We start from the raw sequence: 70765 nt of genomic DNA on the forward strand, positions 1-70765 counted from the left end.
GTTAAGGTTCGCGTGCGGCGACAGGTGCGGAGCCTGTATAGGGAATGTTAGGAGTGCAGGGACACTGGCTCAGGGGAGCTTAGGAGGTCTCCATGTCCCCATTCCCTATCGCAGGGCCCACTATTGTTTCCCAGGTTCCCCCCTTATTATTTAAATGCGCCTTACTGGAGGCGGTGTTTCCAGAAATATATTTATAACGTGTAATACCTAAATTCACCAGGTGGAGGCGGCGTATCCACCTGCACGTTCTATTTAAATTCGCCCCACTGGAGGCGGTGTATCCAGGGTCACGTGTGTTATGGGTTCGCCTTGCGGCATCATCTGCGACCTGACACACGTGATCATGACACTCATATTGTAAAATCTTTTTATACCTTCTGTAAACACTAACACTAAATGCCACAGAAAGGAAAAAAACAAATGGCACAAGAAATGCAGAGTACAAAAATGTAAACAATTTTATTCATATTAGAATTCATATATCATACAATCACATATAGATGCCTCAAATTATCAAAAAGAAGATGAAGAAGAAGAAGAGGCGAATCGCGGTGACAGCGTGGACACACATATACACAGGTATCGCTAATTCTACATTTGGTAGCATCTTTATGGCTTACCCTTTAGGCTGTAAGAACTTGATCCACTTTAGCAATATCCAAGTACTATGATTAGGAGTAAATTGTCATTTTTGGCACTTATTATAATATGGATTTTTAGCGGTCACATATATGACTGCTTGGGTATTATATGCCATTTTTTAGCACAAATTATTGGTCTATTTTGATAATGTAGTGATTTATTCTTGTCCATGCTTCCAGCAATTTTTTTGATAATTTGAGGCATCTATATGTGATTGTATTTGTGGCATTTAGTGGTAGTTTGTCCTTGCGGAATGTACCCATGGTTAATTTTGGGTTTTAAGGACTAATATGTATATACTTCTGTAAACAATGCCTACCTTTTTGGAGTAAAATATAAAATTACTAGTTTCGTTCCTCCTTGCTCTATAACGGAATTTGCATGTTCTCTGAAGTGAATTTTGCTACTTATTTGGGTTGGCTTCGGACCCTTTTATTAATTTAGAAATATTAATAGAGAAATCGGAGCTGGTGGCGGCAAAGTGTGTTCTGGGCTAGTTGGGTAAAGCTGGCAGTGACGGAATGGGGTTTATAAGCTACTGTCTGGCTGCAGCCAGAGCATTTATAATTCCCTCGCTGCAGCGTGCCTAATAGCCAGTCCACATTGAAGCAGGCCCATCCGGCGGCCAATTATCCTAGGGGTAGTTCCCTGACTGACCTGATGTTAAGGGGGAGGCGGAGAGCTGTGAGTTCCAAAGCGGTACTGGAAAGTGGGATATACATAAATTCCTGCAGTTCGTGACATATTGTTGACAGCAGTGGGATTACTAAAATAAGGCTGGTTTCACATTTGCGTTTTTTTGCGCTGTAAAAAAACGCATACGTGCGCATGCGTTTTTTCCCCTATATTTAACATGGGTGCGCATACCTGCGCGCTGGCATGCGCACGTATGCGATTTTCATGCGCTGCGTTTTTTTGGGGTGTGCGTTTGTATTTTCCAGACGCAGCATGTTGCATTTTTTGGCCCTGCAAAAAAGCGCATGCACGTTTTGCGCTAAAAATGGCCATTATAGCCTATGGATGCGCATACGTGCGCACTGGCATGCGCATGTAAGCGTTTTTTTAGCGCAGCGTTTTTTTGGTGGTGTCCACTTGTTGTACTAGTTATAATCTTCTAAAGTCAAAAAAAAAAAGTCTATATAAAGGAGGTGCCTGCCAAAACTCTGCCACTACTACACTGGCAGATTGGAGAGCAGACAGTCAACAAGGAACCCATCTTCTATCAGCGAAGAATGTGAGTATATTACATTATATGCCTGTCCTTTTAAATTATGTATGTACTAATGATTTTTATTATTTTTACATGCAGTATGTCTTCAGAATCCGAGTATTCCCCATCGCAGCAGGAATTGGCGCAAGCAGACCGTGAGGTGATTATTTTCGTGCATCTGGTAAGTATATCTGCTGCTTCTCCAAATCTCTTACGTTTTTTTCAACTTTTTTAAGACATCGTCATCATCATCTTCTGCGGACGGGACTAGTGAGGGCGAAGAGCAGGAGCAGCGAAGCCAAGTCCCGGTGGTGATACGGAATGTATGTATCAAATGATTTGTAATGTTCTTTATTTTTTATCTTCTATTTTTACTCTTTTTTATGTTTCTTTTTTTGTAACTTTTTATTCAATTTAAATTTGATTATTCTAATGAATGTGTTTTGTCTAGGTTCCACAACGGGATGAAGACGTCTACCTGGATAATGAGCAGCTCATCAGCCTGGTCCAGGAGCGCTCGCCGTTGTGGGACAGCCGTGACCGGCTGCACAAGGACATTGTGGTGACCCGGCGGCTATGGAATGAGGTGGCCGCAGCGTTGATGGATGGCTGGGACAGCGCCACAGCATCCTCCAAAAAGGCGTTTAGTGAGTATTTCCCTGCTCTGTATTGTGCCGCAGTGACTGTTGTCCTTGACGGCACTGTTGGGTTTCGTGCTAGGCATATTCTAGCAGGAAACCCAACAGTGTCATTGGGGTCTACAGTGACTGCTTTGAGTATTGTATTGCTACATTGTGCTGCAGTGACTGTTGTCCTTGAGGGCACTGTTGGGTTTCGTGCTAGGTGTATTCTAGCACGAAACCCAACAGTGTCATCGGGGTCTACAGTGACTGCTTTGAGTATTGTATTGCTACATTGTGCCGCAGTGACTGTTGTCCTTGACGGCACTGTTGGGTTTCGTGCTAGGTGTATTCTAGCAGGAAACCCAACAGTGTCATCGGGGTCTACAGTGACTGCTTTGAGTATTGTATTGCTACATTGTGCCGCAGTGACTGTTGTCCTTGACGGCACTGTTGGGTTTCGTGCTAGGTGTATTCTAGCAGGAAACCCAACAGTGTCATCGGGGTCTACAGTGACTGCTTTGAGTATTGTATTGCTACATTGTGCCGCAGTGACTGTTGTCCTTGACGGCACTGTTGGGTTTCGTGCTAGGTGTATTCTAGCAGGAAACCCAACAGTGTCATCGGGGTCTACAGTGACTGCTTTGAGTATTGTATTGCTATATTGTGCCGCAGTGACTGTTGTCCTTGACGGCACTGTTTTTTTTTAACAACAGTGGACAAAGTCCGAACACGTTGGCGTTCGATCAAGGACCGCTTCAACAGTGATGTTCGTGCTGAGGGCCAGGTTCGCAGTGGATCTGCATCAAGGACCAGAACTAGATACCGTCACTATCACGCGTTGCAGTTACTAAGACCGGTCCTTGCCACGAGATCGTAAGTATTATAAATTTTGGGTTTTTATTTTTATTAATCTGTGTTTCTCTAATCCACAGCTGATGCTTCTTGTAAAGGCATGGTAGTAATGATTTTCCTTTCTTCCACAGCACCTGGAGCAGCACCCTGCAACCTGGCCCTGGAGCGGTCCTTCCTCGGACGTCCTCTGACCCGTCCCAGCCATCCGACAGCCAGGAAGCACCTTGCAGGTCAGCCACACACACAGCAGGTGACCAGGAAGCTGGGCCATCAGGTGTTCCCCTGTCCCAGGTCTCTGCCACTGGTTATGCGGGCACTACCCGCCAGCGGCAGAGGGCCTTGGACAGGAATGTCTTGCCCGAGTTTATGCATTTGAGCGAGGCCTTTAATTCCAGCCTCAAGTCACTGTCCGACAGAGTTGAAAGCGGTTTTGCACTCATGGAACGTGGTTTTAACCACTTTGAACACCGCTTCAATTCTGTAGAACAGCGCCTTGACCGTCTGGAGGCCGACCTCAACAGACCAGCACACCATTTTTTTAGTAAGATTGAAAAGGGCATGGCGGAACACCTAAGTCCTGAGCAACAGCTGAATGTGCTGCAGGCCTGCAACAATGCTTTCTTGCAGGCTATGCAGCATAATCGGTACGGTCAGCAGTCAGTGGTGTCATTTCCACCTGTGCCACCATTGACTCGCTTCACCTCACTACCGACTTGTGCTGCATACCACTGCACGGACACCTCTATTCAAAGCCAGGACACCCACCGTTACACCACCACAAGTCTGAGTGCAGCTGGTCACGTCACCGACACCACCATGGCAAGCGCTGCTCCTGTCTGGAGCACCACCGCCACTCCCATGCATGCGTGGAGCTCAGCCACCACTAGGCAAATATGGAACAGCCCTGCCGCTACAACAACATGTAGTAGCCCTGCCACCACCACTCTGCAAACCTGGACCATCACTGCCGCCACCAGTCCTCCTGCAAGGACGAGCACTGCCAACGAAGAGCAGCAGCAGCAGCCACCTCAGCAGCAGCAGCCACCTCAGCAGCAGCCACCTCAGCAGCAGCAGCAGCCACCTCAGCAGCAGCAGCAGCCACCTCAGCAGCAGCAGCAACCACCTCAGTCACCTCAGCAGCAGCAGCCACCTCAGCAGCAGCCGCCACCTCAGCAGCAGCAGCAGCCACCTCAGCAGCAGCAGCAGCCACCTCAGCAGCAGCCGCCACCTCAGCAGCAGCAGCAGCCACCTCAGCAGCAGCAGCAGCCACACCAGCAGACGGGGGACCTACACTCAATATTTGCCCCTAGTTCAAGGCGAAACCTATCAAGGCGGGCATTGGGCCAAAGTCGGTCCAGGCACACAAGCCTACGGCGACATGCCATTACAACTAATGTACCTGAACAGATTTCCTCTCCTCCAAGTGTTCCTAGTTTAATTCCCTTAACTGGACTACCTTCCCCCACAAGTTTTGTTGCCCCTTCCCCTCAAACACCGTCTTCAACTGCAAGTGTTGCATATTCCCTGCACACCCCCAAATTGAAACCATCTGCCCCCAAACGCCGTAAAAAATAATTTTTTGGTTTATTTTTGTGATTAAAAATAAATTTACATTTGTGGTTCACCATTACAAAGTTTCATTAATGTTGTTTGCGACGCTCACACACACTGATGGGTAAATACATGTTAAAAACCAACCCAAGGCCTAGTATAGTCATATGTGAAATAACACGGACTAGTATAGTCATTCCAAGGCCTAGTGTAATAACTCTAGTTTTACCAACTAGAATCTGGTTTCATGAAAAACAAACTGTTGAAACTTGTCTAAAAAATAAGTTTCTTTCTAGTTTCACCAGTTTGTTTTTTGTGAAACAAGATGCTAGTTGTTAAAAATCGAGTTATTACAGTAGGCCTTGGTATGACTATACTAGGCCGTGGTATTTCACATATTACTATACTACTAGCCCCAAGGCCTACTATACTCATATTTGAAATACCACGGCCTAGTGTAGTCATTCCAAGGCCTAGTGTAATAACTCTAGTTTTACCAACTAGAATCTGGTTTCATGAAAAACAAACTGTTGAAACTTGTCTAAAAAGTAAGTTTCTTTCTAGTTTCACCAGTTTGTTTTTTGTGAAACAAGATGCTAGTTGTTAAAAATCGAGTTATTACAGTAGGCCTTGGTATGACTATACTAGGCCGTGGTATTTCACATATTACTATACTACTAGCCCCAAGGCCTACTATACTCATATTTGAAATACCACGGCCTAGTGTAGTCATTCCAAGGCCTAGTGTAATAACTCTAGTTTTACCAACTAGAATCTGGTTTCATGAAAAACAAACTGTTGAAACTTGTCTAAAAAATAAGTTTCTTTCTAGTTTCACCAGTTTGTATTTTGTGAAACAAGATGCTAGTTGTTAAAAATCGAGTTATTACAGTAGGCCTTGGTATGACTATACTAGGCCGTGGTATTTCACATATTACTATACTACTAGCCCCAAGGCCTACTATACTCATATTTGAAATACCACGGCCTAGTGTAGTCATTCCAAGGCCTAGTGTAATAACTCTAGTTTTACCAACTAGAATCTGGTTTCATGAAAAATAAACTGTTGAAACTTGTCAAGTTTCACCAGTTTGTTTTTCGTGAAACAAGATCCTAGTTGGTAAAAATCGAGTAGGCCTTGGAATGACTGTACTAGGCCGTGGTATTTCACATATGACTATACTAGTAGGCCCAAGGCCTACTATACTCATATTTGAAATGCCACGGCCTAGTAGAGTCATTCCAAGGCCTAGTGTAATAACTTGTAAGTTGGAATGGAGCAGATTACATTCATCCACTCAATGCTGACTTGTATTCCCCATTGACTTTCATTGGGGTTGGGTTTTGAGGGTTGTGTTTTGAGAAAATCACATACTTTTTTTTCAACTAGTTGCACAATTTTCTCTTGAAAAAAATTGGTTTCCTGATTCATGGCCTGCAGCTTTGCTCGTTCCAATATATTTCACGCAGACTAGCAATGCTGCATTTTAACTCATATGTGTATTTACCTGACCAGGTGTGTGAACATCAAAAAATTCAGTTATACATGGGAAGTTTTTTATTTAATTGGAGTTTAAAAAATATAGTGCACTCAGTAATGGTATCAAATAAGGTTTTTTATTACCATAAACAAACAAAAACATAACACCATTTCATCTTGCCAGTGCACCCGTCCTACATCAGAAATAAAGTAGGCCGCAAATTGGTCCCTCATTTGGCCAACTTCAACGGATGACCTGAGAGTGTGCTGAGTGAATTCAGGCAATGGGTTAGGAGCATCATCGTCCAGTTCAAAGGTCGGGTGCTCTTTAGCCATCACAAAGTTATGTAGAACCACACAGGCCTTCACCACCTCATCGACTGTTTCAAGTTTAAGATTAATGGCCGTGCCCAGAATTTGCCATCTGGAGACAAGAATCCCAAAAGCACACTCGACAGTTCTTCTGGCCCTGGTCAGCCTGTAATTAAATATTTTTTTGGTGTGGTCCAAGTCCCGGCTGGAGTAGGGTTTCAGTAAGTTTCCGCACATTTGAAAAGCCTCATCGCCAACCATTACAAAGGGCAGTGGCGGAGCTTCGGTGTGAGGAAGAGGCCGTGGCATAGGGAAATTAAATTGGTTGCCATACAACCTCCGGCCCATGTCTGAGTTTTTAAAAGCCTGTGAGTCATTACCACGGCCAAATGCTCCAATGTCCACTGCTACAAACATACATCCGGCATCCGCAATCGCCATGAGTACTATTGAAAAGTACTTTTTGTAATTATAGTACTCAGATCCCGTTCTTTGGGGTTTGATGATCCGTTTGTGTTTACCATCAACAGCTCCCAAACAGTTGGGAAAATTGCATACTGTCCAGAATTTGTCAGCAATTTCCATCCACTTTTCAGCGGTGGGCAGGGGCATAAATTCTGGACAAAGAACATTCCAGAGAGCCCGGCAGGTGTCAGCAACAATTCCAGACAAGGTAGAGATTCCAATACGGTACTGGAAGTGTAGTGAAGATAGGGTTTCTCCAGTCGCCAGGAATCTGTGAACAGACAAAGAAGTAAAATTAATATTTATGTATATTATTTTAAAAAACTATAAAATAAAATATTAGTACATTCACGAAAACTAATTACCCAAGGTTTTGAATACTAAATTTAAAAAAAAACCATCAGACCGCACCCCTTGGTTTTTAAAACATACCGTAATGTCACCAGTAGCCGTTCCTCAGGAGGAATCGCACGACGGAGCTGTGTGTCCTGTCTCCGGATGGATTGTTGGACACGAGCAAGCAAATCCATGAAACTTTCGTGGGACATCCGGATATAATCTGTAAATTTCTCCGGGTTTGACTGGAGCTCGCTGTAGAGGGTGTGGTATGCCCCACGGCTCTCCCGGAGTTCAACAATCGGATGTATCCACATACGCCGCCGTCTTCGCTGCCTCTCTCTCTTCCTTTGTTCATGGCAAGCAACTGCATACGCCTGAGCCATCGCGATGTCCAAATCCAAGTTGAAGTGAAAACTCTTCCAGCGCAGATCCATGGTCACGAGAAGAATCAAGCAAATGTGAAGAATACTGTAGACAGGGTCTATATATTAACATACCACACCCACAATGCAGTCCCATTGGTCTTGTGTGTTGTTGAATGGTTGTTTTTTCTTTTTTTGTGGGGTTTTTCCAAAATCTGTAAAAAAACGCAAACGCACAAAAAACGCATACAAACGCACAAAAACGCTGCGTTTTTTTCCTGCATGCGCATAAAAATGCTTGAAAAAAACGCAGCGTTTGTATGCATTTGTATGCGTTTTTTTAATGCGTTTTTTTGCGGGAAAAACGCGCTGCAAAAAGAAGCAAGTGTGAAACTAGCCTAAGCCCCTGCACTAAATTGATAGGTCAATAGACTTGTTTGCTGTTTTTCATCACATTTGCTGGCAGCGGAGGGATAACTAAGATAAGCCCCCCTGCGAATGTGATAGCCGTGTGCCGGCCAAAGGTCCTTTCTTTTTCGTGACAGCCTATTTCGTGATTTTTATTTTTTTTTTTTTCAGTTCTGTGGAAGAATGGTTGAAAAGCAATGTCTGACTTTCCTTTGTTCATTATCATAGAATTTTTAGTTATTATTATTTTTGTCAGATTCAAGTTACTTCTGTGACCATAGTGTGTTTTTCTAACATGAAACGAGGGGTATCAACAAATTTGACCACGTGTATGTACTTGTAAAAACATGAATGTAGACAGCAGCAATTATTTTGTTATTAGTAAAAAAATAATAATTGAAAGTGATATTTGCAAAATAAATCTTGCCAAATCAAGCAAGGTGATTTTCTGGATTTGTTTTCTCATTTTGTCTCTCATAGTTGTAGTCTACCTATGATGTCAATTACAGCTTTTTAAGTGGGAAAACTTGCACAATTGGTGGCTTACTAAATACTTTTTTTCCCCATTGTATTGAAAGATTATATCAATTACAAAAAAGAAGACAAAATCAGCATCAATAGATCATAGAATATAAGTATAACATCCAATAAAACATCAAGTTATAGGAAGAAAAACGAGGGAAGGGAACATTTTAAGCCATCAGTATTCCAATTATGAGATTACTAAAATCCAATGGAAACCAAATATCGTGCAGTCAGGTGCGAACCAAGGTGTAGCATAGTCAGTAAAGAGAAGAAACACACTGGAGGAAAGGTTGGGTCACATCAGAAAGGCGGTAAGCATTCAATCCAGTCACTCCAAATCTCACAGTATCTATCACAGTCATTGGGGGATTGGGCAATCAAATGCTCCATCCTATTTAGAAGGGCTATTTCAGAAAACTACTCTTCCAGGCAGGGGCTGGCTGGCAAATTTTAGCCTGGGGGGAAAGCACAATGCAGGGGCCCACTGTGACGCGGGCCGCGGCCCTTCTGTCACTCCTTTTTTCGAATATGAGCTGCCGGAACCGACATCAGGGGCTTATCTACAGCATTCTGTAATGCTGTAGATAAGCCCCCGATGTAACCTGAAAGACAAGAAAAATGAGTTAGATTATACTCACCCAGGGGCGGTCCGGGTCCGGACCGATGGGTGTCGCGTTCCTGTCCAGCTCCTCCCATCTTCTAACGGTGACGTCCTCTTCTTTCCTTCCTGTCGTGGCTCCTGCACAGGCACACTGCTCTGCCCTGTTGAGGGCAGAGCAGAGTCCTGCAGTGCGCAGGCACTGGGAGAGATCCGGTGCCTGCGCACCGCAGTATTCTGCTCTGCTCTGCCCTCAGCAGGGCAGAGCAGTGCGACTGCGACGGAGCCACGACAAGAAGGAAAGAAGAGGATGGCATAGCATCTAGAAGGGAGGTGCCGGGCCGCAACACCCATCGGACCAAAACGGGACCGCCCACTCCGGTGAGTATAATATAACGTGTTTCTCTTCTCTTTCAGGTTACATCGGGGGCTTATCTACAGCATTACAGATAAGCCCCTGATGTTGGTGCCGGCAGCTCATATTCGAAAAAAGGGGTGACAGATTCCCTTTAAGGCTTCGGTCTCCTGTAGTAGCATTTGACTATAGCACATGTGCGACAGAAGTACACCTTCTAACAACCCATTTCATAAAAATGGTTGAGGAACAATAAATACTTATCAATAGAAAAAAGGCTCTGTTAGTGTATCACCACCGAAAACATAAGTAAGTGCTCAATTAACAAATTTATTTCTCTCATTTGCTTCATATCAGCGTGTTAGCCAGGGGTCCACAGCATACCATATATTGATATCAGCACAAATCCTGCCATGCTGCAGGTCCAGCTCTCTGAACCTTTGGCACACTATACCACCACCGTCAATACATGGTAGTAGTACCGTAATTTTACTAAATTATTGATAGTGGTTGTAGTAGTGCCTATACAACCAGCCGATAATTAATAGACCACTACCTCAAATCCCTGTCCTGGGCAGCCCATTCTCCAGACCTGAACCTCACTGAAAACCTCTGGAATGTAATCAAGAGGAAGACGGATAGTCACAAGCCATCAAACAAAGAAGAATTGCTTACATTTTGGTACCAGAAGAGGCATAAGTTCACCCAAAAGCAGTGTGACAGACTGGTGGAAAGCAGCCAAGACGCATGAAAGTTGTGATTAAAAATCATGGTTATTCCACAAAATATTGATTTCTGAACTCTTCCTGAGGTAAAACATTAGTATTGTTGTTTTGAAATGATTATGAACTTGTTTTCTTCGCATTATTTGAGGTCTGAAAGCACGCGAACCGGAGGCAGGGAGAGAAGCACAATGACAGGGAACAGGACGAAGAGAGTATGTGGTGTTTTTTTCCTTATGTGTATGGGCCATTTGGGTGGGCATGGGGAGGCTATGGGGTGACGACATGGTGCTGCACACCTGGGGTGACATGAGGGGGTGATATGGTGCTGCTGCTGCACATGGTGTATATAGGGAGGCTGTGTGGGGCTCATGCAGTATATGGGGAGGCTGTGTGGGGCTCATGCAGTGTATATATGGAGGCTGTTGGGGGGGCTCATGCAGTATATATAGGGAGGCTGTTGGGGGGCTCATACAGTGTATATAGGGAGGCTGTTGGGGGGCTCATACAGTGTATATAGGGAGGCTGTTGGGGGGCTCATACAATATACAGAAGGGGTTGTGCTTGGGTTCAAATGATATATAGGGGGTGTCAGCATACTTAATTCTGCTCAATATATTAAATTCTGATACAATTAATAATAAAATTATCAATAAAATATCAATTTTAATATTGAGAAGAATTAATTTTGCCCTATTGGTTTGGCCTTCCACGACAGTCAGGCTGTGTGCACACGCTGCGGATTTTGCTGCGGTTCCGCAGCGGTTTTGGCCGCTGCGGACCTGCAGCAGTTTTTGCTGCGGTGTACAGTACCATGATTCCCTATGGGAATCAAAAACCGCAGTGCAGACGGTGAGGATTTTTCCGCGCGGTTTTTCTGCGATTTTGAAACCGCAGAAAGAATTGACATGTCAATTCTTTCTGCGGATTCCGCTGCGGTTTACCATCTCCTACATTGAGGAGATGAAAAACTGCAGGGCAGAACTGCAGAGCAATCCGCAGGTAAAACCGCAGGTCTTTTGACCTGCGGTTTTACCTGCGGATTGTACAAAATCCGCACGGATGAATCGGCACCTAAATCCGCAGCGTGTGCACACAGCCTAATGATCTCTCATGTGGTCCCTCTGGAAAATCAATTTCCAACCCGTTATAGAGGGTCACACATCCACATTACAGAAGGTCATATCCACATTTTAGAGGATCACATGACTCACATCCACATTTTAGAGGGTCACATGACTCACATCCACATTTTAGAGGGTCACATCCACATTACACAATCTGTAATGTGGATGTGGCCCTCTAAAAAGTGAATGTGGCCCTCTAAAATGTTCATGTGACCCTCTAAAATGTGGATGTCACCTACATCCACATTTTTGAAGGTCACATCCACTTTTTAGAGGGTCACATCACATCCACATTTTAGAGGGCCACATCACATCCACATTTGAGGCTACTTTCAGATTTGCGTTCGGAGGCGCAGGGCAGGGTCGTCGCTAAGCTCCGTCCCCGGTGGAGCCTCCTCCGGTCAGCTCCTCCTCTGATCGAATGACTCTGCATGCGATCAGCTGCCCTCCCTCCATGTGTCTGCTAAATGCTATGTGACATTATCAGAGCATTAGCAGACACAGGGGGGGTGGGCCGCCGCACACACATAGCACATTAACTGACACGGGGGGGGTGGGCAGGCCACGGCAGCACACATAGGTTGCATCATTCATTATAGTACTGTGTAGCAGTACAGAGACATGAGGAGGGGAGGGGAGAGGAGGGGAGGGGAGAGGAGGGGAGGGGAGGGGAGAGGAGAGGAGGGGAGGGGAGAGGAGGGGAGGGGAGGGGAGGGGAGAGGAGGGGAGGGGAGGGGAGGGGAGGGGAGAGGAGGGGAGGGGAGGGGAGGGGAGAGGAGGGGAGAGGAGGGGAGGGGAGAGGAGAGGAGGGGAGGGGAGGGGAGAGGAGAGGAGGGGAGGGGAGAGGAGGGGAGGGGAGGGGAGAGGAGAGGAGGGGAGGGGAGAGGAGGGGAGGGGAGGGGAGAGGAGGGGAGAGGAGGGGAGGGGAGGGGAGGGGAGGGGAGAGGAGGGGAGGGGAGAGGAGGGGAGGGGAGGGGAGAGGAGGGGAGGGGAGGGGAGAGGAGGGGAGGAGCACTCAGTCACTGCACACAGAGTCAGACTGTCACTGCAGGCTGACTGAGACAGTGAGACAGCACAGACGTGGCAGCCTGTGATTGGAGGATCTGGCCGAGGTTCAGAGAGAGGGGGGTGGGTGGGTCATGTGTACAGCGTGCTACGTAAGCACGTCTCTGAACCGTCCTCAGCCATATCTGAGAGAAGAGGCAGAGATCAGTCGCCATTGCTCACACAGTGAGAGCCTCAGCCCTCAGCCAGGCCTCAAACTGTCCACTCGTGACTCGCTCCACTGAGTGCACTACTGATCGTGTGTCCTCCAGCCCAGGCAGGCTCCTCCAGCACAGCAAGTATGGGAAAATGTGTTTTAGCCACATTCACAGACATCAATAATGTGGATGTGGCCCTCTAAAATGTTAATGTGACTGTGACTGATGTGTCCCTCTAAGGCCTGTTTAACACGTCAGTTTTTTCTTGTCAGTTACAATCCGCCAAAATGGCAGAAAGCGGATCAGTTCGTAACTGATGCAAACGGACGGCAGCGGACCGTTTTTTTTTACGGATCCGTTGGCTGAAGAATTTTTAAGGAACCGCAGTTTGGGGAAGAGAGAGAGAGAGAATTTTTCCGTGCGCCAGAAAGTATTTCAGGGTTAAATTGCCGGCTGAGTTCATGCCTCCGGGCATGCGCAATACAAAAATGCGGATCATTCAGCCAAAAAAAGTTACATGTTTCGTCTGGGCATGTCGGCGGACGGTAAAAAAATGGCGGATCCGCAAAAAAAACGGATTCAACGGATGGCCATCCCCATCCGTCAAGATCCGCCAGTAATGCAAGTCAATGGGAAAAAAAAACTGATCCGCCAAACAAAATGGCGGATCCGTTTTTTTAGGAAAACGGCGGATCTTGACTGATGGCAAAAAACTGACATGTGAAACAGGCCTAAGGCAACTTTCAGATTTGCGTTCGGAGGTGCAGGGCCACCGCTAAGCTCTGCCCCCGTCCCACCTCCTCCGGTCAGCTCCTCCTCTGATCGCATGACGCAGCATGTAATCAGCGTACCCTATAGTTAGCGTTGGGTATGCTGGTCATGCGCTGGTACATTTTTGCTGGTGCTTGCGCGTTTTTGGCGCTGCGGTAAGCACACAAAAATGCGCCGTGTTGCTTTTTTGTGCACTTAGCGCTGCACTGAAAGGACTCAAGCATCGGCAAAAGTGTACCAGCGCACGACCAGCGTACCCAACGCTAACCCTAAGGTACGCGGCTGATCGCATGCAGAGTCATTCGATCAGAGGAGGAGCTGACCGGAGGAGGCTCCACCGGGGGCGGAGCTTAGCGACGACCCTGCCCTGCGCCTCCGAACGCAAATCTGAAAGTAGCCTCAAATGTGGATGTGATGTGGCCCTCTAAAATGTGGATGTGACCTTCAAAAATGTGGATGTAGGTGACATCCACATTTTAGAGGGTCACATGAACATTTTAGAGGGCCACATTCACTTTTTAGAGGGCCACATCCACATTACAGATTGTGTAATGTGGATGTGACCCTCTAAAATGTGGATGTGAGTCATGTGACCCTCTAAAATGTGGATGTGAGTCATGTGATCCTCTAAAATGTGGATATGACCTTCTGTAATGTGGATGTGTGACCCTCTATAACGGGTTGGAAATTGATTTTCCAGAGGGACCACATGAGAGATCATTAGGCTGTGTGCACACGCTGCAGATTTAGGTGCGGATTCATCCGTGCGGATTTTGTACAATCCGCAGGTAAAACCGCAGGTCAAAAGACCTGCGGTTTTACCTGCGGATTGCTCTGCGGTTCTGCCCTGCGGTTTTTCATCTCCTCAATGTAGGAGATGGCAAACCGCAGCGGAATCCGCAGAAAGAATTGACATGTCAATTCTTTCTGCGGTTTCAAAATCGCAGAAAAACCGCGCGGAAAAATCTGCACCATCTGCACTGCGGTTTTTGATTCCCATAGGGAATCATGGTACTGTACACCGCAGCAAAAACTGCTGCAGGTCCGCAGCGGCCAAAACCGCTGCGTAACCGCAGCAAAATCCGCAGCGTGTGCACACAGCCTGACTGTCGTGGAAGGCCAAACCAATAGGGCAAAATTAATTCTTCTCAATATTAATATTGATATTTTATTGATAATTTTATTATTAATTGTATCAGAATTTAATATATTGAGCAGAATTAAGTATGCTGACACCCCCTATATATCATTTGAACCCAAGCACAACCCCTTCTGTATATTGTATGAGCCCCCCAACAGCCACCCTATATACACTGTATTAGCCCCCAAGAGCCTCCCTATATACACTGTATGAGCCCCCCAACAGCCTCCATATATACACTGCATGAGCCCCACACAGCCTCCCCATATACTGCATGAGCCCCACACAGCCTCCCTATATACACCATGTGCAGCAGCAGCACCATATCACCCCCTCATGTCACCCCAGGTGTGCAGCACCATGTCGTCACCCCATAGCCTCCCCATGCCCACCCAAATGGCCCATACACATAAGGAAAAAAACACCACATACTCTCTTCGTCCTGTTCCCTGTCATTGTGCTTCTCTCCCTGCCTCCGGTTCGCGTGCTTTCAGACCTCAAATAATGCGAAGAAAACAAGTTCATAATCATTTCAAAATAACAATACTAATGTTTTACCTCAGGAAGAGTTCAGAAATCAATATTTTGTGGAATAACCATGATTTTTAATCACAGCTTTCATGCGTCTTGGCTGCTTTCCACCAGTCTGTCACACTGCTTTTGGGTGAACTTATGCCTCTTCTGGTACCAAAATGTAAGCAATTCTTCTTTGTTTGATGGCTTGTGACTATCCGTCTTCCTCTTGATTACATTCCAGAGGTTTTCAGTGAGGTTCAGGTCTGGAGAATGGGCTGCCCAGGACAGGGATTTGAGGTAGTGGTCTATTAATTATCGGCTGGTTGTATAGGCACTACTACAACCACTATCAATAATTTAGTAAAATTACGGTACTATTACCATGTATTGACGGTGGTGGTATAGTGTGCCAAAGGTTCAGAGAGCTGGACCTGCAGCATAGCAGGATTTGTGCTGATATCAATATATGGTATGCTGTGGACCCCTGGCTAACACGCTGATATGAAGCAAATGAGAGAAATAAATTTGTTAATTGAGCACTTACTTATGTTTTCGGTGGTGATACACTAACAGAGCCTTTTTTCTATTGATAAGTATTTATTGTTCCTCAACCATTTTTATGAAATGGGTTGTTAGAAGGTGTACTTCTGTCGCACATGTGCTATAGTCAAGTGCTACTACAGGAGACCGAAGCCTTAAAGGGAATCTGTCACCCCTTTTTTCGAATATGAGCTGCTGGCACCAACATCAGGGGCTTATCTGTAATGCTGTAGATAAGCCCCCGATGTAACCTGAAAGAGAAGAAAAACACGTTATATTATACTCACCGGGGTGGGCGGTCTGGTCTTGGTCCGATGGGTGTTGCGGTCTGGCGCCTCCCTTCTCGATGCTATGCCATCCTCTTCTTTCTTTCTTGTCGTGGCTCTGGCGCAGTCGCACTGCTCTGCCCTGCTGAGGCACCGGATCTCTCCCAGTGCCTGCGCACTGCAGGACTCTGCTCTGCCCTCAACAGGGCAGAGCAGTGCGCCTGTGCAGGAGCCACGACAGGAAGGAAAGAAGAGGACGTCACCGTTAGAAGATGGGAGGAGCTGGACAGGAACGCGACACCCATCGGTCCGGACCCGGACCGCCCCTGGGTGAGTATAATCTAACTCATTTTTCTTGTCTTTCAGGTTACATCGGGGGCTTATCTACAGCATTACAGAATGATGTAGATAAGCCCCTGATGTCGGTGCCGGCAGCTCATATTCGAAAAAAGGGGTGACAGAAGGGCCGCGGCCCGCGTCACAGTGGGCCACTGCATTGTGCTTTCCCCCCAGGCTAAAATTTGCCAGCCAGCCCCTGGCTGCGGTAGTGCCCGGCCACCCGCCCAGCAACCCTGTCTCAGCTAATGCTAGCCTATGCCTATGCTATGTCTGTGTGGCAGGCAGCCCGCCCGGCCCCCCCTGTGTCTGCAGCTGCTAGTGCGGCGGCCGCTCTCCTCCTCCTCCTGTCTCCAGTCCTCTGATGATGCCAACAGTACTATTATGTACACAACAAGCGCTGTGGCCCTGTCCTTCTGCCAATTAACCGGCGGGGGGGGGGGGGAATTTCCTCCCTGCCACCCGGCCCAGCCCGCCACTGCTTCCAGGGTAGGTGGAGAAGTACTTTTCCAGTGATGAGGAATTATGTTCTTAGCAGCCTGTATAAGGTAACTCATTAAAGATCTTTTGTATCTGGTGAAACAAGTTGGGATTATAAAGAGCAAAAGAGATTTAGGAAAGTTGGATACAGAGAGACCAGTCATTTTTTTAATAGTTTGAGTGACCCAAGTCCTAAAACCTCTTATTATGGTACAGTTACATTAAGTGTGTTATCGTCCCCTCCTCCACTCCACATCTCCAGCATCGATCTGATACTGTGAAAACCACTTATGTAGTAAAACGGGAACCCGGTACCATCTGGAGATAATCTTAAAGGAATTCTCTTGAGTTTTGGGTGCGATAGAAGTTTTGTGAGCAAATTAAAAACAATTAGCCCATTGCAAGTCCTCAATAGATTTCCCCAATTTTTCCCATGCATCGCAATAGGGTGGTCTGGTAGTTGCAGTTTGGGCTATTAGTTGCGAGGGTGAAGACGAAGAGAGAATTATCAAAATTGATCCAAAAAGGGTATCCAACCATTAAATCATATATATCCCTACAAATTATCTTTATTGATTAAAAAAACATGCAAAGTGGTTCACACACAAAAAAAGTGCACAAACAAACCGTGTTCCAAAAATACCAATTAAAATGGGTAAGCTAGTGTCATGGTTAGGACATGGTTAATGTCCTGTTTTCTCAGGGTTAATTTTGCTGGCCTCCCTTTGGATCTGGGAGGGGTATTTAGACTGGTGTAAGGTATTACCCATGGCAGAATTTGCATTCAACTGTCGTATTAATCAGTCTACCGGAAAGTGTCCCTTTCAGGTCAATTATGGGTTTGTTCCGCAGTTTGGAGAATTTTCCCGCATGGATTCGTATTGCCCTGGTGCCGAGGGGATGGTACAACAGTTAAAAACTCTCTGGAGGGAGGTGCAGGGGAACATCTCCAAAGCCCAGAAGAAGTACAAACATTTTGCGGACAGGTGGGGGTTGGGTCCTGCATTAACAGTGGGGGAAAAAGTCTGGTTGTCCACCCGTAACATCAAACTTAAAATACCCTCTATGAAGTTGGGCCCTAAATTTATTGGCCCATACAAGATTGTAGAGGTGATCAACCCAGTGGCATACAGATTACAGTTTCCCACCTCCTTAAAAATATCTAACGTCTTCCACAGGTCCCTATTAAAACCGGTGGGGACAGTTAGAGAAGATCCCTCATCCGTGGCTCCACCAGTGTTGGTAGAGGGTCAACTGGAGTACGAGGTAGGGTGCATCATTGATTCACGGTGGATGCGCCGGAGACTTCAGTACCTTATTCATTGGAAGGGATATTCCGTTGAGGATCGGTCATGGGTTCCAGCCAGTTCGGTGCACGCTGATTGACTGGTGCGGGCTTTTCATGCCAGATAACCTGGGGGTCCAGTGGCCCCCCATTAAGAGGTGGGTATTGTCATGGTTAGCACATGGTTAATGTCCTGTTTTCTCAGGGTTAATTTTGCTGGCCTCCCTTTGGATCTGGGAGGGGTATTTATACTCACTCCAGACTAGGATTCCCTGTCAGCTATACTGTTATTCTGGCTGTGTGTCTGACCCCTGGTGTGCGTGTATATGCATTGCTTGTTTGCTTCCCGTGTGTGACCCGGTCTGTCCCCTCACTCTGTTCTCTGTCTCACGTTTTGGTACTATTGTCTTCTCCGGTTCTGACCCCCTGGCTTGGCTATCGTTACTCCGTTACCGTTTGCCCCTATTGTACCGTCTATTGCCTGTTCTGGTTTTCTGATCTATTGCTACATCCTGACTATTCGCTCTGTCTAACCCTTTGGTACTGTTGTGCTATCTCGTGCTTTGACCCCGGCTTGATCTGGTTTATGTCTCTACCTATGCTGCTTGGTAACTTGTCCCGTAGTTACCTTTCTAGGAGTTTTCCTTCAGCTCCTAGCTCTGTGGAGCTTAGGACACACCTCCAGCAGTCACGTGCTCTAGGTCCTGTTAGTCTGAAACACGCATCTTCACCGCTGCTGCCCCGCTCCACAGGTATCTTTTGTAGTCAGGACATGCGCACTGGCTCAGTGAGCAAGTGCAGTGCGGTGTTCCTGACATTATAGCTGACCGTTACAGTTTTTTTTCTCTCTGAAAAAAAAGTTAACTTCATGGATTCCATACAGGCTTTGGCTGATCAGGTTAAGCACCTGACCCAAATGTTCCATAAGCTCAATGTGGAACAGTGCACGATGGCCCATACCCAGCAACAGTTGGTGGATACTGTGCAGGGGGCTGTCGCTGCAGGGGCTCCTAGTTCTGGGGATAGAGATGTGTCATTAGTGTCCCCCAAATCTTCGGTCAAATTGCCAGATCCTTTCTCAGGGGATAAAAGGGAGTTCAGGTCGTTCAGAGAGGGATGCAAGCTTTTTTTTTCTCTGAGGCCCCGCTCCTCCGGGGACGAGTTCCAGAAGGTGGGGGTCGTCATTTCCCTACTTTGGGGGGCTCCACAGGCATGGGCTTTCTCTCTCTCTTCCTCTGCTCCTGAACGTATGCCTGTGAATTTGTTCTTTGAGGCTCTGGCGTACATCTATGATGAGCCTGATAGGGTGCGTCTGGCAGAGAATATGGTGATGAGTGTGACACAGGGGGGGCACTCTGCTGAATGGTTCTGCTCAGAGTTTAGACGTTGGACTGCCGAAGTATCCTGGAACTACGCCGCCCTGAGGGGGTTGTTCCGCAGGGGCCTGTCTGACCATCTGCAGGACACGCTGGCATTACATCCTCCTCCTGATACCCTGGAAGACGCCATGATGCATGCAGTCCGTATGGACCGGAGACTCCGTGCTAGAAGAATGATGCAACAAGAGTCTCCCTTGTACCCCAAATTGTGTGACACTGCACCTGTATCTGAGCCCATGGAGGTTGGGTCAGTCTCGGTTAAGGAGAAAGAGAGAAGGCACCGTAGAGACAATCTACTATGCTTTTACTGTGGAGCCTCTGGACATTGGAAAAGGAATTGCCCCTCCTGCCCTTCTTCAGAGAAACCATCAGAGAAACGACTGAGTCTGGGCAACAATCGAGGAGGTTGTCCAGACTTCGAGGTACATTTTTTCTCACGTACAAAAATGGTGCTCCAGGTTGAATTGGAACTTGCTTGCGGTCCGGTTATGACCACCACCTTTGTTGACTATGCTTCCTCCATTAATCTGATTGATGCCCAAGTTGTGACTCTTAATATGATAGGGACAGTCAGGTTAAAAGACCATGTTAAAATTGTGGCTGTGGATTCATCCCCTCTTACCCGGGATGGAATTTGCTTTATGTCTGAAGTTTTTTCTATGAAAGTGGGCTCCACTCATGTGGAAAAGTTAAGTTGTTTCATTATGAATAATCTGCATGCAGGACTGGTATTGGGGATGCCCTGGTTGCAACACCACAATCCTCTCATTGATTGGGTGAAGGGGGAGATCACCCGATGGGGATGTAATGATAATGGTCTGTGTTGTAACCCGGTTCCTTTTGTCAATCCGATAAAATCTGTATCTGTGGAGTCTGTCGGTCTGGAGGGTATTCCGGAGTTCCTGAGAGACTTTGAAGACATGTTTTCCGAAAGCGAGGCTGAGGTGCTCCCACCACATAGACCATATGACTGTGCTATCGATTTAGTACCTGGAGCCAAATTACCCAAGGCTCGTTTTTTTAATTTGTCCATGCCTGAGCGCCAAGCTATGAAAGAGTACATCAAAGAGAGCCTTCGCAATGGGCATATTCGGCCCTCAGTCTCACCAATGGCAGCGGGGTTTTTCTTTGTAAAGAAAAAAGATGGTGGGTTGCGATCGTGCCTCGACTTTTGGGAACTGAACAAAATTACTGTTAAGAACACGTAACCTCTCCCGTTGATTCCTGATCTATGTAACCAACTCACGGGGGCCAAATGGTTTTCTAAGCTCGATCTACGAAGGGCTTATAATCTTATAAAGATCCGGGATGGGGACACATGGAAAACAGCGTTCCTGACAACTGAGGGGCTGTTTGAAAACCTGGGTATGCCCTTCGGCCTCACTAACGCTCCTGCTGTTTTTCAGAACTTCATTAATGTTGTTTTTTCTGACTTGATTGGACGTTATGTAGTCATTTACCTGGATGACATCTTGATATACTCTGAGGACAGTCAGTCACACTTACACCATCTACGTACGGTTCTTATGAGACTCCGGGAGAACCATTTCTATGCTAAGCTGGAGAAGTGCTCATTTTTTATACAAGAACTATCTTTTCTGGGTGTAATTGATCTGGGGAAGGATTCCCAAAGGATCCAAGGAAGGTTCAGGCCATTACAGATTGGGTGCAACCTCATGACCTGAAGGGGTTGCAGCGATTTCTGGGCTTCGCTAATTATTATAGGAAGTTCATTAAAGGGTTCTTGCAGGTGGTGAAACCCTTGATGGACCTCACTCTTAAAGGGGCAGATGTAAAAAATAGGTCCATGGCCGCAAAAAATTCCTTCCTTACGTGAAAGAAGTGTTTTACTACAGACCCTGTATTGGTACAACCCGATTCGTCAAGACCTTATATTGTCGAGGTCGACGCTTCGGAGGTGGGGGTGGGGGCAGTATTGTCAAAGGGCCCCTCTACCCTGACTAACCTCAAACCCTGTGCCTTTTTCTCTAAGAAGTTCTCTTCGGCCGAGAGAAACTATGATGTCGGTAACAGGGAATTGTTAGCGGTTAAATTGGCCTTCGAAGAATGGAGGTATTTTTTGGAGGGGGCCGCTCAAACCATTACGTTCGTCACTGATCATAAAAACCTGGCCTATATCGAGTCTGCTAAGAGGTTGACCCCCAGACAGGCTCGGTGGGCACTTTTTTTTTTCTCGATTTCATTTTACCATCACGTTCCGACCAGGGTCTAAAAATGTAAAGGCGGATGCCTTATCCCGAAGTTTTGATTCTGTGTCCCCTCCAGAACCGCCTTCCTCCATTCTTCAACCGAGAGTGGTTGTAGCCGAAATCTCTTCTGAGCTACAGTGAGAGATTCTGGAAGCACAAGCTCCCAGGAATAAACCCCCAGCTAAATTGCTTGTACCCGAACAATTCCATCTCACACTCCTTCAAGAATTTTATGATTATGTGTTAAGTGCACACCCTGGTATTGCAGATACCCGGGGGGCAGTAGCTAGGGGTTTTTGGTAGCCCTCTATGGGTACTGATATAAAAAGGTTTGTAAATACTTGTGGGGTGTGCGCTAGCTCTAAAAGCTCTCAGGTCCGGCCGGCCGGGGAATTGGTGCCTTTGCCAATTCCGGATAAACCATGGACACACCTGTCCATGGACTTTATTACTAATCTTCCATCTTCCAAGGGCAACTCAGTGGTATGGGTAGTGGTTGATAGATTTTCTAAGAAAGCCAACTTTGTGCCATTACCTGCGTTACCATCTGCTGAAACCTTGGCCCGCTTGTTTATACAGCACATTGTTCGGTTGCATGTATTGTCTGTGAGCATGGTGTCAGACAGGGGTGTGCAATTTGTGGCCAGGTTTTGGAGACCGTTTTGTATGAAGTTGGGGGTCACGTTGTCATTCTCCTCTGCCTATCACCCGGAATCCAACGGACAGACTGAACGCACCAACCAGTCGTTGGAGCAGATTCTGAGATGCCTGGTCTCCTCCAGACAGGAAGCCTGGTGTGAGGTATTACCCATGGCAGAATTTGCATTCAACTGTCGTATTAATCAGTCTACCGGAAAGTGTCCCTTTCAGGTCAATTATGGGTTTGTTCCGCAGGTTGGGGAATTTTCCCGCATGGATTCGGATTGCCCTGGTGCCGAGGGGATGGTACAACAGTTAAAAACTCTCTGGAGGGAGGTGCAGGGGAACATCTCCAAAGCCCAGAAGAAGTACAAACATTTTGCGGACAGGTGGGGGTTGGGTCCTGCATTAACAGTGGGGGAAAAAGTCTGGTTGTCCACCAGTAACATCAAACTTAAAATACCCTCTATGAAGTTGGGCCCAAAATGTATTGGCCCATACAAGATTGTAGAGGTGATCAACCCGGTGGCATACAGATTTCAGTTGCCCACCTCCTTCAAAATATCTAACGTCTTCCACAGGTCCCTATTAAAACCGGTGGGGACAGTTAGAGAAGATCCCTCATCCATGGCTCCACCAGTGTTGGTAGAGGGTCAACTGGAGTACGAGGTAGGGCACATCATTGATTCAAGGTGGGTGCGCCGGAGACTTCAGTACCTTATTCATTGGAAGGGATATTCCGTTGAAAATCGGTCATGGGTTCCGGCCAGTTCGGTGCACGCTGATTGACTGGTGCGGGCTTTTCATGCCAGATACCCTGAGAAACCTGGGGGTCCAGTGGCCCCCTATTAAGAGGAGGGTATTGTCATGGTAAGGACATGGTTCATGTCCTGTTTTCTCAGGGTTAATTTTGCTGGCCTCCCTTTGAATCTGGGAGGGGTATTTATACTCACTCCAGACTAGGATTCCCTGTCAGCTATACTGTTATTCTGGCTATGTGTCTGACCCCTGGTGTGCATGTATACTGCATTGCTTGTTTGCTTCCCGTGTATGACCCGGTCTGTCCCCTCACTCTGTTCTCTGTCTCACGTTTTGGTACTATTGTCTTCTCCAGATCTGACCCCCTGGCTTGGCTATCGTTACTCCGTTACCATTTGCCCCTATTGTACCGTCTATTGCCCGTTCTGGTTTTCTGATCTATTGCTACGTCCTGACTATTCGCTCTGTCTAACCCTTTGGTACTGTCGTGCTATCTCGTGCTTTGACCCCAGCTTGATCTGGTTTACGTCTCTGCCTATGCCCCTTGGTAACTTGTCCCGTAGTTACCTTTCTAGGAGTTTTCCTTCAGCTCCTAGCTCTGTGGAGCTTAGGCCACGACTCCAGCAGTCACATGTTCTAGGTCCGGTTAGTCTGAAGCACGCATCTTCAACGCTGCTGCCCCGCTCCACACGGTATCTTTTGTACTCAAGACACATGCACTGGCTCAGTGAGCAAGTGCAGTTCGGTGTTCCTGACAGCTAGAAGTCCCTCTTACGTCAACTAGGCTGTCGCCTTCCTTGCTGCAGAGGTTGGCACCCTAGGGGGGAACGTTGTGGCACCCCCGCTCCACGATGGCTGACACTGGGAGCCCTATATTCCCCACAGCCACTTGGGGAACTGTCATGATCCATGCTGGATCAGGATGTAAAAAGCACAGGTAACCTTTTTTTCTGTGCTTAGGTTTTGGTTTGGTGAGCGTCATTGCACTTTGGTTTCTTTAGTTTTGTGCACATGATTTAATGCAGGTGTGATTGCTGGCTCTTACCTATAAAAGAGTCACAGCCAGGTGTTGCAATCAGTGTTGGTGATAATGTTCATTTCAACCATCCTTGGTGGAGGAAGGAGCTGGAGAGCATTCCTTGCAGCACTGTCTTAACCCTGGTGTGGAAGGAGTCAGAGGGGATTTCCTTATCGCTCTGACAGAGCTTGGTGGCAGCGACTCAGGAGGAGAGCTGCATTCTGGTGGTGGACTCTGTTACCAGGAGCAAGTGCAACAGAGTAAGGCTAAGTGGTGTTCCCCTGTTTTGTGTTTTTCCTTGGTGTGTATTAGTGCAGCAGTGGGGCCAGTGCCTGTGCCACCGAGCTCCCTAGCAAGGGATAGGTGTCTTGTTGTATTAGTTACTGGCCTGCGGGCCGTGTCACACAGGACATTTACACGTGCTGCATGATGTTGCCCTAAAGAAGTTATAACCCCATCATTAACCATGTGTATAAAATGGAAGTGGTTTCTAAGCATGCAGACTGTGTTAAAAAAAAACTGCTGCAGTAGATACTGCTTTTTAATGCCAATTGTTAATGACTAGAGTTGAGCGAAACGGGTCGAAAAAATTCAAAAGTCGCCGACTTTTGGCAAAGTCGGGTTTCATGAAACGAAACCCGACCCTAGGATGAGGTCGGCCACGAGGTCGGCGACTTACGCGCCAAAGTCGCGTTTCAAAAGTTTGTTTTGCGCTCTTTTTCAGCCAATCAGGATCCACGGACACTGTGGGCAACGTGATGACATAGGCACGGGTCACCACCATCTTTCAGAAGGGCATGCAAGTGATTGGCTTGCTTTGGTGGGCGTCACAGGGGGTATAAAAGGGCATGCACGCCGACCGCCATCTTACTTCTGCCGATCTTAGTATAGGGAGAGGTTGCTGCTGATTCTGTAGGGAGAGCATTAGGCAGGGAAGAAGACAAAAAAACTGCTTCTGCTGCTAGTGATTTGGCCTGCACAACACACAAGTCACTGTGTGTGCAGTGCAAGGGGAGGCTATATTGTGGTGTATCAGTGGTGTTGGTTGTTGGGCTGCTTTTTAAGGCTTCCTGACACGCTGGCATTGCTGTTTACCCACTGCTCCGCAAACTGCTTTTTTAAAAGCAATCCAATCTCCCTTATCCTCTCGTCACTTTGGTCACAGGCAGCTGTGCCATCGAGCGTGTCACATAGCGCTCAGATATCAGTGGGCCTCACACCATCCACAAGTGTCCAGTGTCCAAAAGTGTACGCAGAGATTCAAAATCTCCATTATCCTCTCGTCACTTTGGTCACAGGCAGCTGTGCCATCGAGCGTGTCACATAGCGCTCAGATATCAGTGGGCCTCACACCATCCACAAGTGTCCAGTGTCCAAAAGTGTACGCAGAGATTCAAAATCTCCATTATCCTCTCGTCACTTTGGTCACAGGCAGCTGTGCCATCGAGCGTGTCACATAGCGCTCAGATATCAGTGGGCCTCACACCATCCACAAGTGTCCAGTGTCCAAAAGTGTACGCAGAGATTCAAAATCTCCATTATCCTCTCGTCACTTTGGTCACAGGCAGCTGTGCCATCGAGCGTGTCACATAGCGCTCAGATATCAGTGGGCCTCACACCATCCACAAATGTCCAGTGTCCAAAAGTGTACGCAGAGATTCAAAATCTCCATTATCCTCTCGTCACTTTGGTCACAGGCAGCTGTGCCATCGAGCGTGTCACATAGCGCTCAGATATCAGTGGGCCTCACACCATCCACAAGTGTCCAGTGTCCAAAAGTGTACGCAGAGATTCAAAATCTCCATTATCCTTTCGTCACTTTGGTCACAGGCAGCTGTGCCATCGAGCGTGTCACATAGCGCTCAGATATCAGTGGGCCTCACACCATCCACAAGTGTCCAGTGTCCAAAAGTGTACGCAGAGATTCAAAATCTCCATTATCCTCTCGTCACTTTGGTCACAGGCAGCTGTGCCATCGAGCGTGTCACATAGTGCTCAGATATCAGTGGGCCTCACACCATCCACAAGTGTCCAGTGTCCAAAAGTGTACGCAGAGATTCAAAATCTCCATTATCCTCTCGTCACTTTGGTCACAGGCAGCTGTGCCATCGAGCGTGTCACATAGCGCTCAGATATCAGTGGGCCTCACACAATCCACAAGTGTCCAGTGTCAAAAAGTGTACGCAGAGATTCAAAATCTCCATTATCCTCTCGTCACTTTGGTCACAGGCAGCTGTGCCATCGAGCGTCTCACATAGCGCTCAGATATCAGTGGGCCTCACACAATCCACAAGTGTCCACTGTCCACAAGTGTGTGCAGAAATTCTAAAACTCCCCTGTCCTATAGACACCTTGTACCTTGTTTTACATTACTATATAGTTTGTTGGATTTTGTCTACATTTCTACCAAAAATGAGGAAGGCTGGTGGAAGAGGCCGTGGAATTGGGCGGGGGTTGGCAGCTGGTAATGATGGTGTTGGTGGTGGATCTGATGGTAGTGGCAAGAGCAAAATAGGACCGAATGCAGGAGGTGCTGACCCTGCGTCATCGTCTGGCTACAGAAGGCCTCGAACGCTTAGTTTTCTAGGAGTTGGCAAACCGCTTTTAAAGGCAGAGCATCAGGAAAAAGTTTTGTCTTACATTGCTGACTCAGCCTCCAGCTCTATCGCCTCCTCTTCTTCAGTTGTAAAAAGTAAAAGCACTGAGTCGTCATTGGAGGCTCATGTTCATGAACCACACCTTTCCTTGTGTCCTTCACCCCAACCAAGATTGAAGGATGACGCAGGCCATACTACTGATTACTCCATGGAGCTGTTTTCACATACCATGCCTGGATTATCAAGTGAAATGGTGAATTACCCAGGCCAAGATGAATCTGACATGGAGTGCACTGATGCACAGCCGCTGATGGATGATTCTGCTGGTACATTCACTCAGAGCACTACATTGTCCTCGCAGTGTACAGAGCCAGATTCTGACCCTGATGAGACTCAGGTGCCCCTTCCCGCACACTATACCACCATACACGGTGACACAGAGGAAGGTGCACATGACATAGAAGAGGAGGTGATGGATGACCCAGTTGTTGACCCAGATTGGCATCCATTGGGGGAAGAGGGTGCTGCTTCCAATAGCTCAGATGAGGAGCATCCACAGCAGACATCGACATCGCAACAGCTGTTATCTGGCAGGCCCGGAGCACTCCAAAGACAGGTTCCAAACATCAAAAGAGTTGCTGGACAGCTTGTCCAGAGGGTCAAAAGATCACAGCGTGCTAGGCCGCAAAATGTCTGCCAAAGTAGGAAGAGTGCAGTGTGGCACTTTTTTGAACAAAATCCTCATGATCAGGCCAAGGTTATCTGTAAGAAGTGCGCAAAGACCTTTAGCCGAGGGAAAAATCTGAAAAATTTGAATACCAGTTGCATGCTTAGACATTTAACCAGCATGCACTTGCAAGCGTGGACACAACACCAAACCTCAAGTGCCACATGTGCAACTGATCACAACGAAGGTAGTCAGCAACGCTACATTGTTTCCCCCACTGTAAGCCCACCGGTTAGCACAGCAGCAAATGTTGAGGTGTCGTTGCAAGGCCACAGCAGTCAGGGAATCCCACTGTTATATCAACGAAATACTGATTCTAGGCCATCAGAAAGAACACCAACTCCATCACCATCATCAACCCTCTCTCAGTCCGCCCTGTCCACCGCTACTTCCACCATATGCAGCTCTCAAGTCCAGCTCACCCTCCCAGACACTATGAGTAGGTCAAGAAAGTACTCAGTCTCTCATCCGCGTACACTGGGTTTGAACGCCCACATTGCCAAACTAATCTCGTTTGAGATGATGCCCTTTCGGTTGGTGGAAAGCACAGCTTTCCGCGAACTCATGGCCTATGCAGTACCACGCTATGACCTACCCAGTCGCCACTTCTTCTCTCGCAAAGCCATCCCAGCCCTCCACCATCATGTGAAAGACCGCATTGTCCATGCACTCAAGCAGTCAGTGAGCGGAAAGGTGCACCTCACAACTGACGCATGGTCCAGTCGGCATGGCCAGGGCCGTTACGTGTCCATCACTGCGCACTGGGTTAATGTGGTGGATGCAGGGTCCACAGGGGACATCGGTGGTGGGACAGTGCTGCCTAGCCCACGGTATAGGAAACAGTTGGCTGTAGGCGTTCGACCCTCCTCCTCCTCCTCCTCCTCCAGAAGCGAAAGCTCGTCCACAGAGCGCAGTCGTACGAGCACTCCATCTGCAGCTGCCACTGTTGCACACGATGTGTCCCCCTATCGAGCAGCTAGTGGAAAGCGTCAGCAGGCTGTGTTGCAGATGATGTGTTTGGGCGACAGACACACCGCCGAGGTGCTGGCCGAGTACTTGAAGCGACAAACTGAGTCATGGCTGGGCAGTGTACATCTTGAGGCAGGCAAGGTAGTTAGTGATAACGGCCGTAATTTTGTGGCAGCCATAGCCCTTTCAAAACTCAGCCACATACCTTGCTTGGCTCACACCTTGAACCTGGTGGTGCAGTGCTTCCTCAAAAATTATCCGGAGTTAACAGCCCTGCTCCAGAAGGTGCGAAGACTGTGCGCGCACATCCGCCGGTCGCCTGTACATCCGCCGGTCGCGATTGCTCCACCTTCCCAACCACCACCTCATTATCGACATTGCAACAAGGTGGAACTCCACCCTGCACATGGTGGAGCGGCTGTGCGAGCAGAGGCAGGCCATAACGCATTTGTGGGAGGATACACGGCCAGGCACTTTGAGAGCAGACATGGAGTTGACAGGCGTGCAGTGGTCGAAGCTGAAAGACCTTTGTAAAGTCCTTCAGTGTTTTGAGGAATGCACACGGCTGTTAAGCGCAGACGACGCCATCCTAAGCATGAGCATCCCACTTATGCGTCTGCTCATGCAAACTTTGATGCACCTTAAGGAGCAGGCGTCTGCAGCCAATGTTGATGAGGAGGAAGAGGAGGAGGGAATCCTTGATGACATTCAGCCATTGTCTGCTCAGGGACCTCTCCTGGACGAGGTGGAGGAAGAAGAGGAGGAGGAGGAGGAGGATGATGGGGATGATTACTTAGGGGAGGAGGATGCATCTCGTGGGGCAAGTGAAAATGTTGGCGTGGCAAGGTCTGGTACAGGGTTTGTGCGTGACTGGAGGGATGTGGATTTGCCAGAAAGTGCTCCTCCACCCAGCACTCGCAGTGCATCATTGACACCGGGAACATTGGCCCACATGTCAGATTATGCCTTGCGGATCCTAAAAAGGGACCCCCGCATTGCCAAAATGATGAACGATGACGACTACTGGTTGGCCAGCATCCTGGATCCACGCTATAAAGGCAAATTACAAAACATCATGCCACAGGAGAACCTTGACCTAATATTGGCTAATAAACAAGCAACTCTGGTAAATCGGTTGCTTGAGGCATTCCCAGCACACAGCAGCGGTGATGGTTCTCACAAGAGCCGTACGGGCCGGGGGCAGCTTGGCAGAGGTGTTCGTGGTGCACACAGCAGAAGTGGCGTTGGAGACAGGGGTTTCATGACAATGTTGTGGACTGATTTTTCAAATACCACTCACACAACTGGTAATACTGCATCGATGGAAAGTGACAGGAGACAGCAGTTGTCAACTATGGTTACAAACTACTTTTCCTCCCATATCGATGTTCTCCCACACAGGTCATTCCCCTTTGACTATTGGGCCGCTAAACTGGACACCTGGCCTGAATTGGCCCAATATGCCTTACAGGAGCTCTCTTGCCCAGCTGCAAGTGTGCTATCGGAAAGAGTCTTCAGTGCAGCTGGATCAATCCTGACAGAAAAAAGGACCCGTCTGTCAACCCAAAATGTGGATGATCTAACCTTCATTAAAATGAACCACGCATGGGTTTCCAAGGATTTTGTCCCACCTTCCCCTGATGACACATAGGGTGACAGAAAAATGGCTTGCTTTGGTCCACTTCTTCCTGTTACTTCACCTATTTCGCCTTTTGCATCAGCTGAATGTCCAACATCAACATATGCCACTTTCTAAAACTCCATAACTGTGCGGCCTCCCCCCCCATGGCCGGGGTCACCACCTACCGCACGACACCGTGCGAGTGCCGTTGCCCTGGACAGGTGGGTAGGCCGACTCTTGGGCGCGGGCACTGGCACAGGGTCCCTCATAGTGCAATCAAGTGTCTCTGACGGTGGTGGTGCACACCCGCCATCAGACACACCGCTGTACTATGAGGGGCCCAGTGCCAGTAACGACGCCCACGAGTGGGCCCCCCTTGCTTGGCCAGGGCCCCAGCATTTGCAATCTTTACCTCTCCCTGCTCCTCCGCTGTGTAATCTGGGCCGTCAAATCCATACTGTGCCTGACACCATCTGAGCCTGCCTCCTGAGACATATATTTTGAATGTGTACGCTATCCATACATGTTATCCGGGGATACGGTACCCTTTCTAACCTTTGTGCAATGACGTGCAATCCATACTGGGCCTAACACCGTCTGAGCCTGCCTCATGCTGTATAGACATATATTTTGAATGTGTACGCTATCCATACATGTTATCCGGGGATACGGTACCCCTTCTAACCTTTGTGCAATGACGTGCAATCCATACTGGGCCTAACACCGTCTGAGCCTGCCTCATGCTGTATAGACATATATTTTGAATGTGTACGCTATCCATACATGTTATCCGGGGATACGGTACCCTTTCTAACCTTTGTGCAATGACGTGCAATCCATACTGGGCCTAACACCGTCTGAGCCTGCCTCATGCTGTATAGACATATATTTTGAATGTGTACGCTATCCATACATGTTATCCGGGGATACGGTACCCCTTCTAACCTTTGTGCAATGACGTGCAATCCATACTGGGCCTAACACCGTCTGAGCCTGCCTCATGCTGTATAGACATATATTTTGAATGTGTACGCTATCCATACATGTTATCCGGGGATACGGTACCCTTTCTAACCTTTGTGCAATGACGTGCAATCCATACTGGGCCTAACACCGTCTGAGCCTGCCTCATGCTGTATAGACATATATTTTGAATGTGTACGCTATCCATACATGTTATCCGGGGATACGGTACCCTTTCTAACCTTTGTGCAATGACGTGCAATCCATACTGGGCCTAACACCGTCTGAGCCTGCCTCATGCTGTATAGACATATATTTTGAATGTGTACGCTATCCATACATGTTATCCGGGGATACGGTACCCTTTCTAACCTTTGTGCAATGACGTGCAATCCATACTGGGCCTAACACCGTCTGAGCCTGCCTCATGCTGTATAGACATATATTTTGAATGTGTACGCTATCCATACATGTTATCCAGGGATACGGTACCCTTTCTAACCTTTGTGCAATCACGTGCAATCCATACTGGCCGTGAGAACGGCTGGCGAGCTGTTAAGCAAGCTACAGCACCTGTCCAGACAAGTACAGGGATTCCCTAGCGAGGAGACTTATTTGATTGTTTTCAATGTTGGGACATCAATTTTTGGGGAGCACTATACTCTGGAGAATGATAGATGGGGCCCACCATACACTGGAACATTCCAAAGGTGGACATCAGACACTGGAGCAGCATTTACAGGGCCCATTATACACTAGAGCATTAGAAATGGGGCCCATTATGTTTGGAGCATTATTTGGGCCCATAAGACAGTGGAGCTTCATCCATGGGGACCAACATATACTGTAGCATTATGTGGAGCTCATCATATACTGTTTCAAACATTATATGGGACCAATGATTTTGTATGGAGAAATAGATGGGCCTCGTCATGAGATGTAAAAAGTGAGGTATTTTTCATTGTACTATACCGCTATTTCTCTGCCGTATCGGAGCAAGATGAGTTGTGGTATGTGTTAAAGGGGCGCTCTTTCGCCCAGGGCACATGAAAACCTGCAGCCAGCCCTCCCCCCCCACAAATTTAGCCAAATAACCCCCATTTTTCAGTGCGTAACTTGTATTATGAAGTTAATTAAGGTTGACAAGCTTAAGTAAGAAGAATTGATGCTTTTGGCATTCAAATGGGCACTGTAGGTGTGTTTCCTGTCCTCCTCTCACTGCCGACTTTTATTCCCCATTGACTTACATTGGGTTTCGTGTTTCGGGACGACCCCGACTTTTCCCTATAATCGGACGATCTTGCTCGACCCGACTTTTGGAAAAGTCGGGTTTCACGAAACGAAACGCGACCCTAAAAAACCAAAAGTCGCTCAACTCTATTAATGACACAGATGAGTAACAATGCTAAACCAACTTAAAACTACAATCAGGTCAATGAAGGACCCGGGATACAACACATTCATAGCAAGAAAAAAATGTAGTTTGCACACATATAGATATAATTAGCAGGTTTACTGCAGACTATGATTCAATCTACACTCTGTATTGTACTGGCATAGATCCAATATATCCTGACACGGTGTGTAACCCCACAACTGATAATCAGGAAAGAAAAACAGCCACATAAAACCGATATGATAAATGCTGCATATTGCTGCCAAAAGAATGATGGTACTCATCTGGTTAACCGCCACCAGCCAGAGAGAATTACGCGCCTCGACGCGTTTCACCCATTAGGGCTCATCAGGAGGCCTGATGTAACAAAGAGTTGTGTCCTGATTTTGGTGTGATATGACCAGTAAGATTTGTAAGATTCCTATTAAAACGTCTTTCTTTATTAACATGGAAATGTTGCAATTGACTTGTCATTTTTTGAATAGCTTGAATGACCTGAATGTCCTAAAACCTCTTATTATGGTACAGTTGCATTAAATGTGTGTCATCGTCCCCTTCTCCACTCCACATCTCCAGCATCAATCAAACGGGAACCCCAGTACCATCTGGAGATAATCTTAAAGGAATTCTCTTGAGTTTTGGTTGTAATGGTTTTGTGAGAAAATTGAAAACATTTACCCCATTGCAAGTCCTCAAAAGATTTCCACACTTATTTTTCCCATGCATCGCAAAAGGGTGGTCTGACAGTTGCAGTTTGGGCTATTAGTTGCGAGGGTGAAGACGATTAGAGGAAAAGTTTGTAAAAATTTGTAAGATTCCTATTGAGCCATCTTTCTTTCTTAGCATGGGAATAGAAATGTTGCAATTGTCTACAATCACAGTTGGCTCTTGGAGAGATAGAACAGTCCCGAAATATCTAGTTGAGGGGTATTAAAGATGTGATAGTACATGAGCCAAATGAAGAGGGTGATATTTATTTCTACCCAGAAATCAATTGTGAGATGGTCCCGGTAAGAAGGTGGGGTTTGTCTGAGAATGAATATAATGTGCCCTGTGGGTCAATTAGAGAGATATTTATATTGTCTCGATGTAGGGTTAGGATTGTACAGTAAGTGCTGTAGCATTGTTGAGAGGGTCTAAGGACTGATGGATGTGGGTTTCAGGAGAGTGTAGAAAGAAAGAAAGAAAGAAGGATAGAAATAGAGAGAGAAAGAACAGAGAGAGAGAGGGAAAGAAAAAAAAGAAAGATTAGAGAGATAAAGAAACAGAGAGAGAAAGAAAGATTCTATAAAGATACTATAGCAGCCCGGCTCCCACTGTAGTGCCCACCTGAGCCTCCCGATGCAGGACATATCATGATCCTCTCACATGGCCGGCATCCCCGAGTGCAAGGCGATCCTGCTGTCCGCGCTGTTGGAGGAGGACACGGTGATGGATCTGAAGCATTCTCTGAAGTGAAGTGCCTCCATGTGTTATGAACGGGTAGCCGAGGAGGAAATAAAAAGCAACACAAGCTAAGTCTCAGAAAACCAAAGAGGTTGGTAACTAAGCAGGCTGCAGACCCCTGATCCTAACACGCAACTAGCAGCAGTCGGGGAGCGTTCCTACGTAGGTCCTAGACGCCTAGTCACAACCGGAGAAACTAAATAAGCCTAAAGCAGGAAAAGGGGAAAACTAACTGCCCCAGAGCAGACCCCAAAGGAGAGACAGCCCCCCACATGTATTGACGGTGAAAAAACATGAAAACATAAACAAAGGCAGGAAAATACGCTGAGCAAATGATGGGGCCAGACTGACTAGAAAGGACAGGAAAGGAAAGACACTGTCTGCAGTCTGCCAAAAAACCCTACAAAATGTCCAACACAACTGATAGCAAAATTAACCCTGAAGTCACTAGACTTCTCCCACTATATCAGCACTCTGAAATATTCTGAGACAGAGCAAAAAGAAGCCAATCTAATATGGGACAAAAAAAGGCAATTTGGCAAATAAGAGTGGAAATTCAGCACAGCCCAGCCGGGCTGGCTGACCCCACAAAAAACTGAAAAGACCAACAAGAGCAAGTGTGAACATTAGCAAAAAAACAAACTTATCTTTAGAAGACTGGAACAGAGCTGAGTCCTAGACCTGAGAATCAGACTGAATCACCAGCAACAAGATAGGGCGTCGGCTGTCTTATATCCAGTCTGATACTCCAGAGATCCAATCACTATCTTCCTCACCAGGTGGCAGATTACTACCACTCAAACCAACCTCACCACCTCCCGTCACCACCAGAGGGAGAACGAAAGGGGAACTCTCAACTGGTGGAGCAGAAAATGAGCTCATAACATCCATGGTTCCGTCACAATCTCCTCCTGAAATTACTTCATTCTAGCTCGTCACTTCCGATGGAAAGTCACGTGCGAATTTTAAAGTGCTCTTCGGGGCTCCGCCGTGCACTCCTGTGTCCGCAGGAAAAGTAAGCTCACAGCCGGGGCAGAATCTCTCTCAAAATTGGGACTGTCCCGCTGGGAGGTATGAATGCTCCCCACCATACACCTTGTACACGTATGGCTCCGCACACATCATACACACACGGTTACGCTTTTTATGCCTCGTACACACATGGCTCCGCTCTGTACACCTCGCGCACACACACGGCTCCACTCCGTAAACCTTGTACACATGCGGCTCTGCTCTGTAAACCTTGTACACACGTGGCCACGCTCTGTAAACCTTGTACACATGCGGCTTTGCTCCATACGCCTCGCACACACACAGCTCCACTCCGTACACCTCGCACACACGCAGCTCCGCTCCCTACACCTCATACACGCGCTGCTCCGCTCCGTACACCTCGTACATGCGCGGCTCCGCTCCGTACACCTCGCGCACACACACAGCTCCGCTCCGTACACCTCACACACTCGTGGCTCTGCTCTGTACACCTGTACACACACACGGCTCCGCTCCGTATACCTCGCACCCTGTAAACCCCCTGACTCCACACATAAACTTGCCTCTTCCAGCACTATGAGAACCAGCACAGAAATCAGAGATCTGCATAAACCAAGGGCCTGTGCACTGCGCACAGAACCTGTGATGAGGTCACAGGAGGGGAGGAGTCAAGGGTCACATGATCAGGGACCTTCCCTCCTGTGACCTCATTAATTACAACAAGCCTCTTGCACGACCGCAGCACCAGCGTGCAGAGGCTAAATTGTAGGTGCTGCGGGTAGAGGAGCGCATAATGCCGCCCCCCTGCTGCCTGTCGCCTGAGCAGCTGGCTCAAATCGCCTCATTATAGCTGCAGCCCTGGATGTGGCCTCACAAGTGATTTATAAAGGGGTAATAATACATTGGGAATGGGGATTTTCGCTCTCTTTTTATGCATCCTGAAATCGTGTTTGCTTTCGTGGCTGCTGCTTGACATTGAGTAATGCTGCTCAGATTACTTGTAACCAGAATACCCAAGTCCTTCTCCTGTTCTGTAGTCCCAAGTATACTCCCATTTAATGTATACGCAGCAATAGAATTACTCCATCCTATGTGCATTACTTTACAATTATCTACATTAAACCTCATTTGCCAATTGTTTGCCCATTCAGACATCTTATCCAGATCATTTTGCAAAATTGTAGTCACGGTCAGATTTTAGTATCCTACACAGTTTGGAATCGCCAGCAAAGACTGACACTTTACTCTCAATCCCATCCAAAAGGTCATTAATAAAGAGGTTAAAAGATTTGTTCCTAGCACAGATCCCTGCAGTACCCCACTGTTGACTATTGACTATATCCCATTTAGAGAACATACTCATTGTTTCCTGTCATTTAGCCATTTCTTCACCCATATGCATATAGTTTCCCCCAGTCCTTGCCTCTGTAGCTTCAGTATTAGGCTTTTATATGACAGAGCATCAAATGACTTTGCAAAGTCTAGATAAATTACTGCAGCTGTATTACCTACATTCAGATTTGTTCTTACTGCCTCATAGAAACCCAGCATGTTAGTTAGACACAACCTATTTTCATGAATCTGTGCTGGTTTTCAATTATTATATTATTATCTGCAACATATTTCTGCAGGTCATCTCTTATAATGCCCTCAAAAATTTTGCCCACTACGGATTTCAGGCTTACCGGAGGGTAGTTGCCAGTTTCCGTGGATGAATGCCATCTGGGTGGGGTATTTGTCAATGTTTAATTTGCTCACACACGTATACTTCTTGTGGTAATTTGATTTTTGTCTTGTTGAAAGATACCTGGTACGGTCAGTTCATTGGTGAACACGGATGAAAAGTACCTGTTTAATATTTCAGCCTTTTCTTTTTCCTCTATAATTATTTTGTTATTATCATCTTTTAAGGGGTCTATACCTTGTTTAAAAGCTCCTCCATCCATCCATCTGACCATTTTTTTCCCCAAGCACAGCTGCACCCTCTCCATTGAGCCTGAAGCCGACAGAGAAGTTGGCCCAGTTCTCCATGAACCCAAACCTTTCCTTCCTGCACCAATTTGTAAGCCACTTATTTATTTCCCTAAGCTCCCGCTGTCTTTCTAGTGGCATTGACAGTATTTCTGAAAACACCACCTTGGAGGTCCTGGCCTTCAGCTTCTCTTCTAGTTCCTTATAATCGTTTTTAAGGACCTTCCACCTCCCTCTAACTTTGTCATTGGTACCGATGTGTACTATGGCAGCTGGGTTTTTCCCAGCCCCTCCCAGCAATCTGTATATCAGATTTACACTATGCAAAAATCAAGCACCCGGCAGACAACACACTGTTCGGCAGTCACGGTCTCATTGGCAGATGACCCTGTCTGTCCTCCTAAATATAGAGTCCTTTACCAACATCAGTCTAGCTTTGCTACACTCCTATCTCCCTTATTCCTACAGCAATCATTTTCCTGGTTGCTAGGAGCAACATTCTGCTGTAGTGATCCCAATCCTGGGCTTGCATTCCCAATATCAGCCAAACAGGCATATTTACTAGGTTGTGCCAGATCAGGACTGAGTTCCCTGGCACTTTTCCCCCTTGTCACCCAGCTACATAATTCTGCGTCCTGACCTTCCCTAATTCCACCCTTCTCCATATCACTGGCCCTAGCCAGCACAAACTCAGTGAGCTCTAAACTCCTCTCCAGTTTTTCAATGCTCCTAAGTGTTGTCAGCTTCACATTTAGATCCATTACCTGGGCTTCCAAATATCAAACTCACTGACATCGAGCGCAGATATATTGACCCTAAAATGGCTGTTCAAGGCATGCATACATCTCACAAGATACACACCGGGTATTCTTGTCCATGGAGCACATACTAAATGGGGCTAAAAAGTACAGATAAAATCAGAAAAAAACACTAAACTATGCTCTTGAGTTAAACTATGATATTGTGTATAACTATGCACTTACCTGCAGCCCTGTACTTAAAGGCAGTCCTCGGTTTGATCAGCAGCCCTCACTAAAATATGGCACTTGTAGTCCTCCACCCAGCAAGCACAGGTGAGTACGTGGTGTTTCATCCTCACTTATCCCACATCTTATACATGTCAGGAACTTTTTTCTTTTGGAAAATGCTTGTGGGGGTAAAAGAGTTCTCAAAATTAGTGTTGATTAGTGGAAGATACCTGCTTTTTCAATTAAACTTTGCAATAAGCTGCCATGTGGATACACTGTTACTGGTCATTATATGTATCTGTATAATACATATACAAAAAAACAGTTCTTTGATTTTCCTTTGTAGTGGGTCTTTGAAGTTACATCTAATTTGGTGAGCAGGGTTAACCATCTCAAGTATGGACCACTTTTTTGGAGGGCTGTCCATCACAGTATGACCTCCTGGTGTGAAGGGGTAACCATCTCAGGTATAGCTCTCTGGTATGGAGGGGTAAGCATCTTAGGTATGGCTCCCTGGTCTCCAGAAGCATTTATATCTTGTAAGACGCTGTAAGAATAAAGTCTCTGGGATTATGGAAATCATATTTTGCTTGTCTACAAAATTAATTGGCTCCTCGGAGTTAGAAACAGCAGTTGGAGCGGAGAAGAAAAAGAGGTAGGCATGCTTTTTAATACAATCTGTAGCTTCAAGTACCCTCTTTTTTTCATGTGACTTGAGAATTCTTATGTACAGATTTTGACTGTTTATATTGACCAACTCCTTTTTCTTTCAAGGTTGTCTTTGGACAATGCAGTAATCTAGTGCATTAAAATGAACAAAAATGTGCCTAATCTGGGTGCCCATGAGTTGGTGTGAGTGACTAAGGGTAAAGTAATAAAGTGCATTAACACGAAGGGAAATATGCCTATTCCTGGTGGTCTTATGCCAGTGGGAGCAGCTAAAGGTGAAATCAAGTACATTAACATCAAGGACAATATGCCTATTCCCAGTGCCCTTGAGCTAGTGGTAGCGGCTAAGGGTAAAGTAATCAAGTGCCGCTTTGTTTGTATAGCGGTGTAGACTTTAAGCAAGAGTGATGTTGCTTTAAGAGGAAGGATATATCTGTGCCTAGTGTGTTACTGTGAGGATAGTGGGGCTTATATAGAGGTGGTAACTATCTACCTATCTCTCTCCCTCTTTCTCTCACCAGATAAACTGGAGAAAACATCACCCGCCTTCCTGCCCTGTTATAATCACTGTCCATGAATGATTTATTGTATTTGTTTAATTAGCCATTGTATTTCTTGTACCATGGTTCCATAGTGGTTTCCACCACAGGGTTTTTTTCCTCTCCTGTGCGATGTAGGATGACTCTTTGTGATTCGGAGGTTTGCCAAGTTTAGTCACCTTAATACTTTTGCAGGGACTTCTACTTTATAAGTTTACTAAAGTTTTCCATTGACTTTAAAGGTACTGTACAACGCAGCAGAATCCGCACCGTGTGCACATACCCTAATAGCGATTTTGCAAATGCCACCTTTATAATTAGGGAGCAGGGACAGGTTGCTGTGTCACTGATTCATTACAGTGGAGAGTGATTACATGAATTGCAATGTCTGAACAGTAAATAGGAGATGGGACCTTTTAGTTGCATCAAGAATAGACCCTCATTAGAATGTGTGTGTACCCGGAAGCTTTATCACGGCTGCCAGGTACACATGAATTGGCCAATTTTTGCGCCAAGTATTCTCAATTTTTCCTGTTTTCTAGTGCAGTAATGCAATTCAAATTTCATATATTTCATGTTTGCATGTTATAGCGCTACAGAGCGCAACTTTATTTTGTTATAAATGTGAAACCAGCCAATTATGGACTGTGATGTCTAAGTCAGCCATTGATTTGCTGACCCCAATTCAACAGCCTCATTGGTATGTGTAAGGATTTCGAGTTTGAGTCATAAGACCCGGGGCCAGTCCAAACATTGCTGCCCATACTCAGACCATGAAAGTCAAATGTTTGAAACTGGCATTAGAAGTTTATCTTTCTATAGTGATATCTATTTAAAAAAAAAAATTAAAACATTAGAGTCTACTTTTAAAAAATATATATATAAACGCGCCACAGAGAATATTGCAAAAACACAGCATATTCCCTACAATACTGTTTATAAAGGCACTATAAGTGGCAGTCCCTTTTCTTCAATAGGCCCCATAAAGGCATAATTCCATCATGATGTCACACTGTAGAACTGGGCACAACAAACACATTGCATTGTTAGGTCACTGTACTGCCACCTCCAACATTCTAAACTGACGTCTAGTTGCAGTTATTCTCATTAGCATCTGGGAAGACACAAAGTGGCAATGAAGTTCCAGTTGTTTGTACATGCCATCTCCATTTTGCTGTGGCATTTTATGGATTATGGCAATGGTGTTCCTCTCCCTAACAGTAAGTATGCATGTATGCAACCAAAGAAAATTAGACGTGATTTCAGATCCTGACAAATTGATAGAAACACCTTATTTCCAATCTCATATATCTATTTTATTGCATACTATAAAAGTGTTGGAGCAACATCACTGTAAGATAATTTAATTCAGCTTCTATGTAAAATGCAAAAATTATCTAACTAGTGTATATATGATGTCTGGTAAGATGTGAAGATGAGATGATGTTCAATTTGTATAGTCTTCTCACAAAATATACAAGTATGACCATTGTTAGATGTAGGCATACATTCTTATCACTGGCATAAGTAAAGTCCGATGGGCCCTGGTGTAAGATTTGGACCAGGGGTTCCCCATCTTGGTATATATATATATATATATATTCACACACAGTATATGTCCCCTGGCCTGAGCCCCATCCTGGTATATATGTCCCCTGGCCTGAGCCCCATCGTGGTATATATGTCCCCTTGCCTGGGACTCATCCTGGTATATATATTCCCCATCATGGTATATATGTCCCTTTTCCTGGGCCCTATCCTGGTATTCAAATACACCATCTTGGGCCCCATACTAGTATATACAGCATATCCCCCCGTTTTGGTATGCATGCTCCCCATGCTGGTATATGTCACCCGTTCTGCCGCTGTTCTTTCATGCATAGAAAAAAATAATTTTATTCACCTCCCATCTGCTCCCCCGCCGCACAGCGGCCTCTTCTGAAGTTTGCAAATGATTTCAGCTTGCAAGCGGTGGAAGTGCATGATATCACTGACGTATGTCCCTAGTCCCATTCACGCATTGCTGCCCAGGGACCCCGACAGGTTTCTGCGCCGCAATATACTTCAGCTCAGTGTGCGTCCTTGGACGCACATCCAGTTGAAGTTTCTGCTGGCTTAAGAAGGTCCCTCACCCTCAAGAGCCCGGTGGTGAGCTCTGTGACCGCGGCTGATTCTTAAATATTCTTAAATCTCAAAAAGTTCTTCAATACAAAAAGTGAATTTCATATATTACATAGAGTCATTGCACCCAGAGTGATCTATTTCACGTGTTTATTTCAACCCATAGTCATCCACAAATTATAATGCAAATCCCATAGCCATGCATAAAATATAATGCACCCCATAGTCATCCAGAAAGTATAATGCATTTTATGTTAGGTACAAATTTTTCAGTGGAATATACAATATTTATACCTATCTGCATACAGGCGTTTGTTGCCGCCAGGCTGCTAGTCATAAAAGAACAATTTAAGCCAAAAAAAAAAATAGATAGTGACTGGTATGGTAACTTTTCATTAACAGACTATATCCATTGGACATTCCTCTCAGCCTAAGAGGACAGGGGCTACCTATTATACTAGAAACATGTAATTTGGCAGCTTCAATGTTCATTATATAAACTAAGTGCCATCTTGCCTAAATAGATGGAATCCAAGGTGCTTACCCGACACTCCGGATCAGGTAATTTCCAGTCTCCTGTTCCCTGAATAGTAGCCTGAGCCGGTGACTTAGGGATTCTAGCAAACACCACGAGCTTCTCTGAAAGGAGTCTTGGCCGCCTACATCATCTTGGATGGAGGATTTTCTCTTGGTGGCTGCTTCTTTTCTCCGGTTTTCCTGATGCAGATTATGATGTTTCGGGCTGAGAATCCGCTCACTGCACGGCAAAGGTGTAGGGTAATACAGGCCTTTACTCTGTGTCTTCCAAGCATGGTATATTACTGGGGTATTACAGGATTTTTGCATGGGTTGAAGCAGAATCCCCCTCACATGCCTGTCAGACCACGTGCCCCAAAACGTGATATAATTGTTAGTGACATGATCACATCATTACTTAATATACTTAATCATGGACATTTTTTGGCATAGTGGTCTCCACCCATTAAATTCAATATTGTTCATGCAATATAACTTCAAAGACTAAAAACCCGTCACATATTTTCTTTCCTTCTACAGTAGCATGCGGAAACCGTCTAGCAGACATTGACATTGGCTCACGCATTGTTGGTGGGAGAGATGCACAACCTGGGTCGTGGCCATGGTTAGTCAGCATCCAGCTACCGATCGATGAAGACACCTTTATACACCAATGCGGAGGCTCAATCCTTAACAATCACTGGGTTGTGACAGCCGCTCACTGCTTCAAGAACCATGAAGAGTAAGAAACCCCTTCACGCTCTTTTTAATACAGAATATAGTAAGATTCTTAGGGAATTCCTAGGGTTTAGGCCTCATTCAGATGTCTGTTTTTAATGTACGTCTTTGTTCCTTGTTTTTTGCAAATAGAACACATACCCATTGTAATCTGTGGGGTTGTTCACATATTCATAATTTTTATGGAGACCGAGTGATCCACAAAAATATCATGTACACATTATGCCCGTTGTTGATCCAAATCACTGATCAAATTTACCCTTACAAGTCTATGTGTCCATGATAATCACGGTCAGCAAACAGATGTCATCAGGGTGCCGTCCGTGGGCTGTCTGTGATTAACATTGTAAGCGACAGACAGAAGAAAGTTTTTTTGTTTTTTTTTCATCTGTCAAAATCACTTATGAAACACTAATGGTAAAAACTGACATACTGACCAAATACTGATGACACTCGGATCCAAAACACTGAGGAAATAATGGTCTGTGTCTTTACATACGGGAGTCTGAATGAGGCCTAAATGATGAAAGTTGGTTTAGATTTCATGCGCACAGTATTTATACTGTACGGCGGCACACTTAGTCTTTATGGCTGTTCTCCATCTCAGTATAATATTGGAACCATACAGTAAATCCTTAAAGGGGTTGTCTGTTTTTCCGATAAAAGTCTGCAGGCATTATATGTGACTGGAGACTTCTGAATCCCTACAGTGTGTGCACCACACTCTCTGCTATTGATGGCAAGACCACAAGTAGGAAATTTGCATGATTCCGTCATTCCATGATTATTATTATTATTATTTATTTATTTATATAGCACCATTGATTCCACGATGGCCTTGTAGGTCAGTATTAGTAATTTGAACTAAAAAAATATTCAGGATTGAGAGTCCTCAGTAGTTGATACCTTTTAATGGCTAACTGAAAAGATGGTAACACATTGCAAGCTTTCGAGACTACTCAGGTCTCTTCATCAGGCTAGACTGATGAAGAGACCTGAGTAGTCTCGAAAGCTTGCAATGTGTTACCATCTTTTCAGTTAGCCATTAAAAGGTATCAACTACTGAGGACTCTCAATCCTGAATATTTTTCTATCTACTGGCTAACACGGTACAAAGATATACATAATTTGAACTAGATACGCTGAGGGAATGGGAGCCAGTGAAGAGATTTGCAGAGGAGTAGCAAGGAGAGAGATTAATTAGTTGGGCAGCAGAGTTAAGGATGGACCGGAAAGGTGCTAGGGTGTTAGCAGGGAGGCCACAGAAAAGGATGTTGCAATAGTCGAGGCGGGAGATGATGAGGGCATGCACAAGCATTTTAGTAGATTGAGGGTTGACGAAAGGACGGATTCTGGAAATATTTTTGAGCTGGAGATGACAAGAGGTGGAAAGAGCTTGGATGTGCGGTTTGAAGGACAGGGCAGAGTCAAGGGTTACTCCGAGGCAGCGGACTTCCGGTAAGGGGTGAAAGCTTGACGCCGTTAATTGTGATAGATAGGTCAAGTAAGGAAGATCTGTGAGATGGAGGAAAGATGATGAGTTCAGATTTGTCCACATTGAGTTTGAGGAAGCGAGAGGAGAAGAAAGAGGATATGAAGCTTATTGCAGATGGAGTGGGCATTCCAGAGTGCTCTAGAGAGAGGAAGCAGGGAGGTGGGCATCAAGGGCACGGGTTTTATGTTGGAAAGATTGCGGTAGTTCATATTGGATAGGGAGCTGTTATGATTGGGTCACCGAGGAGGAAAGCAAGACCAAGCTGAGCCACAGAAAACCAGAGAGGTTGGTAACTAAGCGGATTGCAGACCCCTGATCCTATCCACACAACTAGCAGTAGCCGTGGAGTGTACCTACGATGAGCCTAGACGCCTGCAAAAAATGCCCAACATGTCTGATAGAAAAATAATGAAGTCACTTGCTTCACCCACTATATCAGCACTCTGGTATATTCTGAAAGCAGAACAAAAAGAGGCCAATCTAATAAGGGACAAAAAAAACTGGCACAAACAGTAACATAAGGATGGAAATTCAGCACAGCCCCAGCCGGGGCTGGCTGACCACACAAAACTGAAATAGACAAAACCAAATCAAATGTGAACAATAGCAAAAGAACACTTAGCTTGAGCAAGCAGGGACTGAGCTGGAAACTAAGACCTCAGGAGGCAGGAAAAAATCACCAGCAGGGATAGAGGGAGTCGACTGTCTTAAATCCAGTCAGAAACTCCAGATATCCATTCATCCTCCTCATTATCAGGTGGCAGGCCTCTGCTAATTAAATCAGCTCCATTACCTCCAGTAATCACCAGAGGGAGCCTGGGAAGAGAACTCGCGACCCTTCTATCAATATGACCAGCTCCACTAACTTCACTAGTAACCAGAGGTAGGCCAGAAAGCAAATTCACAACAGGGAGCAGTAGGAGAGGGTAGTAATGGGAGGTATGAACTGTGGGGGTCCAGGATTGGGAGATATGTCGCCAGCAGTGAGGAGAAGCAGAGAAAGGGAGAGCAGGTGGGAGGAGAGTGGGTGTCTTGTTTTATGAGGGCAGATCTGAAAAGAGGGAGGGGGAGATGATTATTTGTTTAGAGGGTGCTGGGGTTTGGGATAGTGAAGGAGAGTGAGGATTAATGGAGCAAACACTGTGAGAGCATATGTAAACATGGTGAAGGAGTAAGATGGGTTAATAGAAAAGCTAGGTCCAAGTAATAAGAAGTGCTTACTTGGCAGACTTATCCAAAAGAGACAGATACATAGTGTGGGGTCCTGACTCCTGCCGTGACTAACTGCTGTTGAAATAACTGCATGTTCTCGATACTTTAGCTGCAGTGATTCTTTTGCTGCAGGGAGACGCGTGCCAGACACAACACGCGTGCCCCCCTTAGGATGCTACTAAATTTATGATTCCAACCACATCCCAACTAGACTTGCTCAGCCTTGCTCATTTCTTTTATATTGATTGATGCCAAGCACGTCTAGTCAAAATGAGTCCGGAACTATACAATTTGTGCCTACTTGCGATCATTGCTCTCGCTGGCAATACCGGAGAATCCTGACAGCCTGTCACGTCGGCGGCGGTAAACGCCGCTGCCTATACTCACCGGCGCCTGCCACACCGCACTGTGTCCACCTCCTCCTCCTCGTTCCCCTCTGCCTCTGCCCGGCGCGTGCCTGCTTCATGCGGGCGCCTTAGGCCGCGGGCGCGCGCCCTGCAGGTTTTTTAACCCTGCATCGCCTGCCCAGAAGCCTGAGCGCCCAATCAGCCGGCAGCACGGGGCTATATCAGGCGTCTCCAACATGGTGGAGACGCCTGATTATCGTGTGCCTTTCCCATGCGATATCCTGGCCAAGTGTTTAGGGGTTTCCCCTTTTCACTCTCTGTCCTGTACTCCAGTGCCTCCGTTCTGTACTCCGTGCCTCCGTCCTGTACTCCAGTGCCCCGTCCTGTACTCTGTGCCTCCGTCCTGTACTCCAGTGCGCCGTCCCGTACTCCGTGCCTCCGTCCTGTACTCCAGTGCACCATCCTGTACCCCATGCCTCCGTCCTGTACTCCGTGTCTCCGTCCTGTACTCCATGCCTCCATCCTGTACTCCAGTGCCCAGTCCTGTACTCCGTGTCTCTGTCCTACACTCCAGTGCTCAGTCCTGGCCCCCGTGTCTCTGTCCTGTACTCCAGTACCCAGTCCTGTACTCCAGCACCCAGTACTCCGTGTCACCATTCTATACTCCGTTCTGCATTCCATTCTTAGTCCTGTACCTCTCACTCAGTCCTTTGAGCCGCCCACGGTCCATCGCCTCCGTGGATGGCAAACCACTACCTGAACCCATCACCATGGTTACTGTCGAAGTGGAGATACAAGTTGGAGCTCTTCACGAGAAAAAAATCGCCTTTTATGTTTTGCCCAGTTTGTCCCACGCCGTGCTCCTCGGCTTACCCTGGCTTCGTCTACATGAGTCCGTTCTAGACAGGCATTCCGGGGAGATCCTCCGTTGTGGACACTTCTGCCATGAACATTGTCTGTTGCCGGTATCTCGCCCAAGTCCGCTGCACGCTCCCACCGTCCTTCCGGGGCTTCCTACGGCTTACCACTTGTACGCCAACGTCTTCAGCAAGAAGGAGGCTGAGACACGGCCGCCGCATCGTGCCTACAATTGCCCAATTGAGCTGATGCCAGGAGCGACTCCTCCCAGGGGAAGAACTTATCCTCTGTCCCCGGCGACCGCGGCCATGTCCGAATACATCCAGGAAAACTTAGCTCGGGGTTTTATTCAGAAGTCATCCTCCCCTGCTGGAGCAGGGTTCTTTTTCATCAGGAAGAAAGATGGATCCCTTCGGCCATGTATTGACTATCGTGGCCTGAACAGTATCACAGTCAAAAATAGGTATCCCCTTCCGCTGATCCCAGAACTCTTTGACCGCTTGAGAGGGGCCCAGATCTTTACCAAATTGGATCTGCGGGGTGCCTATAATTTGATCCGAATCCGTGCCGGGGATGAATGAAAGACGGCCTTCAATACTCGAGACGGCCATTATGAGTATTTGGTTATGCCTTTTGGTCTCTGTAATGCCCCGGCGGTGTTCCAGGAATTCGTTAATGAGATCTTTCGAGACCTACTCTACTCCTGTGTCGTCGTATATCTAGATGATATACTCATCTTTTCATCTGACTTATCCACTCACAGGAAGAGTGTTCGCCTGGTTCTGCAACGTCTTCGGGAGAACAGACTCTATGCAAAATTAGAAAAATGTCTGTTCGAGCAAACCTCATTGCCCCTCCTGGGGTATATCATCACGGACTCCGGAGTGAAGATGGACCCCGAAAAATTGTCTGCTGTGCTCAAATGGCCACATCCGGTTGGAATAAAAGCCATCCAACGATTCCTAGGTTTCGCGAACTATTACAGACAGTTCATTCCCTTCTTCTCCTCGGTGACCAAGCCCATCTCCGCTTTGACCCGGAAAGGGACCAAACCAAATGTCTGGACTCCAGAGGCTGAAGAGGCCTTTCTTGCCTTGAAACAGTCCTTTGCTACCGCTCCGATTTTACACCGGCCGTTAGCCACTAGGCCCTTCATCCTGGAAGTGGATGCCTCCTCTACTGGTGCGGGAGCGGTCCTTTCTCAGTGGACAACTTCTGGTCAACTGGTGCCTTGTGGTACTTCTCTAAATCATTCTCTCCCACAGAATGCAACTATTCAATTGGAGACCGGGAACTACTAGCCATTAAGATGGCTTTGGAGGAGTGGCGGTATCTTTTGGAGGGGGCAGTCCATCCATTCATAATCTTTACCGACCACAAGAATTTGGCGTATCTTCAGTCTGCGCAAAGGCTCAACTCCAGGCAAGCCAGGTGGTCGCTATATTTCTCCCGGTTTGACTTCAAACTTCATTTTCGACCTGGGGACAGAAACATCAAGGCAGACGCTCTATCCAGGTCCCTACAGTCACCTGAGTTTGAGGAGGGTTCGTCTCACATCATTGAGCCTGCCAAAGTTATCACCGTGGCGCCCGTGATGCTCTCTCCCATTCTGCCAGGCAAGACCTTCGTCCCACAGAATAAGAGGTCGAAAGTCCTGGATTGGGGGCATTCCTCCAAGGTTGCGGGTCATGTCGGGGTCAAGAAAACCCTCAGCCTTCTTTCGCGCTACTACTGGTGGCCATCCCTCCGCCAAGATGTGACCGATTTTATAGCCTCCTGCACGACCTGCGCTCTAAACAAGGTACCAATAAGTCTACCGTCCGGTCTGCTCCACCTGCTGCCCCCTCCTGAAGCCCCTTGGCGAGAGATTGGTATGGATTTCATTACCGATCTACCATGCTCTTCCGGGTGCACTACCATCTTAGTAGTGGTCGATCGATTCTCCAAAATGGCCCATTTCATCCCACTGCCTGGGTTACCTACAGCATCTGAGCCTGGCCAAGGTCTTCATACACCAGATCTTTAGGCTTCACGGACTCCCTCAACGAATTGTCTCTGATCGAGGGGTCCAGTTTACCTCCCGTTTCTGGAGAGCACTTAGCAAGCTCATGGGTATATCTCTGGACTTCTCGGCTTATCACCCTCAGTCCAATGGGCAAGTGGAACGGATCAATCAAGTATTAACAGCCTACCTGCGTCACTTCTCTAACGCCCATCAAGACAACTGGGTGTCTCTTCTGCCGTGGGCAGAGTTCGCCCACAACAACCATCCTAATGAGTCCACCACTAAAACGCCGTTCTTCATGGTTTCTGGCCAGAACCCTGGTGTTCCACTACGTCTTTCTACGCCTTCTGGTGTTCCCGCAGCAGATACCCTCGCTACCGAATTTTCTCAAGTCTGGAAGGAGACCAGAGAGGCACTTGAAAGATCCAGTATCCGGATTAGGAGACATGCAGACAAGAGGCGCAGGGATCTTCCGCCATACCAACCTGGCGACAAAGTTTGGCTGTCAACTAAATATATCCGCCTGAAGATACCTTCTTACAAACTGGGTCCTCGGTACATCGGTCCGTTTCAGGTTTTGGGACGCATTAACAGTGTGGCTTATAAATTGAAGTTGCCGGCTTCGCTTCGGGTCCCTAACGCCTTCAATGTCTCGCTCCTCAAACCTGTGGTTCTGAATCGGTACCGCTCAGCCCCACCTCCTTCCCCTCAGCCAGTAGGGGGCGATGACGTCTTTGAGGTGAAAGAAATTCTTGCCGTGAAAAAAGTTCGGGGGCGTACCCTCTACCTCATTGATTGGAAGGGTTTTGGCCCAGAGGAGAGGTCCTGGGAGCCGAAGGAGAATGTTAATGCTCCTCTTCTTTTAAGGAGGTTTTTGTCCAACCTCAGGAGGGGGAGACGTAAAGGGGGGGTACTGTCATGTCGGCGGCAGTAGCCGCTGCCGCCCCAGCAGCGGCGGGGCCCGCCCCAGCAGCGGTGGTGCCCGCCCCAGCAGCGGTGGTGCCCGCCGCCGCCTATACTCACCGGCGCCTGCCACGCCGCACTGTGTCCGCTTCCTCCTCCTCGTTCCCCTCTGCCTCTGGCCGGCGCGTGCCTGCTTCATGCGGGCGCCTTAGGCCGCGGGCGCGTGCCCTGCAGGTTTCTTAACCCTGCATCGCCCGCCCAGAAGCCTGAGAGCCCAATCAGCCGGCAGCACGGGGCTATATCAGGCGTCTCCAACATGGTGGAGACGCCTGATTATCGTGTGCCTTTCCCGTGCGATATCCTGGCCAAGTGTTTAGGGGTTTCCCCTTTTCACTCTCCGTCCTGTACTCCAGTGCTTCCGTCCTGTACGCCGAGCCTCCATCCTGTACTCCAGTGCCCCGTCCTATACCCCATGCCTCCGTCATGTACTCCGTGCCTTCGTCCTGTACTCCAGTGCCCAGTCCTATACTCTGTGTCTCTGTCCTACACTCCAGTGCTCAGTCCTGGCCCCCGTGTCTTTGTCCTGTACTCCAGTACCCAGTCCTGTACTCCGTGTCACCGTTCTATACTCCGTTCTGCATTCCATTCTCTGTCCTGTACCTCTCACTCAGTCCTTTGAGCCGCCCCTCTTGGTTCTAGCAGTCGTGGCATCTGTCTTCCGAGGGTCTGCACCTAACAGCCCCTGTATAGGGGTCGGCACCACCTGGCGCGCTCGCCCCCGGGAGCTCCAGTGCCGCGATCCAGAGGGTCCACTCTCAGACGTAACCTTCCTGGTCGTCACACAGCCTCAGGTGAAAGGATTCAGAAAACATAGAGTCAAAAGACCTGACTATCCCTTTAACTCAGACATATTGACTATTTGCTCAGCTCAGATATAATGATCTGATTTATGTATTTTGTTGACATGAAAGAGATATAACATTATATTTTTATAATAAGACCTTAAAGGGGTTGTCCCTTTTAAGGAAATCTTCGTCTCTGAGCACAGTTTTTTTTTCTTTTAAGAAAAAAGCAAATCGCGCTTTACTAACATTTCAAAGGTTAGGCACCAAGTCTCCACCACTGCTCCCAGTATCTGATACTGGCTATGAGCTGACGTCATGCTTGCAGAACTGCTGAGTACAGCGATTGCCTGCTGTGCTGTTCACGTGACACCAGTGCTGCAGCCAATGTGAGATACCAGGAGCAGTAGTAGAATTTCAGCGATGGACCTGGAGGTGGTGAGTAAAGCAAATTTTAGGTATATATATATATATATATATATATATATACATATTTCAAACTAAAGGATTTTCTCAAAAGACACAACTTGACTTGGAAGTGAAGAGAAGTGACATTTCCATAATTGATTTGTAGAAGGAGAATGAAATACAGGTTACAAGACACAAAAAGGACAAACACCTTTTAGGTTATGGCTACAGGGTGACTTGTAGTTGTGTTACATAAGATTAGTGTTGCGATACTAAAACACAATAATAGTGAATGTGGTTGCATTGTGCTACTCAAGGTGTTATGGCCACAAACAAACCCTGCTGGATTCTCTGTGACCATCGTAAGGGCTCATGTAGACAACCATATTGTCAGTCCAAGTGCAATCCAACAAAACATCGAATTTGACGAGGACCAATGTTAGTTTATGGGGCTGTGCACAAGTCTAATTTTTTTCTTGGACAGCGTCTGTCCGAGGAAAAAAAAAAAATCACATCATACACGATTTTCAACCAATTTTTAGATTTCGTCTTCAGATGTCATCCAAGTGAGGTCTTATTTTCACGAAATGACGGGATGTAGAAGATGGATAATTTTTTTCCATCTTGTTCTCATTCGAGAAAATTGGACCACAGTGATCACATCCTGATCAACCTTCGATCAAAGTGTGATTAGCATAATCGGACCAATTTTTTCAAGTAAGAGAAAATACGGTTGTGTGTCTCTAGCCTATCTCATTAGTTGTTAATCTTAATAATAGCCTCTAAGAAAAATATTCAGAATTGAGAGTCCTCAGTGGTTGATACCTTTTAATGGCTAACTGAAAAGATGGTAACACATTGCAAGCTTTCGAGACTACTCAGGTCTCTTCGTCAGGCATTGACTAATGCAAAACCTGAAGAGTCACATATTTATGCACAACACAGCACAGAAAAAATGCAATAGATAAGACAAGTGACGTGAAGCAGAACTAGCAGAATGTAATAGCCTCTAGTCACAGTATAGCTCTAGCTTTATTCTACTTTTCTCATAGTGCTAGTTTAGTATATATAATTGCTTATGTCCTCTGATATCATTTCTATTGTTTTAGCGATGTCTACTCTTGGAGGCTGGTTTTTGGACTCTATCAACTGTCAGTTTTTGGCCCAGAAACTGAAATTCGAGGCATATCCCGAAAGATTATACATGAAAATTATGACCTCGAAACAGAAGAAAATGATATTGCCATGCTGTCTGTAGAACGGCCAATCAATTACAACAGATTCATTCAACCAGCGTGCCTACCTCGGAAGACATCAGATGTTTCAGTCAAGACTGATTGCTACATTGCAGGCTGGGGTGTGCTGGAAGAAGAAGGTATATCTGATTTACACATATATATATATACATATTGCTTATTTTTCAGTATTCAATAAGGAGCAAAAATGGAAACAACAATATCAATCAAGACAAAGAAATGTTAAGTAAGAGGGTATTAAGTACAGTATATGAAGATAGTAGGAAAGGTGTGGGGTCTATTATACTGTGCGCAGGTCAGTACACAGTGTGGAGGGTTGAATGGGGTCCATTATATTATGCAGAAAGTTGTGTGGAGGCCAGAATATGTGTGAGGGGACCATTATACTATATGGAGGACTGGGTAGGGGGCCATGATATTTTTTGGTAGGATGGGGTGAGTATTCCCGTAGGGAAGAGCTTGAAGGGGATTCTCAGTCAGGTGACAGCTGTTGCACAGTTACTTAATATAAAAGGCTGGGATGGTGAAGTGGCAAAAAAGCTGGCACCATGATATGATAAGAGGAGGATGTATGAGCTGTGCAACAACCCCAGAATAGAGAAATCTGAGAGTGTCTTGGTACCAGAACAAGTTGTTGGTCAAGCACTGAAGTCCAGACTTCGCAAGTGAAGACCCAGCATCCAGACTCCGCAGGTCAAACTCTGAAGAAAGGACACAGATCATTGGATGGGACGGAGTGTCTGTCATGCTGAAGAGAAGTTTTGGGTAAATTGAACTGTTCCTTCAAGCACAGATGTACGTAAAGGGTGTGGGCCGGGCCTGTGCTTCAGAGAGCGAAGGCAGCCAGCGAAAGGAACACACTAGGCATCGAGTGGCTTACATATTGCTAGATAATAAGTACTTGCGTCACCACACTGTTGTCAGATATCCCAGGGCCGGGGGCTCCTTTCCTATCTTTAAAGTTAGGTGCACAGATGAATTACCAAGAAACAGTCTTTAGAATAACACACCAAACACCTCCTCAAACAACCAGCTCCTCCAAAATCATAGAGTAAAAAACTTGGCATTCACGGGTGATGAAGTGTGAGAAAAAAGTTCCATTAATTATGCATCCAATAATATCGTTAAACTTTTTCCTTTCAGTTGTGGACCTTCATCAGAACTAAAATATCAATGTGGCTGTCCTGTAGTATAGTGATACTTCTATGTGGACTTAGGCTGCCTGGGGGGTTAAGGGTAAACACAGATAATTATCATTTGTACTGTAAAAAATAGGAATCAAATATCACCTTATTAACTGTTTTTTTTAGGGAATGGTGTGGAAACTGTGCATAGCATGGGACGCATTATCATCGAGTATATACAAGGGTCCTGCGGTAAAGATGACTGTGGCATAGTGTCGGAGTAGTATAGAAAATGTACACCGCATGGAACACATTAGTATATAGAACATCTAACGGTCATGCGGTAAAGAGGACTGTGGTATAGATGTAACTGGAATATACAATCTGTGGTGGTGCCAGTGAGATCTGCACCGAGCGTATGGGAGGGATCTATTAATGAGAATACTGTGGAACCACATGTAGTGGTGGGAGCAGGTAAAGGCTAGCGTGGATAATCGTAGTTAGAATATACGGTTGTGCTGGAGCTGGTTAGATATGTATCAAAAAGGGGAAATCAATATGTCATTCATAGCGACACACATTATGGCAGTAGTGATCAGAAAAATATGCAAGGATTAATAGACCCACACTCTGTCAAGGACCCCGATGTGAGCTAGGGCATGGATAGTCGGCGATCTGCGTCGCTGGGAAAGGCGCTGTATATCCGGTGGCTGGTTCTGCTAGCTCACATCGAGTTCTTTCCTCTCACGGCATCCACGTAATCCCCTTTCTTAACCCCTTATGGAGGCTGCCGCTGCCACACCGGTTCTCCACTATTGTATACACCGTTTGCGCTATACAGCAGTGTCAGGGACCTTGACAGAGATGGTGTCCACTTAATAATAGTGTGGGTACTGTGATACTTTCAAAAGGAGGTGCTACTAGGTACTAACCATGCAGGGTGCCCAGACTTTTGCATTGGCCCGTTTTCCTTTTGGGAATTTTTAAAATGTAAAAAATGACTATTTTTGCCTAAAATACAAATGATATTTGTTGTCATTATGTGTGATATTTAACTTTAGACCATTTAGAGATAATTTCATCTTCAGCTTGCTTAACTATTCATAATAACAGTAATTTTGACCAGGGGTGCCCAAACTTTTACATTTATAGCTAAATTACTTTTCTGTGACAGTCAAATAAATAGTGTTTTGCTGACTAGCACAGTGTTCTCATTGCCTGTGTTGTTGCATTCAAATAACCTGCTTACTTTTGCAATAAAAATGAACACAACAATTACCGTACTCTGTAACACCACTGGAGCCTGGTGTGATGTTAATAAAAAGTGCTTATGCCATTGAGATGCCCTCTTAGAGCCTGAACAGAGAAATGCACTTTAAAAGCAGCTCCCACTTTGTCAAACCCCGACCTGTCTATTAAGCATTCTTTAAGGGTATGTTTCCACGGGCAGAAACCGGCAGCGCTTTGGACGCAGCACATGTCCGCTCTGTCCAAAGCGCTGCCGGCTTTTGTACGCGCGGTGATTGCACATGTGTTCATTGAACCGGGTGGAATCACCGCATCCTATACAGTGGACTGTGATATTTATCTTATAAATAGATATGCTGCAGTCTAGAAAGATGTGCCGCATGTGCGTATACGCAGGGAAGCTGGAGGCGTGCTTGCACGCATAGTGGAGATTGGATTTCATAAAATTCCCTCCACTATGCTGTAACATCTGGACGCTGTGGATTGGATGCTGTGGCTGTATGCATCGTCCAATCTGCAGCGTTTACTGACCGTGGAAACATACCCTTAAGGATGGCAAGTATTTAATCTTACAATGTAGTGTAATAACTTTGCTCTACATAAGGGCAGTTTAAATAGTAACTACCTTTTTTCAATAAATCGACAATACAAGTGAAAGTAACAAACTTTACATTATATTTTATCACATAAAAATGCCACTTTCCCATCTTATCAGTCTTTTGCACTGATCATTCACTCTCAAAAACTTCTCAAATCTGTCTACAAATTTGTCTGCAGTGAGGATCAGATTGCACCTGCTGCTATAAAAAGGTCTATTAAGAAGAGAAGGGAGTTGGAGAAGCTTGGCTTAGTTTATATTTTTAACTATTATAGAAAGATAAATTCTAAGAATATTAAGCACCAATAATGAGTTCTTTGATCATATAAAAGCACAAGACCAATGGATTTAATTATTATATTATCATTATTATTATAATTATTATTATAAAACATTTTACCGGCAGCAGATCCTCTTTTTGAAAAGAAAAGGGAGCTTATTCTGATTTCCGACACCCTAAATCTTGAAAACAGATGATCTGCTTATGGGAAGCTCGGACCATCCAGACATTTCTAATGAAACCACCACTTTTCTTCTATATACTGTGCCTCTCTTATCCATGGGATTTACCATATTATGCGGACTATAAGACGCACCGGACCATAAGATGCACTGAAAATTTTGGTGTAGAAAATAGGAAAAAAATTCTTATTAAATAAACTGTTGGTTCTTCTTCGGTAGCTTACTTGGGGCGCGTCTGCTCTGGAGTAGAGTCACAGGAGGCAGGGTCGCTGCTTCAGGGGGTCAGCAGCTGTAGAAATGGCGCGATGCTGCAGGCCCCTAGGCTCTTATAAAGTGTTGGCGCCAGTGAGTGAAGTCCCCTTTCCTGTAGGTTTCCCTGTGGGGGGCTTTGGGAAAATGGTCGCCGGAGGTGGTGAATACACAGATTGAGATCTCAGAAGACGAGATGTGTCATGTGTTCCAACTGATGCCTAGCCCTCAACAATCAATTTCTGCACTTTTATTGGAAAAAATAATACAGTTATATGGCTTGAGTTTATGGTGTCCTATACCATGAGTTGCATGCACAGATTGAGATCTGGGAAGTCGAGATCTAGTCTCCTGAGATCTCAATCTCCAAGTGTAATGTGTTCCAACTGAAGCCTAGCCCTCAGCAAACAATCAAGTTCTGAACTTATGTTGGAAAAATTGGCTTGAGTTTATGGTGTCCTATGCCATGAGTTTTACATATCATATTGTTTGATTTGCAGCCACTGAACCATCCGATTTTCTTCAAGAAGCTCAAGTGCAGTTGATTCCTAATAAGAAATGCAATAGCCGTTCATGGTATAATGGTGCCGTGGGTGTCTACAACCTATGTGCAGGCTATGAAAAAGGAGGCATAGACAGTTGCCAGGTAATCACATGTGATGGAATGTAGTAATTGATATTTCTAAGATCAATATATAAATAGTCTTGAGATATGTGCATTGATATATTTTTTCTATCCCTATAGGGTGATAGTGGAGGACCACTGATGTGCAAGGAACCTAATGCAAGAATATTTTCAGTGGTAGGAATAACTAGCTGGGGATCAGGATGTGCACAAGCACGAAGCCCTGGGGTTTATTCATCTACCCAATACTTTCTCACCTGGATATTGGAAAAACTTGAATCCACCCCCTCTAGGGAACAAGTGTAAAAAACGGAAAACATATTAACCAACAATAACACCTTAAACTTGTTTTCCTGAAAAATAAATTACATTTCCGCATAAGTATTTTCCTGTATTGTTTAGGTTACTGTAGCAAGAGGCAAGGCTGCCAACATTCCTTGGAGCACAGTGTTGCAAGTCAAGCTGCATCTCTTCCATCGAAACAATGCTTCTTTGAATGACAGACAGAGTCTAGAATAGAGATGGGCAAAACCCAAGCAGTAAAGTTTGGAATCCGTACTGAACACCTACTGTGTGGACACTGAACACGGACTTCACCAGGAAGTCTGTGTTACTGTTCGGTTTTAACCCCCTGAACACAGGGTGTTTCATACAGATGACAGAGAGGCAAACACTGCTTCTTTTGAAATGACATTGTGAGCCCGCAGCTGTGATCGGAGGCAAAAAGTTTAAACAGTTTTTCATAGCTTTTTTGTAAGCGTTAATGTGGCATTTCTTACTTTGTTACATTTGTACTATGTGGTTTACTTCTCATTTTTAAGCCATTTAGGAAAGCCTATGATATAGATGTCAGAAGAAATTCCACACCTAGAAAATGCTGCAAAACCAGCAAGGAAGGCGCTGCATAGCCCCTTTTTCAGGGTTCCAGAGCCCCGATCACTAAGGTCCCAGCGGTAAGACTCCCAGCAATCAACAAGTTATCCCCTATCCTTAGGATAGGGTGTAACTAGATGTTTTTGGGAAGAACCCATAACTTTACATTAATTTGGTTTCCATTTGGTTTTCTTAAAAATCTACCTTGACTATAGAGTCCAATCCAGTCCCCTTTTATTGTGGAAATATACTGTGGACCTGTATGCTCTAACATCTTCATTATCTCTTCTTGCTGAAATGGCCAGACCTGTGGGGGATTCTGTGCATACAGAGACACATTATCAAGTGTAAGACATAGGTTCTTCTGACTATAGTAATACCAATGTGCTACATAAACATACATCAGCACTGAATTTCTCTAAGCATCACTTAAGTAAAAGACTGTAGTACAAACTAGCTTATACAAAATGACAGGAGATGGTGGGCTGACATGGAACATGGCTTATTCATTACTGGTATTGTGTTCACTGGAAAGGGTAAAATTATTTTTCTGCAGAATTTCATAACGCCGCAACAGTAGAGTTAATTGATTAAAGAATAGTTGCCTGTTAAATCTACGCACGTGGTCAAAATTGTTGGTACCCCTGGTTTAATGATAGAAAAACCCACAATGTCACAGAAATAACTTGAATATGACAAAAGTAATAATAACTAAAAAAATCTATGAAAATGAACAAATTAAAGTCAGACACTGCTTTTCAACCATGCTTCCACAGAATTTTTTCAATAATGAAACTAATGAAATAGGCCTGGACGGAAATGATGGTACCCTTAACTTAATATTTTGTTGCAGAACCTTTTGAGGCAATAGCTGCAATCCATTGATTTCTGTAACTGTCAATGAGACTTCTGCACCTCTCAGCAGGTATTTTGGCCCACTCCGCAAGAGCAAACTGCTCCAGTTGCCTCGTGTTTGAAGCTTGCCTTTTCCAGATGGAATGTTTCAGCTCTTTCCAAAGATGCTCAATAGTATTTAGGTCAGGGCTCATAGAAGGCCACTTCTGAATAGTCCAATGTTTTTCTTTTAGCCATTCTTGAGTGTTTTTAGCTGTATGCTTTGGGTCATTATCCTGTTGCAAGACTCATAACCTGCGACTGAGACCAAGCTTTTTGACACTGGGCAGCACATTTCTCTCTGGAATCCCTTGATAGTCTTGAGATTTCATTGTACCCCGCACAGATTCTAGACACCCTGTGCCAGATGCAGCAACGCAGCCCCTGAACATAGCAGAGCCTCATCCATGTTTCACAGTAGGAACAGTGTTCTTTTCTTGATACGCTTCATTTTTCCATCTGTGAACATAGAGCTGATGTGCCTTACCAAAAACTTCCATTTTTGTCTCATCTGTCCATAGAACATTCTCCCAGAAACTTTGTGTCTTGTCAACATGTAGTTTGTCAAATTCCAGTCTGGCTTTTTTATGATTTTTTTTTCAACAATGGTGTCCTCCTTAGTCGTCTCCCATGAAGTCCACTTTGGCTCATACAATGATGGATGGTGCGATCTGACACTGATGTTTCTTGAGCTTGAAGTTCACCTTTAACCTGTTTAGAAGTTTTTCTGGGCTCTTTTGTTACTATTCGTATTATCTGTCTCTTTGATTTGTCATCAATTTTCCTCCTGCATTCACATCCAGGTATGTTGGCTACAGTGCCATGGATCTTAAATTTCTGAATAATATGTGCAACTGTAGTCACAGGAGCATCAAGCTGCTTGGAGATGGTCTTATAACTTTTACCTTTAACATGTTTGTCTATAATTTTCTTTCTAATCTCCTGAGACAACTCTTTCCTTCACTTCCTCTGGTCCATGTTGAGTGTCAGGGGCGGACCTACCGCACGTGCAGCCTGTGCATTGCACGGGGGGCCCCCGGGGAGAGGGGGCCCCTCCAGCCTCAAGCACCGCATAGCTAATTAATCAAATTAGCCATGTGGAGCGCCAGGCGCAAGGAGGAGAGGAGCCAGCCCTGAGGTGTGATGGTATCAGCATCAGTCATGCTGTGCTGTGCTGCTGCTGTGGGGGAGGAGAGGAGGAGACAGACTGTCTCACTCACTGTGTCTGCGGTGCCGGCCGGATGGTGGCTGCAGCCGCAGGTCAGTCAATCACTTGTGTGTGTGTGTGTATGTATGTGTGCATGATGTATGTGTCTGTGTGTCTGTGTGTATGTGTGTGTGTATGTATGTGTGTATGATGTATGTGTGTGTGTCTGTATGTATGTGTGTATGTATGTCTGTGTGTATGTGTGTATGTGTGTGTGTGTATGTATGTGTGTGTGTATGAATGTGTGTCTGTATTGTATATGTGTGTATGTATGTGTGTATGTCTGTGTGTATGTATGTGTGTGTATGTCTGTGTGTGTCTGTGTGTATGTATGTGTGTATGTCTGTGTGTATGTATGTGTGACTATATGTCTGTGTATGTATGTCTGTGTGTGTATGTATGTCTGTGTGTATGTCTGTGTGTATGTCTGTGTGTATGTATGTGTCTATGTCTGTATATGTTTGTGTATGTGTGTATGTATGTGTGTGTGTCTGTGTGTGTATGTATATGTGTATGTATGTGTGTATGATGTATGTGTGTGTGTCTGTATGTCTGTGTGTATGTGTGTCTGTATGTGTGTGTGTGTCTGTGTATGTGTGTGTGTATGAATGTGTGTCTGTATGTATGTGTGTATGTCTGTGTGTGTATGTATGTGTGTGTATGTCTGTCTATGTCTGTGTGTATGTGTGTATCTATGTGTGTATGTATGTATGTGTGCATGTCTGTGAGTGTATGTATGTCTGTGTATGTATGTCTGTGTGTATGTATATGTCTGTGTATGTGTGTATGTATGTGTATATGTCTGTGTGTGTATGTATGTGTCTATGTCTGTATATGTTTGTGTATGTATGTTTGTGTGTATATGTGTGTATGTATGTGTGTGTATGTCTGTATGTCTGTGTGTGTATGTGTGTGTATGTATGTGTGTATGTCTGTGTGTGTATGTATGTCTGTGTGTATGTGTGTATGTATGTGTGTATGTCTGTATGCCTGTGTATGTTTGTGTATGTGTGTATGTATGTTTGTGTGTATGTAGGGGAACTGCTACCTTGGATCTAATCCTTATAAACAGGGAGGAAATGGTTGAGGAGGTAAAAGTGGCTGGAACCCTAGGAGGTAGCGACCATGCTATTTTAGAATTTTGGATAACTAGAGGCGGAAGACCTGTGAAGACTCAGACGTCAAGGTTAGATTTCAGAAAGGCAGATTTTAAGGGATTCAGAAAGATAATTGGAGGGATCCAATGGCTGGATATACTTAAAGACAAAAATGTCCAGGAAGGATGGGAAATCTTGAAAAATGAAATTCTCAAAGCACAGTTGTTAACAATTCCGAAAAGAGGGAAGAATAGGAAGCATTTAAGGAAACCAGGATGGGTGAACACAGAACTTAAGCACATGCTAAAAAGGAAGAAAAAAATGTTTATAAAATGGAAAGAGGGAGGCATATCTAAAGAAGAATATAATGCTGTCTGCAGAATCTGCAGGGCACAAATCAGATTATCTAAAGCTGAAAATGAATTGAGGCTTGCAAGAGATGTCAAAAGCAATAATAAAGGATTTTGGGGATATGTCAAAAGTAAAAGAAAAGTCAAAGATGCTATAGGATTTTTACAGGATGAAAATGATGAAATGGTAAGACAGGATGTTGAGAAGGCTGAACTTTTAAATTCCTATTTTGCATCTGTTTTCTCTCAGAAAGGAAATGTAACACCAACTGTTATTCACTGTCCTATTAAGGGAATAGAAGAATCCAGGATATCTATAAACAGAAAGATAGTGAGGAAACACTTAGCTAACCTAAATGAATTCAAGTCTCCAGGTCCAGATGAATTACACCCCAGAGTACTGAAGGAGATAGCAGAAGAAATTTCTGAACCACTCTCCATAATCTTTGAAAATTCTTGAAGAACAGGAGAAGTGCCAGAAGACTGGAGAAGAGCAAATGTTGTTCCTATCTTCAAAAAGGGGAAGAAGGTGGACCCAGGCAACTATAGGCCGGTGAGTCTGACTTCTATACCAGGAAAGATCTTTGAACAAATTATTAAACAACATGTAAGTCAATACCTGGATAAGAATGAAGTGATCAAACAGAGTCAGCATGGGTTTGTAACTAATAAGTCATGTCAGACTAACTTAATTTCCTTCTATGACGGTATCACTGATTGGGTGGATCAAGGAAATGCTGTAGATATAGTATATCTTGACTTCAGCAAAGCATTTGACAAAGTCTCTCATACAATCCTTATTGAAAAAATGACTAAGTATGGAATGGACAAGGCAACTGTTAGGTGGATTCATAGCTGGCTTAGTGATCGGACCCAAAGAGTGGTCGTAAATGGCTGCACATCCAGTTGGAAGAATGTCTCAAGTGGGGTACCACAGGGCTCTGTCCTGGGCCCTGTATTGTTCAACATCTTTATCAACGATTTAGATGAAGGAATTGAGGGTAAACTGATTAAATTTGCTGATGACACAAAGCTAGGAGGGATAGCTAATACTAGAGAAGAGAGAGAGAGGATTCAAAAAGATTTAAATAAACTGGAGAAGTGGGCAGTAACTAACAGAATGGTTTTTAACAGGGAGAAATGCAAAGTACTACATCTGGGCAATAAAAATGAAAAAAGCATATATAGAATGGGAGGAATAGGGCTAAGTGACAGCACATGTGAAAAAGACTTGGGTATACTAATAGATCACAGACTGAATATGAGTCAACAGTGTGATGCAGCAGCAAAAAAGGCAAATGCAGTTCTAGGATGTATTAACAGAAGCATACAGTCTAGATCACGTGAAGTCATTATTTCCCTCTACTCCTCTTTGGTCAGACCTCATCTGGAATATTGTGTCCAGTTTTGGGCACCACATTTTAAAAAAGACATCAACAAACTGGAGCAAGTTCAGAAAAGAGCAACCAGAATGGTGACCGGTCTGCAAACCCTGTCTTATGAGGAAAGGTTGCAGGATTTGGGAATGTTTAGTTTGCAAAAGAGAAGACTGAGAGGAGACTTAATAGCTGTCTACAAATATCTAAAGGGCTGTCACATTGTAGAAGGATCAACTTTATTCTCATTTGCACAAGGAAAGACTAGAAGCAATGGGATGAAACTGAATGGGAGGAGACACAGATTAGATATTAGAAAAAACTTTTTGACAGTTAGAGTGATCAATGAGTGGAACAGGCTGCCACGAGAAGTGGTGAGTTCTCCTTCAATGGAAGTCTTCAAACAGAGGCTGGACAGACATCTGACTGGGATGATTTAGCGAATCCTGCTTTGAGCAGGGGATTGGACCAGATGGCCCAGGAGGTCCCTTCCAACTCTACGATTCTATGATTCTATGATTCTATGATTCTATGTCTGTGTGTGTATGTATGTATGCGTGTATGTATGTCTGTGTGTATGTCTGTGTGTGTATGTATGTGTGTATGTCTGTGTGTATATGTGTGTGTATGTATGTGTGTATGTTTGTGTATGTTTGTGTATGTGTGTGTGTATGCCTTGGTGTATGTATGTGTATGTCTGTGTGTATGTATGTTTGTGTGTATGTGTGTGTATGTCTGTGTATGTATGCGTGTATGTATGTGTATGTATGTGTGTATGTCTGTGTGTGTATGTCTGTGTGTGTATGTCTGTGTGTATGTTTGTGTATGTGTGTGTGTATGCCTGGGTGTATGTATGTGTATGTCTGTGTGTATGTGTGTATGTCTGTGTGTGTATGTATGTATGTGTGTATGTATGTCTGTGTGTGTATGTGTGTATGTGTGTGTATGTATGTATGTGTGTATGTATGTCTGTGTTTATGTGTGTGTATGTATGTGTGTGTGTATGTATGTATGTGTGTATGTATGTCTGTGTGTGTGTCAGTGTGTATGTATGTATGTATGTGTGTGTGTCTGGGTGCATGTGTGTGTATGCATGTCTGTGTGTGTATGTATATGTGTATGTCTTTCTGTATGTCTGTGTGTGTAGGTCTGTGTGTATGTTTGTGTGTGTATGTATCTATGTCTGTATGTCTGTCTGTATGTGTGTATGTGTGTGTGTAGGTGGAGCCTGGCCCTGGAGGAGATGCGGACATGAAGACTGATGAGGAGAGAAGGCCATGATGCCCGGGGTGATGGGAGAATGCCATGAGGGGTAATGGGAGAAGGCCATGAGGGGTGATGGAAAGAAGGCATTGATGGGATCATGGGAGTGATGGGGATAAGGCAATGATGGGAGTGATGGGGAGAAGGCAATGATGGGAGTGATGGAGAGAAGGGAGTGATGGGGAGAAGGCAATGATGGGAGTGATGGGGTGATGGAGCAGGCAATGATGGGGAGAAGGCAATGATGGGAGTGATGGAGCAGTCAATGATGGGGGTGATGGAGCAGGCAATGATGGAAGTGATAGGAAAAAGGCAATGATAGGAGTGATGGAGCAGGCAATGATGGGAGTAGGCAATGATGGGAGTGATGGGGAGAAGGCAGTGATGGGGTGATGGAGAAGGCAATGATGGGAGTGATGGGAAGAAGGCAATGATGGGGTGATGGAGAGGGCAATGATGGGGTGGTGGGGGAAAAAGAAATGATGATGGGGTGGTGGAGGAGAATGCACTGGTGGTGGTGGAAAGGGCAATAATGGGGGTGGAGGAGGAAATGATGGAGGTGGTGGAATGGGCAATGATGGGAGTGGTGGGGGGAGAAAGCAAAGATAGTGGTGGGGGAGAAGAAAATGATGGCGGTGGTGAAGAGGGCAATGATGGGATGCGAGGGGAGGAGGACAATGAGAGGTGTGGGGGATTGGGATGTTAGGAAGGGGGACTTATAATGGCCTTAGGAACAGGGGAAGGTGGAGGAAGACGTTATCGCTTATTATGCCTAACACAGTCTCTTAGTATATAGTGTACTCACTATGTCTAACACAGTCCTTTAGTATATAGTGGACTCACTAATTCTGTATAACACCACCCTTAGTTACATAGATTCCTCTTTTATTATGTATAACACGTCCCTTACTACTTACCATCCTCTCTAGTTATATATGGTGCCGTCCCTTATTATATAGCTTCCTCTACTGTTATGTATAGTGCTGTCTCTTACATAGTGTATTCTTGTTAATTTTGTTATTTACAGTGCCCTCTTTTATTACATAGTCCCCTCTCTTGTTAGATATAAAATGACTGCTGATGGAGCAGCCGGTGACCAAACTACCAGTCCATCAGCTCCTCCATTAGAAAGGAAGCTTTCCCATGCTCCATCAGCCATCATTGCATTATACAGCTAACAAGACAGGACGGTATGTAATAAAAAACAGGGCTCTATATAATTCAATATGTAAGGGACGGTACTGTACATAAGAGAGGGCACTGTGTAAGGGACAGCAATACACATAATAAAGGAGACTATGTAATATACAGTATATACATGTATGTGTGTGTGGCTATATAATATCAATATATATATATGCACACATGTAGCTTTGATGCCATAAAAGGAGGGGGGCCCAGACCCCAGACACATTTCTTGTACAGGGGCCCCAAGCTGTGTCCGCCCCTGTTGAGTGTGATACACATGTCACCAAACAGCAAAGTGAGTATCTGTAGCCCTCTATATACAGGCCCACTCACTGATTCCAAGATTGTAGACACATGTGATGCTAATTAGTGGACACACCGCGATTTAGCATGTCCCTTTTGTCACATTATTTGTCCTCCGTTTAGACTGCGCTAAACTTTCTCAAGTTTTCATATCTCTAATGCAGGAATGCAATTAATTTTTCATTTTTCATATTTGCATGTTATGGCGCTACAGTGTGCTTCCTTTTTTGCTTGCATGTATATGAGTTGGTGACTCTAGGTTAATCACCTGTTCACACAATGTTTATGCTTGGATGTGGCGTCAGTTTTTGAAGTTTGTATTCATTTACTTTCTGACTGAGCACTCCACCTGTTAGCCGCAGGCATTTTTAATCAAAGCAGGGCCACTTCCCCTCCACAGAGATATAGACTTCAGTCTAAACAGAGGATTTTTCATAGGTTCCCATTCAGATGGAGATTTCAGTCTTAGTGAGGATTGGCATAGGCAGGGACCTGGAAAACGAGAAATGCCTTAACGTTGGCTTCCAGGTACACATAACTTGGCCATTTTATGCGCTAAACTTTCTCAATTTTTCATATTTCTAATGCAGCAATGCAATTCATTTTTCATATTTGCATGTTATGGCGCTACAGTGTGCTTCCTTTTTTGCTTGCATGTATATGAGTTGGTGACTCTAGGTTAAGCACCTGTTCACACAATGTTTATGCTTGGATGTGACGGTCATTTTTCAAAAATTGTAGCATTTAACAACTAGCTGGCCATGTGGTGTATGACACATCAACAGACACATCTTGTTTCAATTAAGAAAGAGTGACTCTTCAAGTCACAAAGTCTATTTTTATAGGGGCATCAGTCGGCATTACTATTCTTAAAGGGCCATTATTAAACAGTGGGTCTCCTATACTGTTATTGCCTATGCATTGAGTGGCTGGGCTGCCAAAAATTAGGATGCACCCCAATACCCCTTTCATGAGACGTACAGGAGGGTCTCCTGAAAAAATGTTCCCATTATAAGAAAGTGAGTCTCCCATAGTGTTTGCCTATGCATTGAATGCCCCAAAGTTACACGCACCCCAATAACCCTTGGAACAGACGTCCTGGATGGCCACATGAAACAAAATTTCCCATTATTTTTCATTTGGTTCTGCCATACTGTTAGCCTATGCATTGAATGCAAGGCCAGCCTGCCACAAAGTCACATGCACGCCAATAAGCCTTTGAACCCACGTACTGGATGGCCACAGGAAAACCAAATTCACATTATTCATTTGGTTTTGCCATACTGTTAGCCTATGCATTGAATGCAAGGCCCGCCTTGTCACAAAGTTACACGCACGCAAATAACCCTTTGAAACAACGCACTGGATGGCCACAGAAAAACAAGTTCACATTATTCTTTTGGTACTGCCATACTGTTAGCCTATGCATGAATGCAAGGCCTGCCCTGCACCAAATTCACACGCACCCCAATAAGCCTTTGAATCCACGTACTGAATGGCCACATGAAACAAAAGTTCCCATTATTTTTTATTTGGTACTGCCATACTGTTAGTCTATGCAATGAATGCAAGGCCTGCCCTGCACCAAAGTTACATGCACCCCAATAAGCCTTCGAACCCACATACTGGATGGCCACATGAAACAAAAGTTCCCTTTATTAATTTTTTTTTTACTACCATAAAGTTTGCCCATGAAGTGATTGCAAGACCTGCATGCATCCCAATACCCCTTGGAAGAAATGTGGAGGAGGGCCTCATAAAAAAATGTTCCCATTACAAAGGAGCGGGTCTCCTATACTTGGAATGCCAATCCACTAAATGTATGGGCTGACAAACTTTTTACCCTAGGGGTACATATCAACATAGTGTGTAAGTGTTTTTATTTATTTTTTACAGGCATCATAAACACACTGGAAACCAGTAACGTGGTTTCCTACACAGTTGCTGCTGGGAAGGTGCAGGTTTTTAGCAAAAATATGGCAGACGAGTCATTGGATGAAGTGATCAGGAAAAGGGGCATGGTGACGGCAGGAATGGGAATGTGCAGGATTAATAACAGCGGTAGCTATGGGAGGTATGAGATCCAGGATACAGCCTACCATTAGTCATTTAGCCACCACCAATTACCAGAATGTGTTTCATGCCTGTCAGAAGATCAGTGTAACAGATGCACGTATGAAGCTCTGCATAAAAGATGCCCATAAGAAATATGTTGCCAAAGACGCACATGTCCGTATAAAGGGCAAAGTGCAACATGCTCGAGAGATGTTGAATTCTATAAAGCAGATCAGTGTTGGAGGGAAACCAAACAAACTGATAGATGCTCGTGAAAAACTAAATTTAAGGAGGAGTGCATCGGCCAGAACTATCAACACATCCGTGGCACAAGGTTCTTCATCTTCACCCATACATATTACCAATAATATCCAAATGTCTCAGCCGAAAACTATTTGTTCCAGTGTAACGAACACTGTTAAAGGAATGCCAATAAACGTAGTTACTAGTTAACCACGAACCTGGGAAACAACTGATTTCCTCTTTACAAGATATGGACGATGATGGTATTGATGACGACTTGGAACTTTACCGCAACCCCACGGTCATGATCCATGCGGGATCAGGACAGGTAAAAGCACAGGTAACCTTTTTTTTTCTGTGCTTAGGTTTGGTTTTTGTCCCCGGTGGCCATTAGGATTATTGCACTGTGGTGTCTTTTGTTCTAAATTTGTCCCCCGGTGGTGGTGAGCGTCATTGCACTCTGTCTCTTTAGTTTTGTGCATGTAATTATAAAACAGGTGTGATTGCTGGCTCTGCTATAAAAGAGTCACAGGTGTGGTAATCACTGTTGGTGATAAGTCCTCAGTTACAAGCAAGCCTGGGTGAAGGATGGCGCTGAAGGAGAGTCCCGGGCAGCTCAGTGAGAGTCCTGGAGTGGCAGCTATGGTGTCTGCGAGGAGGGCTGGCATGGCTTGGTGGAGTTGCAGCTATGGTGTCAGCAAGGAGTTCTTGCATGGCTTGGTGGAGTGGCAGCTATGGTGTAGAGCTGCACTCAAGATGCTGGACTTGGTTGCTGGAAAGCTGGACTCACGATGCTGGACTCTTTTGTTGGAAAGCTGGACTCATATGCTGGACTCTGTTTCTGGACAGCTGCATGCAGGTGGTGGACTCTGTTTGCTCCAAGGCTGCACTATGGTGTTGGATCCGGTCGGAGGAAAAGATGCACGCAGGTGGTGGGCTTTGTTGCTGGGAGCGTAAGCAACAGAGCAAAGCTAAGTTGTGTTCCCCTGTTTTGTCTCTTTTCCTTATGTGTGTTTAGTGCAGTGGTGGGATTAGTTTCCGCACCGTCCACTCCACTAGAAAGGGGTTGGTGGAGGGCGAGCTAAGGTTTAAAGGTATCCTGAGCGGCGCCCGATGCGGAACCAGTCTAGGGAACGTTAGGAGTGTAGAGACACTGACTCAGGGGAGTGCAGGAGGTCTCCACGTCCCCATTCCCTATCGCAGGGCCACCATTGTTATTTTACCCAGGTTTTCCCTTTATTGTTTAAATCCGCCTTACTGGAGGCGGGGTTTCCAGACATACGTGTACTTCCGAAATTCGCCTGTTGGAAGCGGCGTATCCAGCTTCACGTTTTATTATTTAAATTCGCCCAACTGGAGGCGGTGTATCCAGGGTCACGCGTGTCATCTAAATCCGCCCTGCTGGAGGCGCTGTGTCCAGCCATGCGTGACCATGACACCCACCAAGAAGATGAAGATCACAGCTGCAAATAATGTGCAAAAAAGGCCGTGAATGTCTGGAAATTAATTTTCTCTGGGGTAAACTTTACCTTTCACTAAAGTGGTACAGAATGACGCATACACAGCTCCCATGTCTACTCATCAGCACAACACTTCGCAAATTGCCACCTTTATTGCACACAAAGGCTCTAACCAGCATGTCACGGACACTTGTCACAAAGGAGGCCAGTTCATCAGTAGGGTCCACTCATAAAGAGTCTGTCTTTAGCTCTTTAGAAGGCAAAAAATGACTATTAATAATTTGCATCCAAGAGTCACAGAGGAAGATATGGTGGATCTTTCCTGTGTATGTGGTGCCTTGAAGCGCACCTGCTTGTTGAGTTTCGGAGCTGCAGAGGTTGTGTTTGTAAGAAAGGAAGATGCAGTCGATGCCTACAAAAAATACAACAGGTACCTAGATAGACAACCAATGAAATGCAATCTTCCTTTGAATGGTAGTGTGATAACATCAGACCAGCCCATACTTCTAATATTAAGTGACACCCCATCAAAGAAGAAAGGTTAAATGTTGAAGAAACACAAACTCCTCCTCCTCCAGTGTTGCTTAAAATACTCCAGCTGAAGTTGATGTTGATACTAAAAGCACTTTTTAACCCCTTTACCCCCAAGGGTGGTTTGCATGTTAATGACCAGGGCAATTTTTACAATTCTTACCACTGTCCCTTAATGAGGTAATAACTCTGGAACGCTTCCATGGACCCTGGTGATTCTGACAATATTTTCTCGTGACATATTGTACTTCATGATAGTCATAAAATTTCTTTGATATGACGCGTTGATTTGTGGGGAAAAAACAGGAATTTGGCGAAAATTTTGAAAATTCCGCAATTTTCCAACCTTGAATTTTCATGACCTTAAATCACAGAGATAAGTCACACAAAATACTTAATAATTAACATTTCCCGCATGTCTACTTTACAGCAGAACAATTTTGGAACCAACATTTTTTGTTAGGAAGTTATAAGGATTAAAAGTTGACCAGCGATTTCTCATTTTTACAACAAAATTTACAAAACCATTTTTTTTTTAGAGACCACAATACATTTGAAGTCACTTTGAGGGGAAAATACCCAAAATTGACACCATTCTAAAAACTGCACCCCTCAAGGTGCTCAAAACCACATTCAAGAAGTTTATGAACCCTTCAGGGGCTTCACATGAATTTTTGGAATGTTTTAAAGAAATGAACATTTAACTTTTTCACAAAAAATTTACTTCAGATATAATTTGTTTTATATTTACCAAGGGTAACAGGAGAAATTGGACCCCAAAAGTTGTACAATTTGTCCTGAGTATGCTGATACCCTATATATGCAGATAAACCACTGTTTGGGCGCATGGCAGAGCTCGAAAGGGAAGGAGCACCGTTTGACTTTTCAATGCAAAATTGGCTGGAATTGAGATCAGACGCCATGTTGCATTTGGAGAGCCCCTGATATGCCTAAACCATGGAAACCCCTCACAAAGGACACCATTTAGGAAAGTAGTCACCCAAAGGATCTTATCTAGATGTGTGGTGAGCACATTGAACCCTCATGTGCGTCACAGAAGTTTATAATGTAGAGTCGTAAAAATATCTTTTCGCTCCCAATTTTGTATTTTCTCAAGGGTAACAGGAGAAATTGGACCCCAAAAGTTGTTGTGCAATTTGTCCTGAGTATGCTGATACCCTATATGTGGGGGTAAACCACTGTTTAGGCGCACGGCAGAGCTCGGAAGGGAAGGAGCACTGTTTGACTTTTCAATGCAAAATTGGCTGGAATTGAGATCAGACGCCATGTTGCGTTTGGAGAGCCCATGATGTGCTTAAACAGTGGAAACCCCCCAATTCTAACTCCAACCCTAACCCCAACACACCCCTAACCCTAATCCCAACCCTAACCATGACCCTAACCACAAACATAACCATTACACATCCCTAACCCTAATCCCAACCCTAACCCTAACCCTAGCCCCAACCCTAACCCTAACTTTAGCCCCAACCCTAACCCTAACTATACAGTCATATGTTAAAGTTTGGGCACCCCTATTAATGTTAACCTTTTTTCTTTATAACAATTTTGGTTTTTGCAACAGCTATTTCAGTTTCATATATCTAATAACTGATGGACTCAGTTATATTTCTGGATTCAAATGAGGTTTATTGTACTAACAGAAAATGTGCAATCTCCATTTAAACAAAATTTGACCGGTGCAAAAGTATGGGCACCTCAACATAAAAGTGACATTAATATTTCGTAGATCCTCCTTTTGCAAAAATAACAGCCTCTAGTCGCTTCCTGTAGCTATTAATGAGTTCCTGGATCCTGGATGAAGGTATTTGTGACCATTCCTGTTTACAAAACAATTCCAGTTCAGTTAAGTTTGATGGTCGCCGAGCATGGACAACCCGCTTCAAATCATCCCACAGATGTTCAATGATATTCAGGTCTGGGGA

The 70765-nt window shown here is 45.4% G+C and overlaps 1 protein-coding gene across 1 annotated transcript; it reads left to right on the forward strand.

Annotated features, from left to right (window-relative positions):
* The first annotated feature begins 38665 nt into the window (after positions 1 to 38665).
* LOC141100522 (acrosin-like) lies at positions 38666 to 56285 on the forward strand. Its single transcript, XM_073589086.1, has 5 exons — positions 38666 to 38783; positions 42150 to 42351; positions 51527 to 51792; positions 55855 to 56000; positions 56100 to 56285. The coding sequence occupies exons 1-5, from the start codon at positions 38666 to 38668 to the stop codon at positions 56283 to 56285; spliced, it is 918 nt and encodes a 305-aa protein (XP_073445187.1).
* The last annotated feature ends 14480 nt before the right edge of the window (positions 56286 to 70765 follow it).

This window comes from Dendrobates tinctorius, unplaced genomic scaffold (genome assembly GCF_039654945.1).
Source record: "Dendrobates tinctorius isolate UK_male_01 unplaced genomic scaffold, ASM3965494v1 ptg000105l, whole genome shotgun sequence".
Lineage (NCBI taxonomy): Eukaryota > Metazoa > Chordata > Amphibia > Anura > Dendrobatidae > Dendrobates > Dendrobates tinctorius.

Excerpts from the sequence above, each read along its gene's own strand:
- LOC141100522 (XM_073589086.1), top strand. The coding sequence starts at position 38,666 with ATGCCTATTCCTGGTGGTCTTATGCCAGTGGGAGCAGCTAAAGGTGAA. Across the intron at positions 51,793-55,854 it reads GGGTGTGCTGGAAGAAGAAG|CCACTGAACCATCCGATTTT; the intron begins GTATATCTGATT and ends TTTGATTTGCAG. Across the intron at positions 56,001-56,099 it reads GAGGCATAGACAGTTGCCAG|GGTGATAGTGGAGGACCACT; the intron begins GTAATCACATGT and ends CTATCCCTATAG.